Source organism: Abramis brama, assembly GCF_963993115.1.
Source record: "Abramis brama genome assembly, chromosome: 2".
Taxonomy (NCBI): Eukaryota; Metazoa; Chordata; class Actinopteri; order Cypriniformes; family Leuciscidae; genus Abramis; species Abramis brama.
In genome coordinates, this window is record NC_139964.1 from 63,068,127 (window position 1) to 63,140,215 (window position 72,089).

The window sequence follows — 72,089 nt, forward strand, 5'->3', positions numbered from 1 at the left end:
GTGCTGCTTCATGTTGTTGTCAGCCAGTAATTCATCTCATAAAACACACAGAAACCTTGTTTTTCAAAGCAACCGTTCCATGTGCCTAATTTTACTAGGTTCTAGAGACAGTTGAATGTAAATACAGATGATAAACTTTTATATGAATGCGCAGCGTTTGACGTCAATGAAAAAAAAGATAAGGGTAATGTTTTCTCCTCCCTTTTAGAAGATAAGCCTATTCATTTTTCTACCTAACTATGCACAATTATAGTTGCATTTTATAATTTGCATTTAGATAACCCCTGCTGTATGTGGCCCATTTTTGGTCTACATCCCACCTGTTATAAGTAGCATTTCTGCTAGTGTCTGGTTTTAAGACAGTGTGATTAAGAGATATTGCATTTCTATGCAAATCCAAAGTGTATTTCACTGCACCGGGTTTAGTAGAGAACAAAACTACTGTAGTATTACTAGTGTAAACAGGAAAAGAGAAACCCGTCAGACACCTTAGCAAACAGCACCTCTTGGGGTCTTGAAGAGGCAGCTGTTTCATTACTTCTCTCACCCTTTACCTGCTGTGTGTGTGTGTGTGTGTGTGTGTGTGTGTGTGTGTGTGTGTGTGTGTGTGTGTGTGTGTGTGTGTGTGTGTGTGTGTGTGTGTGTGTGTGTGTGTGTGTGTGTGTGAGTGTGTGTGTGTGTGTGTGTGTGTGTGTTTAAATCCCACCCTGTCCTGCCAATTTCCAGACACTGTTTAGACTTCACCAAGGTGTGCTGGCTGAAATTTTAAGTCTTGCAATCACCTTACTTACAATGGAAATAAACAATCATTTACATAAACCCTCACCCCTGGTCCCAGCATTTTCGGTGTGTATAGATGATAGTGTGTTCATGACTTTAGAGTAAGTAAAATAATATGATAACAACAGTGTACCAACAGTGTACTAAAATGTCAAAATTGTCAAAGTCAAAACGATCCTCGTTCACATGGACCTGCGAAAACGACTAAAAGCGCTGTATTATTCATGCCAGGCCAGTAATTGGCGATGTCACTTTGTATAGAAACACACCTATAAACAGAACACACAATGCGCACAACATTTGTAAAGACGACACTGTTTTCACAGATTCCCGTTTTTGTGGTTTACACAGAGACGATAATGGTATCATTTTCAAAAGTTTGCATTTTCAGGCCCAAACGCTGTTGTCGAATACAGTAAATGAACATAAAAAGTATTACGTTTTTAGTTGAAAACTGTGTTGTGCAAAACTGTGTTGTGTAAATACCAGTAGAATCAAAAAGATATTTAGTTTGAGAAATGAAAAAAGTAGATATGTATAAGCAAAATAATCATGATGTAATGTGTACTTTCGGATGGACAGAAATTTTGTAAGAATGCAAGTGTACGCACTGTGTTTTTGAATATTCGTTTATATGAATTTAGATATACCCACCCCAAAACAGTAAATAAATAACAGAACAGCAGAGTAACCCATCAGCACAGGCTCTGTTTGCTGGGATATTGCATGGAATATACTATACCCCTTCTTTTGAAAGTTTTTTTTTTCCTTCATGTTTTAGTAATAGAAAAAGTTTCTCATTGTTCAATATAGTTCTTATAACTATTTCTCTGTTGCTGTTGTTGAAAGAAATAATCTTGAGATTAATATATCTTGATTCCCTTGTTGAAAATTTGTACGCAAGGCTATTTATGTAAGAGGCAAGAAGGGGGATGACATACTGTGATGGTACCATGGTATAATGATGGTATCGAATGGAAAAATTAGGGTACTGAAACCTATTATAAACCTATTTTTTTCCACAATTTACACTAACAGATGTTGATTTAGCCTACGCCATTTGTTAAATAATAGTACTTTAGCCTATTTTCAGTGCATACACTTAAAGTAGCATAAGTCTTATTGAGCTTCATAGAAAATGAAACCATTATTTCTCTGTTTTAATTACAATTGTTGATTAATTGAACTGGGTGTTTATTGATGACCTGAGCGACCCTGTGAAAGGCTACATTAGTGGTCTGGGGGTCAACAAGGTTGCAGACACTGCTTGAGTGACCGAACAACCGTCACCATTCACACACCGTCAACAAACACACACTCATGTCTACCTGGACAGCAACGCTGTGTCACTGAGTTTCCCTGAGGATAACATGGTCTCGCCACCACCAGGGCCGTCCGTTCACCAAAGAGTGTCCTGGCAAACAGGAACTGGTTCAGTGGAGCATCGTGTGTTTATGTGGAATCCAGCACGTTGTCAAAGCTCCGTCAGCCCAACATGAGCTGGATGAGGTGAAGTGAAGTGACGTTCTGCGAGATTAGTATGGAGAAACCGGAATTCTGTGAGTGAATGTAAAACAATTTTCACGTGAAGGTGAGGAGTGAGGAAGAGAAAAGGAATAAGTGGCGGACAGGAAGGAGAAGGGAAGGACTAGACAAGCAGTCAAGGCAAATTTTTGTTTTCAAGAGCAAAAACCTTGTCTGAAAATAAAGTAAAAAAAAAATAATTTGAATATATATAGACTTTTATATTCACTGCCATTCCAAAGTTTGGGGTCGTTAAGATTTTAAATGTTCTTGAAAGAATTATGCTCACTAAGGCTGTATTTTTTTGATAAAAAAACAAACAAAACAAAAAACAGGAATTTTGTGAAATATTATTAAAATAACTGTTTTCTATATTAATATATTTAAAAATGTCACTTATTCCTGTGATTGCAAAGCTGAATTTAGCCATTACCCCAGATTTGGTACTCAAGAAACATGTTTTATTATTATCATTAATAATAAGATATGATAAATCTTTCGTAACATTATAAATCTCTTTACTGCCACTTTTGATCAATTTAATGAGTCATTGTTGAATAAAAGAAAATTAATAATAAAATAAAATAAACTTACCGACCCCAAACTTTTGAATGGTTGTGTAATGCTGATAGATACAGTATATGTGTCTTTTATTTTGAAGTGTTTTATTTTGTAGTTTCTTGTGTTTCCTGTTTCCTCCCTGAATTGTATACAGGCATTTATTGTTTATTCTTTTTTTTTTTTTTTATTAAATTAGATTCATATCAAAATTAAATTCATACCTTATTTGACTGCAACTTATAACTGCAAGCAGAAGATCATTCATCCCTGCTATCACTCAATGTGAGATTAAGTCATTAAGTTTGACAAATATCAATCAGTCCACTTGTTTTGACTGGACAAAGTCAGGACTGAATATCATGAGACCATTCTATACTGCAAAAAGAGAATCTACAAAAAGGCAGGTTTTCTTGGGTAAATAGTGTATTTTAGACATATGGAAGAAGTTGTTTTGGGTCTTTAGATACTAATTGCAGTAACATCTGGCATTTGAACAGTAATTTAGGCCAATCTATGTGACTCAATGGTTTCTGGCTGAAGACTGTGTTTGTAGAGACTCCATGGAAATACAAGAAATATTGTACAAAACGTTCCCTAAAAGGGTTGACAGTGTCTCTCAGGCTTCATTCCTCTGACCGTAAACGCACTCCCACCTGGTTCTGGCAGAACATGAAAATATCTCAACCACAATGTATCACAAATGAGAAGAGCTGACATGAAAACATTGATGTGCCTTTTATATAAACGTTTCATATTATGGAACTGAAGGGTCTCAAGTGTAGTTCCCAGTGTAAAGTGCAGAGACTGGAAGCCATTTGTAGGGTGGGATACCGGAAATCACTGCACTGGTGTTTGAGCGTCCCAACCAGTCAAGCAATGGGTAGAGTTTGCTTGACAAGTTGGCATTTGTTGCCTGCTGTCTGCATAAAACAAAGTCAACTCTTTCTTCAGTGTGCATACAATTATGAACTTACAATGAAAGAGATGCTGTTTAATATTTGAGCTTAAGGGTTAGTTCGCCCAAAAAGTAAAAATTCTGTCACCAATTATCACTCTCACATTGTTCCAAACCCAAAGCTTTTATTAATCTTTGGAACACAAGTGAAGATATTTTTTTATGAAATCTGAGATCAAGGAAGTTCCTCAAGGAAATACGATTGAGCTTCTGTTTACCATATTTTAGTGCTCTGTATGTTCGCTAACAAATGTTTTTATGGGAATAAAAGCCTAAATTAAATCTCTTCATCATATGAAGTGTGTCTCTCCGCTCGATGCATTTGGATTTATTTTTGGGTGAATACTTTCAATGGTGGGACCGAAATCTCTCAGATTTATTTTAAAAATATCTTGTGTTTCAAAGATGAACGGAAGTATTATGGGTTTTGAATGACATGAGAGTAATTAATGACAGAATTTTCATCTTTGGTAGAACTACCCTTTAAAATCAGAAAATTCTTTAAAAAATGCAGGTATTTTGGGATTAGGGTCTCTTTTTTTATCTTTTCTTTATCATATATAGCCAGGCAGACATAATCTACATTCACAGAACTCTAGAAGCAACAGCACAGACACTCCTCCAGTGATTAAATGGTCAATGAATGTGTAAATGCCCCTTGACTGTCCAGGTGAATGGATCTCTGATCCCTTCCTGAAAGAACATGGAAAATCACTCCACCTCAGACATATGTGGGCGTCAGACAAGATTCCAAAGTCTCATCACAATGCCAGGTCTGGCTTGAAGCTAATGCTGACCAAACCCTTCAGTCCTGGAGATTCTGCCTGCATGTTCATTGAAAAGCAAGGCCTGCTCTTATCTTACTTAGATACATGAAATAATTCCTCTACATGGAAATTTGAAGAACAAATAGCGAATATGTGTTTCTTGGTATCTTATTATTGCTGCGGTTCTCATAACTTCTCATATCTAATAACTGTTTCCAAATAAATTATATCTGTGATAAATTATTGCCTTTCTTTTTTGTCTTGTATAGCCCAGCCATCAGCATAATGGCTAGTCCACGTTACAGCTTATTCTGAATCACCATCTCAGACAAGAAGAGGTCATCTGTCATTCACTGTCAGAAATAGGGGTACAGTAGGAGACCATTTCTGTCCCCCAAGGTACAATCTACACTAACGTACCCCATAGGGCTTATTATTGGACCTGAAGGTACATATATGTACCTTTTTGAGGGTCAAAAAGCATTAAAAGGTACATATATATATATATATTTCTTTTAAAGGTTAAGGTACAATATTGTACCCTTGAGGGTACAGCCCCAGTGACAAGCCATTGTACCCCTAAAGGTACAATTATGTACTTTATTATCTGAGAGTGTACTGTTCAAAAGTTTGGGGATGGTAAGATTTATTAATCAGTAATATTGTGAATATATTATTACAATGAAAAAAAAAATGCATGCAGTTTTAGCATAATGAAACCGAAGGCTGACAAAAGGGGCGATGGGTGAATGTGTGGGAGGAGATATTTCATCATGGAACTGAGAGTTCTTGGGTTTGTGCATTTCATTGACCATTACATAGATCATACTTAAGTACTTATACTTCTGTTGCCAACAGAATATGAAAAATGTGGAGACTGAAGCTATGTTATGAGCAATTTTCAGATGACTTGGCAAATTCTTGTTGCTATCTGTAATATGTCATCTGTATATAAATTGGGAATGCTTTAACTGAGAAATTAATTAAACGAACAGTTAATAACTCTTATAGCAGAAGATAAATTCAAATAATGGTCAACAAGGGATGATCTATCTCACATTTGACTAAGACTGATTTAGTCACTTACTGCAGAACACTGCAAAACTACAATCAATTACAATCATATTCATGAATTTCCTCTCAGGCAATGTGAAAGAGTAATTTGAGGGCAAGAGAAGCATGTAGCCCATCTGGGATTTTTTGGAGAATGTCAGGTCATTTATCAGCAAGGTGGTCTGGGATATATCTTTGCGCACTTACATCACTGTTAAGGCCCTTTCACACCAAGAACAATATAAAGTTAACCATAACGATGACTACATTAGAGTCCACACCAACGAACGATAACGCTGTGTTTATCATAAGCAGGCGCTGAGTTGTGTCGTCTGCCGCTTTAAAAGTTCGAGCTCTTTAAAGCGGAATGGAGCAGAGCGGAATCTGATTGGCTGTCAACATTTTTATCATTCACAGGCTGGAAAAATATAATTCTGAAAGTGATTCCAACGATATTGTTTCTCTGTGCCGCTATAAACCTTATGCGCCAGAGAAACAAGGGCGCAGCCATCTTTAGAATATTGTCTTTTAACTTCGGTTTTTGCGGTCGCTCTGTATATTTCTATGGCATTGCTGTCCAGGAGTAGGCCTAATTAGCTTTTGAAGTTGATTTACTTAATGTAAAGTTAACGAAAGTTATCATGAAGATTGTAATGTTTAAAGCAGATGTCTTAACAAATGTCAGTAGACCTGGAAGATTTTGAAACGAGACTTTCATTCATAAATACGCAAGATCGCTATGAAAATACAGACCGGAAGTCAAAAGACAACGAGCGCAGCGCTGAAAAGGGGCGGGGCTACATAAGGTCTATAGTTGTGTTGTGGACCCTGCAATTCTTTTATATCCAGAACAATTTTTAGAACTACATCATTATTGTCATAGTGATCCCCCTTGATGTGAACGGGCCTTTAGAATGTTCGAATTTTTGTCAAATTAACCAGGTTGACACTACATGTGATGTCTCTGGTAGGCCTATTATTGGAACATTCAAATAACTTCTTACTTAGGAGGTATAAACAATGTTCAACGCAACTTTAAATATATGATAACTGTTTAACAACAAATGCAACTAGAAAGTTTGTCAATACAAATTTTCAATGTTGGCAGTGCCAAACTGAAATGAAAAACTCAGTTTTCCAAAAGTACATTTTTGAAATTTTAATTTTATAAGGTTTGATGAAAGATATATATGTATATAAAAAAATTAATTGTGGTTAATTCATGGTAACCCTTTAGTTTAGGGTCCAATTCTCACTATGCTTATTCATTTAACTATATTGACACCCCCAGTTTTCAAAGTGCTTTATCTATTTTAGATCTTATATTTTTGTTTTAGATCCACAATTGTGACAGGGTTGAACATTAAGTTTATTGTAACATCTAAACACGGAATGGAAGGCAAATTGCTTAGTGAACAAAATATCGTGTTGCACTTGACAAAATAGAGGGCTTGTAAACCTTTGGAGAATGTTGGGCGGCCCTGTCAGTGAAGTCCTGTTTTGCATCAGTTTTGAGGGGAAAAGTTCAGCTAAGTGCTACAGAGTAGATGTACTGCACATACCAATCACACTGACTTTATATTAAACTAACTCTACACAGATCCGCTCTCTTATGCATATACTAGAGCAAGGCTTTCTCAAGGACGTTTTGTTTAAATAGTGAATCGTCTGTTGGTTCTTTATCATATACATTAAAAAATGCAGTGGAAAAAAACAGCTGGAGGCAAAAACTTGTAGAGGCCGTATCTCTGTCTTGATGAGCTCACCTGTCTGTCGTTGAGTCACTGCTTGTTATGTCAATTCACTTCTGAATCATGTCAAATGATCACCGGGCCTTTGCTCCATGCCTGTGGTGTTTTTGTGAGTGCTTGTTTGCTTCTGATTCAGACGGTCCCTTCCAACACTGCTTTACTGTAACTGGATATGGGGTGTGAGACAGCTTCGTACAGAGAAGACCTTGTGAGTGTGCACCACACTGAACAAAAAAATGGTGTAGAAACTGTTTTCACTCAGAAATTGCTAGTAAATTTTACAAAGAAGTAACACATTTAATTAAACATGAAGTTTTGAAATGGAAAGACTGAAATTGTATTTTCTTGTAAAAACGTATACTCCGAAAATCTTTATTTACAACTTTAAAAATGTGTATACAGAGTTTTGAACGGGTATTTGCACCCTTTTTTTGGAGAACTGACAAGTGCAATATTGTATACATTGTAGGAAACCTGAGTAAAGACACAATTTATTTTATTTTTTGAGTTAATATAAAAATTATAGACTCATGTCACCACTTCATAAGTTCTTGGTTGTAACTTTAAACACAGCATTGTGCACCTGTAGATGCTTTCAATATATGTGGTTTAAGTCCTGCTTGTTCTCATATCTGATTACCTCAATTTCTAACAATTTCTTGAAGGGGACAATCACAGGTACATAGGTAAATGGTGTTTTGTTCTATTAAATAAATGAAAGGATTTTTTTTCAGGTTCCTTGTCTATTATTAGATTATATTACGTGGAATGCTTGAAATATTATAATATGGAATGCCTGGAATGCTTGATTCTGATTGGTCAATTGGAAAATATGTCATTACACTGTATACAGACAAATATAGTGAAAATGTTCTTATTTTACATTCTTTTCTAATTTAATATAGCCTTTTTATTACAAAATATATATGCTTATAATTTTAATAAAGTTGTAAATGTTGAAAAATTTATGTGAGTTTATGAATGTCTTTGTACTTGGTTTGTCCTCTTTTCCTTTTAGGACAGCAGCACTCAAGCTTTCATGGGCTGATTATAATGATTATTACTAAAAGTCCTTCTGATGTGTTTCACAGATGTGAAAAGGAAAGAGTTGGATGACAAAACTGAACAAACTTGCATCAGTAGACTGCTGACATAGTTGGCAATGAGAGTTTTACAATGAGTCGCATGCCTGGACATGGACACCACTGGACTTCAGTTCCTGTAAATGAACGTTTCTACTAAATAATTTTTTTAGCCAGCTGCTATTTCCCTTTCTACTCAGTGACTTCCAGAATCACCTAAGCCAGACAAAACATGCAACAGCAATATCACATATTTTCCACCCATTAAAAAAAAAACTCAAGGCATGATGGGTAAGCTGAGCCCAGAATGGTTCTGCTCTCTTTTCTCTTTATGTAGCATGGAGGATAAATCTTAAGCTAAGCAAATTAAAAACATAAGGGAAAAGATAGCACATTTGTTACATGTGTAGCCTAGATAGATAGATAGATAGATAGATAGATAGATAGATAGATAGATAGATAGATAGATAGATAGATAGATAGATAGATAGATAGATAGATAGATAGATAGATAGATAGACAATGTGACCCTGTGTGGAAAGCCTATTTATTCAGCTTTATTATTATAAATCTCAATTTCAAAAGTGACTAGTTTTGTGGTCCAGGGTCACAGATAGGCCTACATTGATTTACATTGTAGGCCTACATTTTTTTTTTTAAATGTAAAGATATAATAGATAATCTAAAATATATAGAATGTTAATGTAACTTGTTCACCTCTGAATAAATATGAACTCTAGATGACAGTTACCTGCCGGTTTATGACTTCGCAGGTGATGCTTGAGTGCCAGATTTCCCGACATTGACGCAAGCACAGACTGTAGAGGGTGAGAGATCCCTCCCCTCAAGCCCCCAAACACACACACCTCTCTCTCTCTCTCTCTCTCTCTCTCTCTCTCTCTCTCTCTCTCTCTCTCTCTCTCTCTCTCTCTGCACTGTGCTGGATAAAATCCCCCTTTAAAAGAGCACTCGTCCCACATCAGCTGGACGGCGGAGGTTCAGCACAGTCTGGGAAGGCAGCTGGAAACAAGCGCGCGCAAAGACATTCAACCTCCGCAAACCTTTCCGTGCCTCCCTCTTCAGTGCGCAACAGAAAATACTGCACATAGACACACACACACACACAAAACTGTTCTCCTTAACGGGTGAAAATGACCCGTATCTCGGTAAAGAAGCTCCTGCTCCTGCTGTGCATCGGGGGATCTGTCTACTGTATGCCACAATCTGCAGTGAAAAGTAAAAGACAAACGCAGCAACAAATCCGTCTGGACCCGGTCTACGAGGAAGCCAGGAGTTTAGCCATCCATGAAAGTAAGTTTGTCAGCTTATTTCTTTGATTTTGAATGGAGAAAAAAAATATCTTCAAAAATATAGACAATCTAACAAACTTTTCAGGGCATTTATCATAAATTAGACGACTGTACAGTGTAAAAGTTGACTACATAGGTGTTTTATATATAGGAATATATATGCTAATTTTGTCTTTTTAACTTTAGATGGCTGCAACGACAACGGTCGATTTTATAGGATGAACGATGAGTGGGAGCGCCCGTACATGGACAGCACTCTCACCTGCACTTGTCAGGGGCAGTCAGGGGTCAAGTGTAAATCCAAACCAGCAGGTGACTGTTTTTATTATTCAGACTCTTTTATTCTGAGCTATGATATATTAAGGGTCTTTTTTTTCCCTACGGTTTTTTTTTTTTTTTTTTTTTGCGAGTGCGCAATAATGCGCAATTACGCACGTATGTGAGTTCTGAACGAGTTGTTTGGTTATTTTCTGTGTTTAATATGAATCTAAATTTGTAGTATGAAGTAAATCAAGAGATGTATCATTTATATGCTCATTTTTTGGCACATGTAGCCGAGGAGATGTGCTATGACAAATTCAATGCACGCTCCTACCGAGTCGGAGAGACCTACGAGCGACCGAAGGATAGCATGATATGGGACTGCACCTGCATTGGGTCCGGCAAAGGCAAAATTAGCTGCACCATCGCAAGTAAGTTCAAGACAAAAAAAGTATAAATTGTAAATTAAAAATGCTCACAATAAAGTGTTTCTTTGGTTGCACTATTTTGCAGTATGTGTACTTACAGTGCAGTTACCTAAGAAAGTACTGGGTAACTACATGGGTTAAGGTTTAGGTGTAGGTTCAGGGTTAGTACCTAGTTATTACCCAGTACTTGGGGAACCAGACTGTAAAATAAAGTCTTTTTTCTCATGACTAAACTAATCAGGGTTTTTTTTTCTTCTCATGACTAAACTAATCAGGGTTTTTTGTGTACAGATCGCTGCCATGAAGGAGGTAATTCATACAGAATCGGGGACACCTGGACACGACCCCACGACACTGGAGACTACATGCTTGAATGTGTGTGCCTTGGCAACGGAAAAGGAGAGTGGACCTGTAAACCAGTCGGTGAGACAGTGTTTACCTGTACATTTGTCTTTGCAAACAGTTTGCAGACTAATAGTGATTAATTCTGCATAAATATCCCAAAAAAGGGATTAAGGCAAAACTATACTTTTAAAAATATTTAAAAAATTTAATTTAGTTAAATTTGTATTTCTTTGAAAGGTTATGCATATGCTGATTTTTTTATTTATTTAATTATTTAAGGTTGTGTATATGACCTGTGGATTTAATTATTATTTGTTTGTTAGTTGGTTTGTTTATTTGTTGCTTGGTTGATTATGTATACAGTGTACAGATGAAACTGCATGTGAGTCTTTTTGGAAATTTGACATGCTAGCATGCCACACCCGAGTGGTAAGAACAAGATGCTAAATTTACTGTATCTTCACAGCGGAGCGTTGCTATGATGACTCACAGGGATCTTCATATGTGGTTGGTCAGACATGGCAAAAACCCTATCAAGGCTGGATGATAGTGGACTGCACATGTTTGGGGGAGGGCAACGGCCGCATAACCTGCACCTCCAGAAGTAAGTCTGTCATCAACTTCAGTAAAAAAAACAAAAAAACCCATTTGTGACGGACTTTCTAAAAACACGTCTTTGTTGTGTTTGTTGCTCAGTAGATGCCTACTCGTTTCCAAGGCCCTGTTTTTTTCTCATAAGCACACAATTTTCCCATGTCTCCTTTCATGACTTTGTAGTTATTTACATGACACACCCTTATTACATAATTACCAATGAGCTCTGCAAGCTTCCTGTAGCTGGATGGGCTTATGCACATGGAAAATTACAGCATGCACTTTGAAGTTGAAGTCTTGCAGTGAAAGAAAAGTGGTTTGGGTGAAGAAACACTATTAAGATCTTGGCTTCTTTCACCTGTTCTGCTTGGAAAGTGTCGGAAAACACTTCATCATGGGTCATAAATTAAGACAACCTACTGAAGTGTGATGGTGTGGGAGTGTTTCCTAAACAAGCTTGTTCCAAGCATGAACATCAGAAGAGAAGGGGTGGGATGAATGGATGTGAGGGATGTTTTCATTGTTATATGCCACTTATCACCTTGACTACATGTTTGGCATTGTTTCATTGTCTTTTCCAGACCGCTGTAATGACCAGGACACCAGAACCTCATACCGTATTGGTGAGACCTGGAGCAAAACTGACTCCAATGGAAACACTCTGCAGTGTCTTTGCACAGGCAACGGTCGTGGAGAATGGAAGTGTGACAGACATCTTACTTCCCATGCAACAGCTGACATTGGTAAGTGTACAGCATTTGCTGTTTGATAGTACTAATTAATGGATGGAAAAGACTTAGAAGAGTAATTGCATTATTTCATTACAATTTTCCCCGCTTTGTGAATTAATGTTCACATGATGACAATTAAAGGTGCAACATTTGTTAAGCTGTAGACCAAATATTCATTAAGTGATATGTAGCATAAGTGTGTCGCAAACCAATTGTTCATTACATAAATCAAAGCAACCTCTTGGAATTTCTGTTGTAAATAATCTGGGACCAAATGGGAATTCCAAGGATTGAAGCATAGCATGAAACCAGAACTAGATCTTAAAAGCACAAAGTTCCCAAATTCCGAAAATTAGGCCATTATGACTACAAATTAGGATAAATGCCTCTATACAGCATCAAAAGGAAATATTTCAGGGTGTTTAAACTTCTAAAGTTCCTAACATGATTTCCATGAATAGGATACAAGCATCAGAACATTATTCCAATGCAATACAAATTGAGATCTGATAAAGATTACACAATATCCAGTAGGATTCTAAGAAGAACCAAAAAGATCTGTTGGAATTTTTGTAGGATCATAGAATCATACTTCCCAAAAATAAAAATAAAAAGAATTTTAATTCCCAAAAGGCATTTTTTTTTGGTCATAAGCTTCAACAAATTGTCTCCGTTGTCTTTATGACTAGGTTCTGGGTCTTCCGTGGCTCATAGAGTTACAGAAGTGATGAACCAAGTCAACGTCCTGTCTGAACTTCTTGAGGAGGAGGGTAGCTGTAAAACCGATTCAGGTGTGTCCTATTCCAGTGGCATGAGCTGGATCAGAACTCAGGGCAGCAAGGAAATGCTGTGCACTTGTGTTGGAGGAGGAATCAGCTGCGAGGAGCAAGGTGACGTTTAAATCCGGGGATCCGGGGATATTTTGTACACGATCCAGTATGTTATCCAGGTCTTAGAATCTTTACGTGCATGTTTACTTTACGACCTTGTTGAGACTTGGAGGTCATGGGGCCAATGTAGGTTCAAGTCCTTTTTCACCCATTTCTTGTTTCTATGGATAAAATGGCAAAAACGTTTACTTTTATGTATTTGGCATGCAACCTTTACCAGTTCGTACATTCCCTGGGAATTGAACCCGTGACCGTGGCATTGCTAGCGCTATGTTCCACTGTTTTGGCCAACCCACTGACCCTCATTCTGTACCCCTTGACACAGTGGTGTAGTCTAGTTTTTTGTAGTGAGTATACTCTAATATAATTTTCTACTGTTTAGTGTTAATCACCATCTAACTCAGTCAGTTAAGAGCTACCTTTAGCCTTAGATGTTATATGAATATGGTCCCTGAAGCACAGGTTTTATCAGTTGACAATTTTCAACAAATTTTTTTTAAAAACATTATAGGCACAAATACAAATTTACTTTTAGAAATGGTGTTTTTGAAAAAAAAATTATTTTAAAATACCTTTTCTGTGCAATTTCTTTCTAATTAATTTGAGTTAGACCGAACTTTTATTTTGGTGGGTTGTAGACATTTGAGTTTCTGTGTGTTTTAATAAACTATTATTATTATTATTATTATTATTATTATTATTATTATTATTAGGCCTGTTGTATACTCTGTGCAATAGTAATATATTTCTGTTATAATTTCTTCAAGTTATACAGAACTTTTATTTTGACAGGTTGTCATAAAGACATTTCAGTTTCTATGTGTATATGAAACGAATGAATGGCGATAGTTTTATCAAATGAAATGGTGAAATTCTCATCAAGTGACTCTCATAGCAGCTCTGCGATGAAATGCACATGTGTAGCTTACATCATGTCTCAATACAGTGAAACGCTGAAAACACCAGGAGCGTGAGTCACGCGTGCTTCTGTGTGTGTGTGTGTGTGTGTGTGTGTAGTGGAGCACACACTGAGCGCTCATTCCCAGAGACGCGTAGAACAATTGCAGTCTCTTTTAGCTTTAATATTCATAGACACTAGTCCAAATCGAGATTTTATTCATTGTACAGCAGCTACTTTTGATTTATTCATTCAAAAATAGCCAAATTCCGTGACGTTCTGCTTTATATAGCACGTTCCATTTGTGACTGGATTCCGCGATTCGATCCGTCGCTTCGCAAACACAGACGGGATGAATTTATGAATGAAGTGTGAAAGTTCTGACACAAAACGAAGTTGATACGTATCCTCACGCTTTTTTTAAGTGGGTATACGCAAATCCTTGGCCTTTTCTAGTGGGTATACGGCGTATACCTGCGTATCACGTAGACTACACCACTGCAGGCTTGACACATACTGATTATCTCTCAAAAAGTTGGGGATTAATATATAATTTTTTTTAAATATTGGCAGGACATGAACCCACATTTCTAATGATTGAAACACCCCTGGTGCCATTAATAATGCTGTCCACTCTTTGATTTACGCAGATGGACAGTCCCAGGTTTATGGTGGCAACTCTGGTGGGCAGCCATGTGTGTTCCCCTTTGTTTTTAGTGGGAACACCCACTACTCCTGCATTTCTGAGGGCCGAACTGATGGGCAGCTATGGTGCGGTACCACCTCTAACTACGACAGTGATGGCCTGTACTCATTCTGTACCGGAAAGAACCGTAAGTGCATCTCAGAGCCTCTTTCTTTATGTTCTCTGCAGAAAAGACCGACTTAAACCAGAATAAATGTCTATACTTGTCCATACTTAGTTCGGACCAGCCTAGCCACATTTCATGGTCTTTCTAGTAAAGCTGGTTGACCAAAGAGTTACAGATACAACATGGTGGCCTAGACTTTTCACTAGTAAAGTAATGGGTCAAGATTTCCCTCTTGGTTTATCTGATTGTTCCTTTCTTTGGTCTTTCAGAGCTTGTGACGACCCGTGGTGGAAACTCTAATGGCGCTCTGTGCCAGTTCCCCTTCAAGTATAATGGACGCAACTACACCGACTGCACATCTGAAGGCCGTCGTGACGGGATGAAGTGGTGTGGTACTACAACTGACTATGATGGAGAGCGTAAATATGGATTCTGTCCCATGGCTGGTGAGAATGTTTGATTGATTTAAGATATGAAGTTATTGCCTCTAGAGGTAACAGAGGAAATAGTTCCTAATAGTGGAAATATATTAATAGCTTCGAAATAAAATTTTACACTGAAACTAAGTATACTGCAAATACTGGAGGATTTGAGCACATAGCTGCATAAAGCTCACATTTTTACAGTTTTCATGTACTCAGTGTGCCATTAGGAGTATAACTGTGGGTTGTTATCTCTTTAATTTACTGGTTCTTTTTAATACATTCAGCTGAAGTCAGGTTTTATAGACAGTAATAGTTTTTTGGACCTTAATTGGTCATTTATGTGCTCGGGCCATGACACTCAGTGACCTGCAAATGAGTTCTCGAGCTGTATTTAAGAGCTATTAAGGCAGTTGGAGTTTTTAAGACCATGTAATGCAGTACTGATTTGTGGCTCCGCTGACTGGATCTATGGGGTCCACCCCTGTCAGGGTTTTAAGCCTGGCTCCACTCCAGACCAGACATGGTTCCTGGCTTTGTTCCAGGGAGAATGAGATCAGAATGAACACCAAATACCACATGCATTCAGAATAGACATCCTTGTCGTAAGTATTTGTTTTTTCAATGCAATCATAAATTCCCTTTCTTCGTTTTAATCCAGCTCATGAGGAAGTCTGCACTGTTAATGATGTCATGTACCGCGTGGGTGACGAGTGGGACAAGCGCCATGACACACTTGGTCACATGATGCGCTGCACGTGCCAGGGCAATGGACGTGGGGAGTGGAACTGCATTTCCTTCACTCAGCTCAAAGGTCATTAGATGTTCCGAAATACACTTATCTTACAAATATACTGGTAATTTCAAAGTAGTTCTGGACATGATAAAAGACATCATGAAATACAATAAATGCAAACTATGTCGTCATAAAGTTATTCTTGCCTATTTCAGACCAGTGCGTTGTGAATGAACAGACATATGACGTGAACGAGACCTTCGAAAAGCGTCATGACCAGGGCTACATGATGAACTGCACATGCTTTGGACAAGGCCGTGGTCGCTGGAAATGTGATGCCATCGGTAAGCAGGCATTCGTTGCTATGTTCAGCCTTTTGTTCTCTTTCCTTTTTCTAACCTTTTTCTCAAAATGTAAGAACTTCCCTTCATACAATCAAAGTATCTTACAACATGAATGGTCATGTTTCCTTCAATTCAAATCGAACAGACTCGGTTTAAACAATAGTTTTTGTAAACATGTCAGAGTTGTGATGAAAGAAAGACTATTCTTTCTTTGTTTACACAAACCATTTTTTCTTTGCCTTTAGACCAGTGCCAAGAACCTGAGACCAAGGTGTTCTACCAGATTGGCCAGACTTGGAACAAGGTCATCCAAGGCGTCCCGTATAGATGTTCCTGCTATGGTAACGGAATTGGAGAACTGGCCTGTGAGCCTCTACAGTCCACTGGTAAGAGATCACAACTGTGTGTGGGTGCTGTGCACATCCCAACACCATTTATTGTTTATAAATCCTGATATTTGTGTGACAAGTTTCATAAATCAGACCTGTGTGGTTGGCGCAAATGCATTTTGTGTAACATGTATGAATTAAATTGAAAAGAAAGATGGATCAGAGATGCTGTTTCTTTTATTCGTTGTAAGCATGCCATTTTTTAGTGGCTTTCAAAAAGTGGTGGGGACAAAATCAACTTTTGCAAAAAGTAGTGGGGGCATGTCCCACCCGTCCCACCCGGGAATCACGCCTGTGCAACAGTCACTTTCCCGCAATTGCCCTCCTTTAACTTGACTAACACTTGATTATGCATGTTTGTTTTTCTTTTAAAAGCCTCAAATGAGAGGTCACCCATCGTTTACCAACCAACAAACTCTTTGAAATTCAGCAGATGTAGATCAACCTCCATCTAACCTCTCTACAGGGGAAACATTAACCATTTGAAGTTGGGCAGATAGGACAGAAAGGGCTTTTTTTTTAATAAAGATGTTTAGCAGAATGTCTGGGCTTCTATTTTCAACCAAAAAAAAGAGACAGATACATTTAAGTTACTAGAGCTTTCAACCTCCCAAAAGTACCATAAAAGTAGTCCATATGATTTGTGCACTACTGTATATTTCACATCTTCTGAAGACAAATGACAGCTTTGTGCTGAGTACAATGTTAGTCGTTATTCATTGAAAATCATGCCTTTGAACGACGTTAGATTTTTATTTTAATCTTTGGTTTTGGCAGCTGTTAAGAGTTTTATTTTAGTCTATGGTTATGGCAAACTTGTGCAAAATCAAACAGCATTTATAGCTTCCAATACCATGGTTTGATGTTCAGTTGTGATTGTTTGCAACCAAATGGCCTGTAGGAGTAGCAATAAGTAATGTAAGACAGGTTGTGGTTTGTTAGCAGTTGGCGTTTTTTCAAGGAAAGTGTGAGCTGCATTTTTACGACCTTCGCAGAACCAAAAAAGGACAGCTGCACTATGTACTTAGACCATCTGTAAATGATTGTCTTTAACATTGTATATTGAAGATTGTGCTTTTGAAGGGCCACTGTGAATTTATATCTGGGTGACCATATTCCTGTTTCAGTATAATTTTGGTTTTGACACCACAAGGACTGATGTATTTTCTGCCAGAGGTGAAGGGGACATCAGAATTGTTCGAAATGACCTCACCGCGTTGAATTGCATGCAGCTGTTAACCAAATTCTGTGAAGGCCTGGGGATAATAAAGGGTAAAGTGGTGCAGAATGTTATGGACAGGTGTGATTTTTAACACCGCACCCATGCAATCATCCTCTGAACTGTTTAACGCCCCACACTTGACAAACTGGGGTGATTTTGTTCCATTTTCAGACATCTGGCCAGACAAATGATTCGACTGTCTTATCCAAACTTCTTTTCAAATTATTAATGTGAAACAGACTGTTTTCAAAGACTTCTTTGTTTTCCTTTCCTTCTCTGTGAATTAAATACAACTGCAGAGTAAATGGCCTTTATAATATGAAACTAGCTAATCAGTCAGTTAACAATCATTATTTGTTTATCCTCCTCCTCAAAAGCTCCTGTTCGGGTCATCATCACAGAAACTGGAAATCAGCCGAATTCCCATCCCATCCAATGGAACGCTCCCTCGTCTGCCCACATTACGAAATACATCCTCAAGTGGAGAGTCGTAAGTCTTTTTGTTTTGTACTTTCTCATTGAGGATTTTCAGATCTGGATGTTTCTTGTGATATAGTTTTATGTCAGTAAAGAAGATTCCAACAGCATCGATTTTTATCCAGATTCCTGGAACGAGAGACATTTTGTCCCTTCAGAGAATGTTTGTGTACCTCCCTCGGCAAGGGATGATCGCTTATACTAAAAGTACAGGATGAGATTTCATCACACACAAACAAGCCACAGTCCTTGAACTAAAAAACACACATTTACTCTTCACTCTGACACAGCGAATCATGGACTTCAGTGGAAAGTTGCAAAATTGTTTATCTTTGTTCTTCTTAACTAAAAGAAAGAGGTTTTCTAGAATTTTAGCAATTTATCTAAAGTGGGACAATATTTTATTTTTGCAGGCCTAACTACATTAAAAAACAATATATATATATATATATATATATATATATATATATATATATATATATATATATATATATATATTGGAATATATATTATTTATATTTATTTATTTATTTTGCAAGATTTTTCAGAGCTGTTTCAAGGCCTGTAAATAAAGCAGAATAATGCATCCTTTTCACATTTTTGGGGTTCTCAGAAGGTCAATTTAAACTTCTATAGCAGTGAACGGTAGACGGCAGCAAATAATTTTTTTTTCATTTCCATTTGTTCAAATTGCAAAAGAAATAAATCCACTACAGTATTTCCACAAATTTCCAAAACAGAAAAAAATATAGTTTGATTACAGCAGTCAAAAGAAAGAAAGATGTCAAATTTACCATCACTCCCTCAGCCGTTGTATTAGAAACACTCTCGCGCAGTATTAACTTGTTTTTGTATAGCCTTGTAAATGTATAAATCTGTTCTTTTTTTAACTAAATATTTTTTTCAGTGTGTAACATTTTTCTTTCGCAGAAAAATACACAAACACCCTGGAAGGAGGCAACCATTCCTGGCCACATCAACTCCCACACCATTTCAGGGCTTAAACCAGGTTTGACCTATGAGGGTCAGCTGATCAGCATTCTGCGCTATGGACCTAGAGAGGTCACTCGCTTTGACTTCACCACTACGTATGGCTCTCGTATGTAGATTTTTTACTTTTTATCATCTTCAATTCTTTTTCTTCTCTTTTTTTTTCTTCAGAAACCTTGAAAAACTTCATTTAACATCATTCCCAATTTTTGCAGTGACCGAAGACGAGGGTGAGACCACCCAGCTCCAGCCGGAGGTGGACACCTCAGAGTCCGTTACCGAAATCACCTCCAGCAGCTTCGTCATCTCCTGGGTATCTGCATCCGACACAGTGTCTGGATTTAGAGTGGAATATGAACTGTCAGAGGATGGAGCACAGCCACGTGTGATTGGTGAGTAATAGTTGGAGACATGCCACTAGTTGAAAAACTGTATATTACTGGGATTTAAACAAACTGATTACATCCTTGATGAATATATTTCTCAGGTTTTCTAGTGACTTTGTAAAATACAATTGACTTAATTAGTTAATTAATTACTCTTTTTTTTCCCCCATTACACAGACCTCCCAAGAACAACAACATCAGTGAACATCCAAGATCTTCTGCCTGGCCGTAGGTACACGGTCCAAGTTTTTGAAGTCAGTCCAGAAGGAGAAACAAATCGCATCCTGTCAACATCTCAGACCACTGGTAAGATGACCATCACTGTGCACAGGGTTTCAAAATTAACTTTTTCTTATTCATTTAATTAAATTATTTTATTTAGCCTAGGTGTTTTTCACGTTGCATTTGCAGAGCAAACAGCAACGTTTATTTTCTGATGTGATTTTGTTGCTAAAATTTTGATGCTAAGAATGGGTTGCCACATGAAGTTCTTGGTGAATAAATTAACCGTCTATTAACAGCACCTGACACTCCAACCAATCATGAGATCTCAGATGTCCGGGATACGTCCATCATGATAAGATGGTCCAAACCCCAAGCACCTATAACTGGTGAGTGCAATTATGTACCAACATTTGTGAATTAAGATATTAAGATATTTATTGTATTCTTGAGTTGCATTTTTAGTATGTCTGCTGCTGCTGATGTACATGAATGTGGAATAGGCATCAACAATTTTTTCATGTAATGTGTCTGCGCAGGCTATCGTGTGGTGTACAGACCCTCAATCGAGGGCAGCAGTACTGAGCTCATCCTCCCTAAGACTCAAACAATGGTGAAACTGGGTGACCTTCGACCTGGCTTGTCATACAATGTCAGTATTTACTCAGTGGAAGACAACATGGAGAGTGAACCTTTGGTCCTACAGTTCAGCACCACTGGAGAGCAACAGCCTGGTAAGAATTCAGAATATCCTTTTTTGGGATCCTCTTTAAATGCAAGATATAGTAGAAAGTGACATGAAATGATTTGGAGACAGAGGACATGTTGAGACATGTTGCAGTTTTTGTTTTTATAGCTTTCTGCTGCCCCTCTTATATTCAGTTAGTTCAACATCTGTATTCTTACCTCTGATTGTGTCAAAATGTTTTACACCCACACACTCCTAGTATTTTATGTATGCATTTTAGTTCAAACAACTTTATTTACTCAATTTCCCTAAGCTAGTGAAAGTGCTCAAGTTTCTCACTCACGTGTAAAGATGTCTGCCAGTTCTCTGCCTCCTCACGCTGAGAGCTGACTATAACAAATGCCTGAGCTGGGAGATTTAGTGCTCAGCCAAAACAACTTTATAAGCATGGACTGGGAAGTTTTGAGTGTCTTTCTGTTCTTGTCTTGCCAGTTGACGTCTTTTTACCAAAAACACACATTCTTATGAGAACTGTGAAAAGTCTTTTCTTCCTTGTGTGATCATCTTGTTTTTCTTTTGAAGCCAATAGAGAACTCTTTTACTTTTTTTGAACTCCAAAAAGCATCTGTTGATTACCTTGCTGAATAATCCAGCAAAAAACAACATGAGGTCCAGGTTGGTTTATGCTGGTCTAGCTGGTGGACCAGCATAGTCATGCTGTTCTTAAGCAAAACTAAGCAGGAGTAATTTTTCAGTAGGGGATATAGACATTCCCGATGAAATAAATATTTATGGTTATACTTATGGTTAGGATTTGAACAGACTCCTAATCCTAGCTTGCCCAAATCACTCGTGTTTACATTACTGATTATTCATACCTTTCCTTGTAGTAGAGCACTGAAATATTGCCATTTTGCTTTCCACCTCATTAACAGAGGAGGTCCAAGCTCCCACAGACCTGCAGTTTTATGAAGTTACCGATGTCAAGATCACCATCACCTGGACTGGTCCTCCTAATGAGGTCTCAGGATACCGCGTGACCTTTGCGCCTGTAAGCACAGACGGCCGAGCCCAGAGACCCCTTCAGCTTCCTGTGACGCGAAATGCTTACGCCGAGCTCACACACTTACACCCTGGCACACTCTACCGCTTCCATATTTATGCAGTCAACGGAGGAGTGGAGAGCGAACCTTTGGTTGGGGAGAAATCTACGAGTAAGTGACATTCATACATTTGTCTTTGAGCTGTTCATGATCTAAAGTGCAACTAACAAAAGTTGCTAAATCTGTTTATAGTTATGAGTATGTCATACATACCATCTAGGTCATAGATTTCATTACATTGCCTATGTAAACATCAATTCAACATTCTCCTCCCTCAGAGCCTGATGTCCCTACTGACCTGCGCTTCACTGATATCACTGACGACAGCGCTCTGGTCATCTGGTCTGTCCCCAGAGCTCAGGTCACAGGTTATCGTCTATTCGTCAGCATCGGCAGCTCCAGCCCCAAACAGCTGAGGATCCCTGGACACGAGTCTCAATACAAGCTCAGCGACCTTCAGCCTGATACAGAGTACAGAGTCACTCTGCACTCAGAGCAAGGGAACACGCTCAGCGAAGGAGTCACTGATGCCTTCAGAACATGTGCGTAACCTTTTCTCCTGAGGTAATAGTGCCCTCCAAGGAGTGTTCATTTTAATTATCCTCTCTTTTGCTTTTGTTCTCCAGCTCAGCCAACGGGTAGCGCTCCTCGATTCACCACTGATGTCACCGACACGGCCATCATTATTACCTGGACCCCTATACCGCGATACAAATACAGGGTATAAACACTTTGTTTACAATTTGCTGGTTTTCTCATTAGCATTTTGTTGTGTAAAACATTTCCAGAAAAAAAAAACCCTTATGTATTTCCCTGTGATGTTTCAACTTTGACTTCCTGTCTTAAGATAGTCTTAATATGTGTCCTTCTCTCAGATGTCTGTGAGGCCCAGCCAAGGTGGTGAGGCTCCCAGAGATGTGACCTCTGGGGATGGCACTATTTACTTTTCCGGTCTGACTCCGGGATTGGAGTATACCTACAGCTTGCAGCCCCTGTTCAATGGCCGAAAGCATGGCAACCCTATCACAAATAAAGTTGTGACATGTAAGTTACTGATAAGTCTAATTCAAGTCAATCCTACTTTGTCCAAAAGCTCTAAATGTTAGAGAGCAAAAACGCGCATGTTGGTTTATTACTAGACCTCTGACAGGGATTAAATTAAATGTTATTCAAGAGACTTTCAGCCTGTATTGTAGGGCTTAAAGTAGTAGGTATATTTTCTAATGTTGAACTTCATTCCTCTTTGCTCTGCCACAATAGCCCTATCCCCACCAACTGACCTGAATGTGGTGTCTAACCCTGTCACTGGTAACCTCAATGTCAGATGGAGCAGAACCAACAGTCCGGGTAAATATTGACTGTACATCCACTTCTTATCCTTGTTCACCCTTTCTTTGAAGCATGCTATTAGACCTTGGCCATCTGTGTAGGCTGTGTGTGTATGTGACTAGTTGCAAATATTTAGGTTTAATTTTATCCCATTACTTCTCCTTGGGAATGGTCCTTTGCTCCCACTATTCTTTGTCTGTTTATTTATCTTTCATCTGTTTGTCGTGTTTATTATTACATTTAGTGCGTTTAATTCTAACTCTTTCTGTTTTTTGTACATGTTAAACTCTACACACTGTCTGTAAGCATATATTTTTATCCCGTTATTCAATGTATTACCAACTATATCTATATATATAAACCATAGTTTATTGAACAACACATTGGTGTTCTTTAGAGAACCTATATACATAATTAACCTAACCCTATGAATATGGTAATCAGATGGTATTACCGCCTCTCAACCATAGTACCTTCACAATGCTATTTCGTAAGTGTCCATTTCTATTTGTTATACTTGAAATATCCCCTTTATCCTCTCAGATATAACTGGCTATAGGGTGACGTGCACACCAACCAATGGGCAGCGTGGAACTACTCTAGAGGAGATTGTTCAAGCGCAAGAAACCTCATGTACTCTTGACAACCTGAGTCCTGGAGTTGAATACAATGTCAGTGTCTACACTGTTAAAAACCACCTAGAGAGTGAGCCTGTCTCAACCACCATTACGCCAGGTAAGACCTCATTTATTGTGAACAGTATAGTAATAAGATAATTAAAGGTAAGTTCAAGCCATGCTATGCTGGATCAAAACCACCATGACTGATCCAGAGAATCACCTGATTATCATGGACCTGTAGATTTATAAATTCACCCTCTCAAGACACCCAGCCAGAGGTGTAAAGAGGTGTTCACATTGACAGCAGTTTGGCGTATATGCTTGCCATTTGCTGCTTTTAATGCAAGCAATAACAAACACTGAATAGGAACAACAAGCACATCTCACCAGACAGCATGTTATATATGTTATGTGGAAGCCAAACCACCATTGGTCAATTTTTAGTGCTCAAAGCCACAATGGTGATAACTAATGGCTTACTCCTCACAGGGCTCCAACCTGCTGCCAGTATTCACCCAAAAGATCAGTCTGGGGTGACCCTGAACTATGTCCACTGCACCAGATAATCCTGCTGCTCTTGTTAAATGCTGCAGATTCTATTAGATGCATCACACATACCCTGTACAGATTCACAAAGACTGTTGCTTTTAATATAGAGCTATTAATTACTAAGAAAATCCAGTAATGCAATTCCTTGACATCGTTTAATCTGTTTGTGCATCATGAAAATAATTGTGTAATTCTCAACAAGCATGGCTGTTTCAATTATGGTTATAAATGTTAGAAAATATCTATTGCATTTTATAGTTGCTAGAAAAGTTGGAGCTTGACAATTTTTTTTTATAGTATGACTAATTCAAATCAAAAGCCTGTTTATTTTATCATTATTGTGTGCATGTCTTCTGATTATTAATTAGATATCAGCATTTGTTAGCATTGATGGCATTAGAACAATAATTTGCTACTTGTCTTAATTATTCAATGTCATTGCTTCTGTGTGTCTTGTCTTCTCTCTCCCTTCCCAATGAATGCAACTTTCTAAACCGATTAAAGATGTGCCCAAGGTGGGTGATCTCAGTTTTGTTGATTTCACGGATACCACAATCGGAATTAGATGGACCCCACTAAATTACCCAGCGGTTACTGGATACCATATAACAGTTGTTACAGCCGGCCAGAGTTTTCCTATTTTAGAGGACATGGTGAACTCCTCTGTCAACTATTACACTATTCATGGACTGGAGCCAGGCATCAATTATGAAATCAGTGTGTCCACCATTACAGATGAGGCGGAGAGCGTGCCCTCAGTGATCACACAGCAAACCCAAACCGGTGAATTATCCCACATAGGTTTATTACATTTCGGAGGGTGGGAGTAAAAGAAGTAGGAAAGGAATGGAGAATATGGACGTAAAGAGAGAGGACGAGACCCTCTTCCCCCAAACATAATTTGCACAGACCACTTAATTTCATTATTTCCTCGCTAACCAAGATTGTTAGCAATTTGCTATTTCCCAAACTCAATGTACCTTTTTGAATCAATAATCTAGGAATTCTAGGAATATCTTTGCATTTGCATTCACTAGGTGGGGAATCTTTTTGTTTGTCTTCATTGTATTCCTGTTTCATGTTAATGAGAAAAGGTTAAATAGCATTTTTTTTAGCAAATATAATATTAATTTAAATGTTTTTTTAGCATACACATTTCAATCTATGCTGACAAACCTTTTACTTAGTTTATGACTTTATTCTCTCTCAATGTCCTCTTGATTAGCTGTTCTAGCCCCCACAAACCTGCACTTTCCTGAGGTGGGCTCAGACTCCATGCATGTGTCATGGACCGCACCTTCTGTTCAGCCATCAGAAATTAGTCGTTTTGTCATCCGCTACCATCCCACAAACAACGATGATGACACCCAGGAAGTCAACGTAGGAGGTGGCACCAATAGCTTCATCCTTCAGAGTAAGAGTTTACTAATGCTTTCTTTATTTCACCCTTAGGGAAACAAATCACAAGATTCCATGTGCATCTCACAGTCCAAACACGTTTCACCCGCTGATTCTGATTTTTTTTTCCGATTCAGACTTGCTGCCAAATACAGAGTATCTGGTGAAAGTAGTGTGCGTCTATGGTGACAAAGAGAGTGAACCTGTAACTGGTATTCAGAAAACAAGTATGTATTTGGAAATAAGAAATGGTATTCAGTGATTAGGTTTCTTACCACTTACCACAAGTCCGTTAGTTCTTCCACTTAATTTCTTTCTCCTCATTCATACAGAACTGGACTCCCCGACAAATCTGGACTTCTCTGAAGTCTCCACCAACTCATTTACCGTGCACTGGATAGCCCCACGTGCCGTCATTACGGGTTACCGCCTACGCTATCAGCCAACAAGGGATGGGCGCCCTAAAGATGAGAGACTTTCCCCGACAAGAAATTACTTCACACTGGGGAACCTGGCCCCCGAGACAGAGTACAATGTCTATATTTATGCTGTCAGCGGCAATACAGAGAGTCTACCACTTACTGGAACGCAAGCAACTGGTGAGAAGTTAGAAATTAATCATTTTTTTGGTTAATCTTTGTGAGGTAGATTGATGTGACTCTTGTTTCTTCCTGTAGTCTCTGACGCTCCCACTGACCTGGCTGTGACGTCCTCCACTCCCAGTAGCATCACCATCTCCTGGGATGCCCCTGCAGTCACTGTACGCTACTATAAGATCACACATGGAGAAACAGGTATGACAAATGGTTTAAAGTGTGTTTGTGGTGTTGTGTTCTGTTGCTGCAAGTTTACTTGAACTTGTAAACGCAGTTGATTCCTTCTCATTGACTCCCAGGGGAAAGAGATGCACCCAGAGAGTTCACTGTTCCAGGAACACAGTCCACTGCTATCATCCAGGGCCTGAAGCCGGACACAGATTACACCATCACGCTGTATGCCGTGACAGGCAGAGGTGACAGCCCAGCCTCCAGCACACCAGTCATCATCACACACAGGACTGCAGGTGGAAGTAAGTGCTCATGCACAAGTCATTTGTATCTCTTACAGTTTCTGACCATTAGCTTACCACAACTTTCTTGTGACTGTATTGTCTTTATTTTTCTCCATTCTCAGGTGTTCCATCCCCATCAGATTTAGATGTTACTGATATTCAAGACAATACCTTGACTGTCCGCTGGAGCCCAGCTACAGGTCCCATCACAGGGTATAGAGTAACAGGGACGCCCAAGGGTGGGCAAGGTCCTACATTCTCTGAGCTGGTCGGCCCTGGTGAGACATCTCTCGCTCTTTAAACTTTTAGCAATTTTTATTCCTTCTCATGACCTTAAATCTGACTTAGAAGAATTAGTTCAGTACTTGAAATTGGTATAATAACTATTCTGTTTCTGCCTTTTTAGAGCGTACTGAAATGACCATCACTGGCTTGGTACCCACATTGGAGTATACAATTAATGTGATTGCTCTCAGCCGGGAAGGAGAGAGCACCCCAGTGGTCCAGAAAGCTACAACAGGTTTGTGTTTTTTATATCTTTTAACTTATTGAACTTTTTAACATTTGAAATCATAGTTCAGGTCTAACTTGTCTACTGGAACAACCTGAAGATAAGTGTCTTGCTCAAGGGGTCAATGGTTCATGGCTTGTTTCTTGTGGGATTTAAACCAGCATACTTTCAGTTAATAGTGCTGAGCTCTAGAAACTATGCTAAACCACCCTATACAATACTCCCTTAACGCTTTCCTTCCAAATCTCTAGCCGATTTGCAGCATCCAAGAGACCTGACCTTCTCTGATGTGGGCTCCACATCCATGCTTGTGACATGGAATGTTCCACGGGTTCCAGGAGTGACCTCTTACAGGGTTCTGTACTCTAGTCCAGAGGAGGGAGAACGAGAGTACCAACCAGCCCTAAGTGGTCGTGATAACAGTGTGGTTCTCCAGGGTCTGCGCCCAGGAACCAAGTATAATGTTAAAGTCATTCCCATGAAAGGACGTTACCCAGACCGTACCCTTGAGGCTATTCAGCACACTACCCATGAGGAGACTGGTATGTCATATTGTAATTCAGCTTAGATTTTTAAGCTAGTAAGTTAATGGGGTTGAGTGTTATGGGGGATCTTTCCTGATTTTTGTCCTTTCACCTTTCTCAGCTGTTCCTGCTCCAACCAATATCCAGTTCCTCGACATCAGTCCATCTTCCTTTATTGTGGCATGGCAGGCACCCAGTGGCAGACTTTCTGGCTACCGTGTGGTGGTCTCCCCAAAGAACCAGTATCCCAAACCCAAAGAAATGAATGTTTCGCCTGACTCTACACAAGTCTTAGTGCCCGGGCTTATGGTAATATGTCTACCTTCTCACACTTTACAAATACATTAATCTTTTGGTAACACACAAGTAACAAGTAAAGTCACAAGTAAAAGCAGCAGAGTGATTTATTGCCAGGGACAATGTTCAAATAAAAGAATCAATTATTCCAATAAACAGGTAATAAATATATACAATGTTTGACACATTTGGTTGTTGCATTTCAATGTTTTTGTTCCAAAGAAGTCATAAGAAAATGAGTCAAAGCATTTGCCATGTTTAACCAATCATGATGACTATTCCATCTTATTCTTAAATATCTGCTGTTTACTTCCAGGTGGCCACCGCTTATGATGTACATGTCTATGCACTGAGGGGTTCAGACAGTAGTCCTCCTCTCACTGGAGAATGCACCACTTCAGACAGTAAGTGGGTTTCCCATAATATGGATTATAGTAGAGTGATTTTTAGTATTAGTATCATGTATTAAATGGAAGCTATAATCTCTTTGGCTCCACAGATATAACCCCTCCTCGCCGAGTCCGTATCACTGATGTGAAAGACACCTCATTCACTCTTACATGGCGCGTCAATAATGAGCCAATGACAGGTTTCTATATTGAAGCCACACCCAAAAATGGAGGATACCCCACCTTCAGACAAACTATTCCTGCTGACACACTAACCTACGTTGTCACTGGTAAGCTAATGTACATAATCCAAGTAACACCTTATAGGCCATCAGTTTCAACATTGATGGTTAACCACTGTCAGCTCAATGAGTAAACTAAACCTGGAATTATGAACTTCTTTGGTAAATTACTTCAAAGAATACCATGATATTACCATTATGGTATTGTCCAAAATCGATAGCGTTAACATGGTCAATTTTTTAATGTTGCATCCTGATTGGTTTAGAATAAATGAAGAATGGTTTCAGAACTTCTTTTACCATGTTTTGGAGTATTGCTGTTTAATGAAATAATTTTAATTCATACTTCAGGTTTGCAGCCAGGTGTCACGTATATGGTCAGCATGTACACACTGAACGGAAATAGTCGAAGCCCTCCATTCACAATGACTGTAACCACAGGTACAACTAAGCAAATTTGCCCATGTGGGAAGAGTAATACACTGTATTAATGCTAATGCATGAAGTCTCAGAATAAATTGATTGACATTTCCCATAATGACCTTTATGAACTTTATATCATCACAGCTCGGCCAGCTGTTCAGTCACCTGTTCAGTCTCCTACCAACCTTCAGTTCACCTCTCTGACCCCCAATTCCATCTCGTTTACTTGGCAACCCCCTCCAACACAAATTACAGGATATTACATCACTTATGAAGAATCAGGTGGTCCGCCTCTTGCGCTTAAACCACGTCCTACCGCTGGTCAGAACTATGCCACCATCACTGGTAAGACCCAGACTGCATCACCTTACACCCAAGTGTTATACATAGATGTTAGAAAACAAATGTCAAAATGTGACCATATTGTGATATTTTAAATACAGGTCTGAAACCAGGCACCGAATACATCATTAAGATCATTGCCCTAATGAATACCCAGAGAAGTGCACCACTGGTTGGCACAGCCACAACTCGTAAGTGTTTGCTCAAATAAAAACATTGATTTTCCTCATTTGTAAGGATAAAAACATCTGCTTAATGAATAAATGTAAATTGATAATCCACATATTGATACATGAGGTGTACTCCATTATGCTTTGTTGCCGAATGGAACACATTTTGTTAAACTAGCCAACACTGTATTTTATAAAAGCTTTGATATTGCACTCGCTTGCCTTTTACTAGTAAAAGATACTTGGCTAAGCCATAGTTTTTCTTAGTTGCATTGCTTAGCTTTTTAATGGTGAAATGCCATTTAGAACTGAAATGCAAAATGAAGGAAAAATTGCATTTAATGTTGCTTAATTGACACACTTGCTAGCTTATCACTACCTTGTTGATTCAAGCAAAATGTTCTCTCAGTGGACTACTATGATCAAAAACCTTGATCAGAGTTTAAAGGGCTGGTCCATACTGAATATTTTATCTCACTTTCGCCAATATTTTCACTCTGAGGAGAAGTGTATTCTTTCGACTGAATTTTCTTAGCCTTACACCATATCCAATCCAAATGTGATGCAAAGTATCTTTGTTTTGATATTTAGACTCTCAACTGGTTGGTATAATCATATCATGCACTTCCTCCTCACTGTTTAATTGCAAAACATTGGTTTGAGAAAATACTTGGACCCACCCCCCCTTTAAAGTTATGTCAGCAAGTACTGTCATTACTTGACTCGACTTTCAATGCCTTACTGGACTGTAGATGCAACTCTGGCTGCCTCTTTACCTGCTGCTTTGCTTTTAACACCTTTTTCCCGCCCAGAGCTGACTTCTGATCTGCCTAGCCTGCCTCACCGTGGCGGCCCAGACAAGCTGGATGTGCCTGAACCTGACAACAGAGTTTATGTAGTGGGTCCCACTGGGCATGAATCACCTGATGCACACGGGCAGCACTTGGAGTACACAGAATTCGATAATCAGCCCAATCAACCCAAAAGAGGCATCCAGCCTCAACATCGTCAACCAGTCTCTCAACCTAACCAACCCCGACCACAGCCTTATGTGCCTCAAGTTGGGGAGACCCTAGTATACATCCCTAAGGTGGGACCCGATGGGGTTCGTGTACCTCAGATTATTCAGGTTAGTGAGAAGCCAGGCGATGGCCATCCTTTTGGTTTTTCAGAGGACAAGACAGGAAGACCGCAAGAGGCCCAGACCCAGACCACCATCTCATGGCAGCCCTACCAGCAGAGTACTGGCTATCTGGTGTCTTGTCAGCCCATTACCCATCAAGATGAGAAGATGTTCCAGGTAAAGAAAGGATGTACAGGATAAGTTATCGAATTTCTTTATCACTTTACCTTTGCTCTTAAGGTTGACCTTTTCTTGTTTTGCAGTTGCGTGTCCCAGGAACGTCCACAAGTGCCACCCTGATTGGTCTCACCTCTGGTGCCTCTTATAATGTCATGGTGGAGGCCTTGAAAGGAGCCCTCAAACACAAGATCTTGGAGGAAATTGTCACCGCTGGAAACACAGGTCGAGAAAGGATCTATGAACATTGATGAAAGTTTAAAAATGCACATGCTTATGATGCTTATGCCTTAAATGTTTCTTTATTTTGTTCCCTATAAAATCAACAGTAACAGGAGATGTTTCATCCAGCAAGGACTCATGTTATGACACCTTCACGGCCACTTACCATGATGTTGGAGAGGAATGGGAGCGCATGTCCGAAACTGGCTTCAAACTCTGGTGCAGATGTCTTGGCCTGGGAAGTGGACATTTCAGATGCGACTCTTCCAGTGAGTAACTTCACACCTGAAGGTCAAATGGTGGATTTTATCCTGAAGGCAATCCTATCAAGAGCGTATGCACTCTGAATGCCTGCTTTTACACAGAATGGTGTCACGACAGTGGAAACAACTACCGCATTGGTGAAAAGTGGGAGCGACGGGCAGAAAACGGTCACTTGATGAGCTGCAGTTGCCTTGGCAATGGTAAAGGAGAGTTCAAGTGTGAACCACGTAAGTCCTTCTTCTTCTGTATAGTCAAGTTTCTTCAGTTCCAAGCAGTGGAATCAAAATTTCTTACATTTCGTTATAGATGAGTCCATATGTTACGATGACGGAAAGATGTACCAGGTCGGAAACCAGTGGCAGAAGGAATACTTGGGGGCAATCTGCACTTGCACATGCTATGGAGGACAGCAGGTATGAACTATTTAATTCACATCCATATGCATGGACAACTTATAAAGTAAATTTAAAAACAAGTAGAAAAGGTCCTTCAAAGAGAAAGGAGACTTCAAAGAGGGTGTTTCACATTTATATGCTTGAGTCTGGTGAAATGCATTGTGTACATGTTGCTCTTAGGGTTGGCGCTGTGAGAATTGCAGAAAGCCTGGTGCTGAGATAACCTCCCAGCTGCTGAAACCTGTCCGCTTAAACACCGGCCAACAAGTGGTGGGTATCTGCCTTCATTCAAACATTTCAAATGGCCACACAAAATATCTTTAGTTTTTCAAGCTGGGAATGTACCCGTTATATTTTTGGTAAATGTACAATGAACACTGCAATGCATTGCCAAGGTTCATAGTACACATTTGAATGTATGCATATAAATAGTTCTGGTTTTCATTGTATAACATATTTCCCTTTGTTCTTCCAGAACATTCAATGCCCCATCGAATGTCTCCGACCTGAGCTTCTTGCAGATGCTGTAGCCAATCCCAAAACCCGAGAGTGAAACTTTTCTGACAGAACTGCCCATGACCCTTTACCTCTTGCCCCCATTATACAATATTTCACGTAGGACATAAGAGAACATACTAAACACATACTGCCTTAAAGCCTCCCTGTTTGTTACCACATCTGTTCAGCTGCTGCTTTACACAATGTCTGTTGTGATGCATCATTCACAGCCTTTGGCTGCTGTTACGTTGAGGAATTTGATTGGCTTTTACTTGTGTTTGCTAGTGTGGTTAATAATTAATACAAATTCCGCTTTGTAGTCGTTTAATACAGTCTACTTTATACCAAAACTGCAACGGGAAAGAACACTTTCCTTGTTATTACGTGAAGAGGTTTTTTTTTATAGAGATTTCTAGTTCAATTAAATTGCCAAAAGACTAAAACATTATTTTTAAAGGATTTTAGCCTTTATGAATTGATAGGGCAATTTACAAAAAAACTACCTTCCTAATATTTTTAACCGGTTTTAACCTTTATTAATTGAAATAGGCAAACGTGAGACATACGGAAGTAGGGGAGAAAAGCACTGTTTTATAAGAATGTTAGAGCACCACTGGGGTAGCAAATTCCAAGTCTAAATTTGATCATCTTTTTTGCCCCACATGGCTCATTGATTATTTAGAGTCAGCACTGTTTTTAGATTGATACTGTATGTTAATTTGCAAAATTTTTGACTATCCCTTCATTCAGAAGTGTCTGCTTGTATAGAATGTTATTTGTTGCATTTGACTATGTTGTCAATGTTTTACTGTCAACAGTATTCACTACTGTTAAATACACATTTTTGATATTGCAAAACTCATAAATTGTATTTATAAAATTTCACTCAAATCAAATTCTTTTGGAATGAGATTCTAAAGTAAACCTTGCAAAAAACAAAACATGTCAATAAATGCAAATAAACCCTTGATGGAATCTTTGAGAAACTATTATACTTGATTTGTTTTTATTTTATTTTGTAATGCTCATGAGACATTAAAGGCAGCACAATGGAATGCATCAGGAAGAGTATGGAGGCAATTTCACATTGCAAATGTTGCAGAAAAAATAAGGACATCATGGCAGAAATTATGCAAAGAAAACACATTATTATAATAAAATGAACAGGAGTGTATCATCTTATTAATGTATCAGTATTAACACAATGCATGAAGGATGTTCCTAACTATTTAGCAGCAAAAAAAAATTCTAATTCTTAAACTATTGAGTGGACAGACTAAGTTATGATATATTGGTAGAAACCAGGAATTACAGTAAAAGATGTACATCTAAAAAGAAAGAAACCCTAAACCTTTGTAACAGTGAAATTAGTTGGATATTTGTATTCAACTGGATGTTGTGTAGGGTTTTTCAGTGATGGAAGAGACGGATGTTGGTGTGCACCAGGGTAATACCCAGCTCATTGCAGGCATTTATGACCACCTCATCAGCAGTAGAGCCAGAGGGGGCGGCAATATACTCCACACCACTCTAAAACCATACACAGATAGAAAATTGTCACTTTTATATGCCATCTTAAGTATAGATAGACATTTAGAATGTATAATATAGCAACAAATCAATTTGGTGACAAGTATACATGGATAAATGAGGTGCATGAATTAGGAAACAATGATTTAAGCTTGGTAACTAGGAGAGGGTGTTTACCCGTTTGGCACGGTCAACATTGTCCCGGAAGGGAAAGAAAGCATCAGAGCTGAGGGCCACAGCCTGCAGAGAACTGATCCAGTTCCTCTTCTCTACCTCTGACAGAGGCTCAGGAATCTCCTCAAATAGTGCCTTCCAAGCCTCCATATCTGGACCCTGACGTACACACAAAAATTAAATGTCATTAAAAAACCTCCACCTCTCAGCAATCTGCAGAAATACTGACTCACAGGCCTGGTTTCACAGTTAGGGCTTAGATTAAGCCAGGAGTAAGTCTTAGTTAAAAACTATGACATTTAAGTAGATTTTATAAACATGCCTTAGAAAAAAAAAAAAAAATCATCTTCATCATCAGACAAAACAATAGCACAGACATATTTTAAGAGATACCAGTGCAAGTAGCTTTTAGTTAAAACAGCTCAAACATGCATTTTAGTCAGGGACTAGCTTAAGCCTAGTCTGTGAAACTGGGCAATAAAATTATTTATATTACTGACCTCAACTTTAAAGATTCGTATTTCCAGTTTTTGTTTCTGATGGCCTTTATAGGTTGAGGGACCAGGTGTAATAATATAATCATCAAAATGCAATGTCATTTCACTCAAAACATTATATGAAATAAAAAAAAAGTGACATTTGCACAATTAAGCACATTTTCCTACCAAATTCTATAATTTCAAGCATCATTATTTTTATATTAGATATGTCTTTTGGATTTTGGGGTGAAATGAACCAGACATTTCTTGGCAGTTTTCATCAGATTCATCCAAATATATAACAATTTCACAATCCCAAATTATCATAAAAAAAAACTGAGAACAAATGAACACTTCTTTTGCACAGTAACTCCTCAAATTTCACACAATAATTTGAAAAAGAAAATTTGCATTCTCTGAAAAATTTGGTCAATTAAGCGTGGTTGGTGGCGGATGTAGATAATCTCAACAGCCAAATACCATCTGATTAATTAGGCTGGCTAATATATGCATAGTACAAATGTGACCCTGGATCACAAAACCAGTCACAAGTCGCACGGGTATATTTGTGGCAATAGCAAACAATACATTGTATGGGTCAAAATTATCGATTTTTCTTTTATGCCAAAAATCATTAGGATATTAAGTAAAGATTATGTTCCATGAAGATATTTTGTAAATTTCCTACCGTAAATATATAAAACATTTTTTTTTGTGAGTGAATGCAGCACAATCACAAACACAAATGGACAACTTTAAAGGTGATTTTCTCAATGTTTTGATTTTTTTGCACCCTCAGATTCCAGATGTTCAAATAGTTGTATCTCGGCCAAATATTGTCATATCATAACAAACCATACATCAATGGAAAGCTTATTTATTCAGTTTTCAGATGATGTATAAATCTCAATTTCAAAAAATTGACCCATGTGTCACAAATGACCAATTTTTGGATACAATACCTCTCCAATTGTTCCACTGACATACTGATCGACGGCATTAGCCATCTCTGCACGCTTAACTCCGCTGCGGAATTTCATACTGAGCACTCTGGGATGGTGCCTGAGCCACCAGTTATCAGCCTTGTCTCCGGCCAGCCGAGTGCAGTGGATACGAGACTGCTGCCCAGCGCCAATGCCAATCACCTAACAAACACAAACCATAATAATGATGTTTACAATTAATTTGCATACATTTACATGGTTTAAAATGGCATTTGCATTTTTTTTTTTTAGTTTTTGGTTACCTGACCATCCTTTGCATAACACACAGAGTTGGACTGAGTGTACTTCACTGCGATACTGGCTACAATGAGGTCTCGAAGAGCACCCTCAGAGAGCTGCAATGAGATCAAAATCACATTTTCTGTGTTGAAAATAATATGCTAATATCATAACTCATCTTCCTTCCACAGTCCAATCAAATCACAATTGATAAAACCGTGACCAACATTTACTACAGAATATTGTTTCACACCCCCAAATCGTAACATTAAAAACCTTGCCTAAGCTAAAGGTGTTAAACAAATCAATTAAATACTGAAAAAAACCTGAACATTTACAGTCCTGTTCCCCCATGTACATACAATGTAGTTATTCCTCAAAACCTAACCTTAACCCATGTAGTTACCTTGTATTAACTAGTTTTTTTTTTGGGGGCAAGTACACATAAGTACACATGTACTGTAAAATAACGTGCAACCAAAATCAGAACTTTCTAAACAAACATAACAGCATTAATGGAGTTTCTCACCTTGCCCTTTGACACAATGTTGCTGAAAAGCTTTTTATCAATGATGGCTCCATTCCTCTTTTGTTTGAGGCTCAAACCAAACAGCACCCTCACCTCCTCTTCATCCGGTTCATAGTCAGGATCCATCTAATTGAACAAGACATACATTATGAAGGCTTAGAGTGACAGAGCTGTGTTGAAACACATGGGCCATTTCTTTTCAGTAACCTTGAAGTACTTGAAATCTATAAATGCTAGTCTTTTGAATACTGAAAACAATGCATCATGGTTTCGACAAATCAGCACGACTGTTCTTAACATTGATAACGTTTGCGCAGCAAATCAGCATATTAAAATGATTTCTGAAGGATCACGTAACACTGAAGTAATGATGCTGAAAATTCAGCTTCACCATCCTTATATAAATTACATTTTAAAATATGTGAATATAAAAAACTTTAAATTTAAATTGTAATAATATTTTGCTTTTACAGTATTTTTAAATCAAATAAATGCAGCCTTGGAGAGCATTACTTCCATACTAAATTCACTATTCACTCAGGATAATCGTTATTATTACATATATTAAAGTACCAAGGTACAGAATCACTACCCCCCCTTTCTTTTTTGTAAGGGCTGTTTTGACCAAAAAGACAATGCAATGTGAAACCGTGGAGCAAACTTGGATTATCAATCAATAAGCGTTTACCCGAAGGACACAATAGTTTCCATTCTTCTTTTTGGATAGAATTCGCAGTGCTTCCTCATCATAACCAGGAGCAACGATACCATCTGACACCTTAAAAAAAATGGTCAAAGTTGAGTATAAAAATTTATAAATAAATGCATCAAGTATTTGTTAAATAAGAGGCTAATGCTTTGAGAGAATATGAACTCTTAGGCTCAATCCCAATTCACCCCTTGGCCCTACCCCTCCGTTTTTGCGCGTTCCCGTGAAGGGGTAGGGTTGTCTCGATTCTCTTTTGGTTGGAGGGGTAGGGGTAGAGGGAAGGGCCAGATAGCCCTTGAAACGAAGATTTTTCGGGACCACACTTCAAACGAAGGGGTATGAGAAATGTACCTGCATACACCGGATACAGAGGCAACATGGCTGCCAATAATCATTTTCTTAATGTCACATTCAATCTTGTGTTCATATTTACGGTCATGTTCTTCAAAGAAATGTTTGCAAAAATAAAATAAAAAAATATTCGCTGAAGTTCGTTAATGATAGTCCCGCAACAGTTTCATGTCTGATAACTGGTGAATGTAATTGCGGCAAGGAATTGGCTTATCTTTTACCGTACGTCTGCTATGAACACATTGTTTTCTTGTGGTTATATGTGAACACGATATAAACGAACAGTGCTTACACAGTTTCGTGCTTTTTGCAACATGATCAACCAGTCTTGTATGTTCTTTATCAAACAGGGACACCTGAGGAAACCCGGAGGCTCATTCGTTTTCACGCTGACAACGAGCAACGTTTCCTGAAGTCCAAAAATACTTAGGCGTCAAAGATATCGTCATCTCCGTTGTTTTCTGCGAACTTCAGAAGAAAAATGCAAAAAAATAGCTGTAACCCACGCAACTGAGATGACTACAGCTGACGACGGCATCTTGAAGTTTGTGATAAACATTGGCGCATCTCCTGTGACGTAGGCGCTAGCAACGACGTATAATGACGTGTAACGGTGTAGTAGTGGTGTCCCATTTCTTATGGGAATATTTTCACCCCTACGCCTTGCCACTCTGTTTCAAGGGGCAAGGGTAAGGGGTAGGCGAAGGGTTAGAGGTAGGCAAAGGGGTATAAAATAGAATTGGGATTGGGCCTTAGATGTAACTCTTAGTGATGAAGTTATTCTTCTTTTCTCTCTCACACACCTCTCTGGAGATGATCTTGGCAGTCGGGACGTCACAGACGTCAGACAAAGCAATGAAATCTCCAAAGGAGGACATCCTGTCAGAACCTACAAAGACATTTTTCAGATTTATCCATACTTTTTTTTTAGGCTTAAACATGCCAAACTACACAGAAGATTAATGCTTCTGGTTTGAAAATGAAGTGTGGAGAGACATGGAGAGATGTTTCACCTCTGGCTCTGGCATATGCGGTGGAAAGAGGGGTGAGATCCTTGAGCATGTCATTCACCATACACACCTTGGCCTCGTCTTCACTCAATGGGACGGCAACTGCAGCTCCTGAATGTGAACATTTGTTTGAGATCTTTTCTGAAACTCTACAACAAAGGCCCTGTTTACACCTGGCATTAAGATGCATTTTGATCGATCGGTTCATAAGTGGACGACGCTAAATACAGGTCTAAAAGGGGTCTAAAACGTTCTGACCTTGTCCACTTCCAGAAGTAAACGCATTCAACCAGATTGCTTTTGTGGTGTAGACCCTCATGCATACGAACAGACATTAAAGGACCGCCTATACTGCGTCAACATCATGGGAAGCGCACTAGTCAAACAGGATTTAAACTTTGTTGGCTGAAGACCCAAGTTTGGTTTGAAGATGAAAAATGTACCAAGCACAATGTTCTCTCACCATTCCTGATTTCTAACACACTCTCACAGCGTTCAGCTGGTCTTGTGGCTGTCAGAGCAGAAACAAAAGCTGCTGCTCTCCGTGTGTTTTCAGTCATCTCCTTTTGCATTCATATGTTTGTGTGAGCTTATTTTGTCCATTAGATCGAAAGACCTGAAAAAGCCCATACATTTACCCGCCCATAGACCCTCCCCTGGAAGAAATCAGGACAGAAATGGTTGAAAATGGACAAAAGAGACAGCAGATGTAAATGGGAATCTGTCTGCCTCATCTACTTGTGATCCGATCGACCAAAACGCATCTTAAAGGAACACACCAACTTTTTGGGACTTTAGCTTATTCACCGTATCCCCGACCCCTGATCACATGTTGTGATTTGTATAGTCTCAGCATGTACAAATAACAAGGTCACATGAGACACAGCCATCTTCTAACCGTATACATACTGGGAACTATATTCTCAGAAGGCGAAGCACTGCTACTTGGGCGGAGTGATTGTGTCTCATGTGACCTTGTTATTTGTACATGCTGTGACTATACAAATCACAACAGGTAAATAGGAAAATGTTGGCGTTATTTTGTCACTTATTGGGAGCAGTATGCTAGCTGGAGCTGTTTACCTCCAGTCTTTGTGCTAAGCTAGGCTAGCGGTGGGTGCGTCAGACAGTTACGGCACGCATGGACATGAAAAGGGCATGTATGGACTTATCTAACTCTGGGGGATATGGTGAATAAGCTAAAGTCCCAAAAAGTCGGCGTGTTCCTTTGGCCCTGTTTACACCTGGTATTAAAGCTTTCCTGGTATCTGGGAAACAAGTTTGTGTTCATACCTGCAGGGCTGACGTGTTTAAATGAAGAGGCAGCTGGCAAACCAAGAGCTCTCTTCAACTCTCTCACCAGCTGCCAGGCGTTCAGAGCGTCACACAGGTTAATGAAGCCTGGAGATCCATTCAGCACTGAGACACAGTCAGAAATGGAGAGGAACATTAATATCATAACTTTCGTGGTTGAATATTTGTCTGGTAGAAGCGTATGTGATCATGTATACCAGAGAGTGGAAGTGCTGGGCGTATAGTGTAGAGCTGAGCAGGAGCTTGATGGGGATTCATGCCGTATCGCAAAGGCAGCTGGGAAATTCCTCGACTATATTCACGTCTGAAGTAATCAGAGATGGCCTCGTCGTACTGAGCGGTGTGTGTGAAGGCCTGAGATATTACAAATACAAATTCTCACACAAAGGCATTTCAGTAACTGAAATCGAGTAATTGTCTATCAAAATAGTAACCCTTAATCAGATTGCTGGGTTAATCAAGAACAGATCCAGAGAGACATCTAAAGAGAAGGGTGGCTAATATTATACAAATGTATACTGTACGATAATTTAACAACAGCAGAGGAGACATACAATTACATACATAAAATTGACAAATGCATCAGTTATTTAAAATGTGAGACCAAAATTGCCCGTTGTGAAACCATTTATCATCTAAAATTCCAGTCCTCAAGATCCACTTCCCAGAATGTTTTAGAGGTTTTCCTATTCACCACACCAAGAAGACGATGAGTTTAATAAGATGTTTTAATTAGCGAGACATCTAAAACATTCTGGTAGGTAGGATTCTAGGAGTTAAGAAACATTGATCTAAAATATTAGATTTGATTAAGTTAGATAATGATTAATAGACCATGCTGACTGTTTATTTGAGGTAAAAGGGATCATGAGCAAGTCTATTGCTCAATGGTAACAACAACTAAATTCATGTCTGAACATGATTCACCATACAAAGAGCATTAGCTACTCAGTAACATGGCATCTGTACACATTTAATTTAGAATTGGAAAGAAAGGAGAACAAAATTAAAGCCTGGCTATTTGTCTATAATCAAGGTCAGTATTACATTAAAATGAACATGTTCTGCATCCATTCATTTTTAATTTTCCTCCAGATTTCACTGGGTTCAGTTCATGTCAGGTGGGATTCATTGAGTTTTGGATGTGGACAAAGTTCAGTGGGTCGTCAAAGCTTAATCAAATCTCCTCTCAGATAGGATCGTCACCGTTACCTTGAGTGCAAGAGTTTTGCGTGTTTCCATTGTGGTATCGTGGTTGTCAGAAGATTCCATTTCCTTGGCAACAACATCGTAGTCGGAAGGATCACAGACGACAGTGACTCTGGCGTGATTCTTAGCTGCCGCTCGAAGAAGAGTAACTCCACCTAAATATGATTTTGAGATTAATGGTGAAATTAAGAGACAACATGGTGAAATTAAGAGACAACATGGTGAATAAGACACAGGCTGCCAAGATAAAGATGTCCGTGTAACATTTTACCCCAAACACCCCCCAACCTTTCTTTTTAATATATGACATTTTCATGAAAATCAACCACAATTCCCAATACGTTACAAATAATAAATACAATACAAAATACAATAAATGCTACCATAAAAGCAGCATTGTTAACTAAAACTATTAAATTGTTTTCGTTAAATGAAATAAAGCTTATGTAGAGTAAAGTATAAATATTAAATGAAAAACAAACTAGAAAATTAGAAATGTGGCCTTGGCAAATAACTGAAATAAAAAGTTAAAAGGACTAAAATTACTACATTTGAAATATTAAATTTAACCTAAACCGAAACATAAAAAAAACAAAAGAAACTAAAAAAAAAAAAAAAAAAAATCAAAATAAGAGATGAAAAATTATTTAGAGATGAAAAAATCGGTTTATATATGGTTACATGTGGTTAATTGTTTTAAAAAGGCTTTATTTACTCCATGCAAAATATATTTTTTCTTTAATTTTTTTTTTATTGTGCTGGACAGGCCTTCTAAGACTTAATATAAATGCAAATTTCATAATTTACAGGTAGTTTACCATTACACTCTTATAATTGTCACTCTGCCGAACATTTAAAAGTAGGAAATGATCAAATTTCTTAACATTCTTAAACATAAAAAAGAATGGCATTGTTGAATTCAAGTCAAGGGAAATACTAAATAAGTGATCAATTATTAACCCCTAAACTAAAACCCTGTGAACAATTAACACACGGTACTGACCGATGTCGATCTGCTCAACAGCGTCTTCCACGGTCACACTGGGGGATGCAACAGTCTTCACAAACGGGTAAAGGTTACACACAGCCACTCTTGAGGAACACAAGTTTACATCAACATTAGGTACTACTCCTGTCTTTTCTCTTTTAAAAATTATTTACTGGCTACAGTATACAAAAACATCCAGACTACAAGTCTGACCTGCCTTGATTGTATCATTCCTAACCATACACAGTGCTGCTCATATGACCCTGTCTAAGTGAGATCAAGACTTTTGGTCACACCACAGGAGCACTATTTGAATTATCAGTGATTAGATTAGCAATGCTGAGTCTCTACTTCTAACAAAAAACCAATGGAAAGCATGTTAGCATCACTTAACCGGATTATATCTTGTACTGGTGGCACATGACGATCATTCATGAAATACCATGACCTGAATTTAAAATCTATTAAGCAGAACTTACTAAACAAGTACCATGTTATTATTACTATAACACAGATAGCATTAGAATCTTCTTCTTACTAAAAACAGTATTACCTGACAAGACTAAACCCTAGTTTTTCCATGTCAGCCTTATCAGGGTGAGTTTGTCTAGCCAAAATGCCGGCATGGACAGCGGGATGAAGGGTCTTGACTCTTCCTCCAAGCATCTCAGGAAATCCAGTGAGCTCGGATACATCCCTGTATGAAAAAAAAAAAAAGAGTTTACATGAACAAGCACTTTATTATAATTATTTACTATATCTGTAAGATTTAGTATTCACAGCAACTATAAGTTTGAAAGGCGTGTGGTAAAAGATGTCTGACCTGACAGTGAGTCCAGCATCTCTGAGACTTTTGGCGGTGCCTCCTGATGCCACTAATGACAGACCCACTGATACCAGTCGCTTGGCAAACTCCACCAGTCCGGTCTTATCCGACACACTCAGCAAAGCTGAAAGAGAGGGCCATTTAGTCAAATCAATTAGACAGACAATCATAAACTGTGCATGCAGTAGAAAATACACAAATCTGATATTTTAACAACTGCAGCAGGACTGGACTTCAATTGCACATGACATTACTTTTGCACAAAATCAGATTTCTCAATAAAGCAAAACAAAGATGGAATATTATGGCAATACCATAGTATGTTGATACCATGGTACTGCAGTAAATAAGTATGGTAAATAATTACTGTGGCAGTATGGTGTATTAATTGTTTCAGGCGGTAAAATCATGGTACTCTGATACATACCATGACACTAAATTTCATGCAAAAAAGAAAAATAATGAATAATTAACTCATGCATCACTGTATACGCATGATACACCAACACAATTCGAAGAATACCGTGGTATCTGATATTGAAGTTAATATAAAAAATAAAAAAAAGGCTGTGACGGATCAAAATAGCATTACGTGCTACATCCTCCAACAAAAACAACACAACGAAAAGTATTTGATTTGTAAGCAGAAGAGTGCAGAAAGTAAAAACGACATAGGATTACCTAGTTCAGATGCCATGCTGATGGTAAAGCAGAGTAAATTTGAGAGTTGTGCTGTAATGCCTCGTGCACCGCGCGCTGTTAATGAAAACACGTGGTTGTTGCAATAGTTTTATCCGCATCTACGCATGATGGGAAATGTAGTTTTTTTTATTTTTTTATTTTAATCAAATGACACTCCCACTTTAACGACGCTCGAGGAAGTGTTTGTTTGTTTGTTTTGTTTACATTTTTTTTTATTAAAAATAATGCGTGTAATAGAAATGCTGATGCATGATGCGAAATGTAGTTTTTTTTATATCAAATGACACTCCCACTTTAACGAAACTCAAGGAAGTGTTTGTTTGTGTTTTGTCAAAAATATATATGTATTATAAATAAAGAATTTAATAGAAATGCTAATGCATTAGCACACTTTATTGTAAATATACAGTTCACAAAACACACAGCCAAACACAAACAGAAACGCAGAAAAACAAGGAGGAGAAGAAAAGGGTATGATGAGCTTGAACTTGAATGAAAAATCATGGCGTTTACCTTTGCAAACACACCAATAGATGGCGCCTCTTGCACACCTTGCGCTTTGACAGCATGTCTCATCATTTGTAAGCATTCAATACCTTTAGAGGCTCTTCATTTTGTCCTCCTCATTTCAAATGTGTCTGTCCTCTTGAGATCCAGCAGAGCATGAACAGCTCAAAGAGACCGACATGATGATTTCATCTCAGTAAACGGAGCCAAATTCCCACAACATCAAGCGTTTTTACAGTAGCATTTATCACCAAATATCTGATAAAAGCCATGTAAAATAAAAATAACACAATCACACTTTTAATAAAAAGCATTTTACTAAATGATGTTTGAAATGATTAACAGTAATATATATATATATATATATATATATATATATATATATATATATATATATATATATATATATATATATATATATATATATATATATATAAACAGTATAAAAAATACTGTTCCTAATGAAGACAAATTGTATTTGAACATTTAAGCAATGATTAGCCTGACAGTAAAACATATTGCATTAGAAAATATAAAAGTGTACAATGCAGTAACTTAGTAATCGAATACTTGATGCTAATTTTAGGGCATAGAAAAGTAAAGAGTGTTTCTTTGAAGCAGGTCATTAAATGTGTTGAAAAACAGTCAGGAGTGAAAGTAAAAGAATTTATGATTTGGTTGTACAACACTTGGGTTGTAACCTCATATAGGATTTTTTTTACATCCTTTGAAGAATTTCACATATTTTTATGACGCGAACTTCAAAGGCAAACAACTGGTTGAACAATACATGCATGTCATAAAAAACAACAACATAAACTATGTTGTGTTTTATTGATGAAGTACATTCAGGGCAGACAGTCTTATGTAAAAATACATACATTGTTATACATCGTATCAGCCTATTTTTAAATAATATAAATTATAATTTTAAATGACCAATGCAGTTTATCGTAAACACAGTTTTCCACTCACCAAAACCCATTTATTAAAATGAATCACAGCCCCTGCTACTTGTATTTATTTAAATTGTATATAAAGAGTTTTTTTGAATAGATGAAATCATATCAGTTTTGAGCATGAATAATACTCTTAACATATAGGCCAAGGTAATACCATTAAAGTGACAAAACCAAAAATATAATTATGCATAAAAAGCTGCAAATGTATTTAAATTTTTAAGACATTTGCCCCCGGTTTCACAGACAAGTCTTAAGCTAGTCTCAGACTAAAATGCATGTTTGAGCTGTTTTAACTGAAAGCAACTTGCACGGATATATCTTAAAATATGTCACTGCCATTGTTTTGTCTCAAGATGTACAGCGGTATTTTTTCCCCAAAGGCATGTTTATAAAAGCTACTTAAATGTCCTAATTAAACTAAAGCCTAATCCTGACTTAATCTAAGCCCTGTCTGTGAAACCGGGCCTTGTCATCAAAATGAGTTGGTGGAGGAAATCAGCCAGATCACAAGCCAGATTCAAACTCAAGTCGGACACATGAGCACCACAGCTCAGCATGTGTGCAAACAAATACGCCACCGCTCCAATTACCACTCCATCTTCAGGGTGGACATTAAAATCAGAAACCTCTCGCTTAAATTATCCGCTTCTGCAAAAGCCTTGAGTTTTTACAGTAAGCTGCATGTCTTCTGCCAGCTCAGTAATTGGTGTGTTTGGGTTAAAATACATAATGAGTTCATTAGGGCACATTCCAGTAATCAAAAAGGGTGTCGTTTTAATTACTGGGCTTGTGCCAAGCCAGCGCTCTTACGACTTTTGGAAACCTGTCTTTGTAATTTAATTAAAGTGAGCAAATGGCATGCGCAAACTTGGCCCTGGAGGGCAATTAAGACGGAATTGTGAGCGAGCGAACCCCAACTGGACGATTTGCGCCACCTATGTCAGTTAAGCTGATTGCATCGATTTCATTGATTTGCAACAACTTCAGGCTAATTTCATCTCCAAAGGTGTGCACTCTATCTCCAGAGGCATTACTTGTTTATTTATTTCTTTAGCCGTCCACCTCTTTAGATTTTGCCAAGTGATTAGATGAAAGTGTTTCATCAGGGGCAACAAAAAGTCCCTTTTGCTAAGGGTGCCGTGAGGTTGGCGGAATCAATAACTTTTTATTTGCCTCAGGGTCAGAACAGGTTGGATGTTATTGATGCTCTTAAATGCATCACAACTCTCTTTAGTCAAGGAGTGCAAAACGCTGAGGTAGGCGAGAAAGTGGCCTAGACCGGGGAAAACAAATGTTTTAAAACCCACTTACATACAATATGCAACATAACAGTCGAATATCCTGGCTTGTTTCAATAAAAACCTAGGATTTTCAGGATGGTTGCTAAGGTGTTGCCAGGTGATGACGGGTGGCTAGGTGGTCAAAAGAGTACATCCTTAAGCCTCTATGATATTCGGCTCTTGATATGGTTTCTTCAAAGTATGGTATTTTTCACCTGTTTTATCATCCATCAGATGAAAATTGTAAGTTTGGTCTCTTAGAAAAGCACACTTCTCCTCAAAAAACTGTATGATTTGGGGTGTTATTTATGTCTGAAACAGTGCAGGACACAATTTGATACTTAGGGTTTCAAATGCCATGCTCAATTGGTTTCCAACATTTCATTAGGAAATTCATTGATTCATTGATAATAAAGTCACCTCCTAGAACAAATCTTGCAACCTTGACACCAAATCTAGAAAACAGCTTCCCACTAAACCTCAGAAGTCCTTGAACTGTCCTTGCTTACTCTATCTGTATCTGTATCTCTTTTAGTGTTTTTTACCCCCCTCCAGCTTGGCCAGTGTGATGGTTATATTTATCTTCTGCTCCACTGTGATTGTTTCTAATTGGCAGATCAGGACTTCATTAAAGCAGATTAAGTGTGAGAGAAGATGGGCAAAACACAGTGTTGTATCGGTGAATGGGGTGACGGTGAAGGAGAGAATTAGCTGATTAAAATGGACAAGCGTTGGGACATTGGGTGGGAGGGGCTGCGGGTGATTGATGGGTAGTTGTAGCAGGTTGAAGTGTTTGGGTAAGGCCTGTCAGCGAGCTGGTAGAGAATGAGTGAGATGTCTTCATCAATTTAGAGCCATTATCATGTCAAAAGGAGAGATGCCATCTGCATGAGACTGCTTTGCAAGCAATCAATCTCATACGGGAAAAGTGTGTGCGTTTGTATGCACAATTACTACGTATGCACACAAATGCATTCAAATGGAGGATGCTGGGGCTAGTTGACACACAGGGACAGGACTTTTTGAGGTTTTAAAGGATTAGTTCACTTTTAAAAAAACTTTTGCTGATAATTTACTCACCCCCATGTCATCCAAGATGTCCATGTCTTTCTTTCTTCAGTCGAAAAGAAATTAAGGTTTTTGATGAAAACATTCCAGGATTTTTTTCCATATAATGGACTTCAATGGGCCCCAAACGGTTCAAGGTCCAAATGACAGTTTCAGTGCAGCTTCAAATGCTCGCCTTGCTCTGTTCTGTGATGCGCGTTCGTGACGTCATGTAATACGCAATTACTTCCGCCTACGTCAAGTGTGACCTTTTCAACATAATTGCGTATTACATGACGTCACGAACGCGCATCACAGAACAGAGCAAGGCGAGCATTTGTGCTTATAAAACTTAAACTTTTTTATTTATTTTTTAAATGACCGATCGTTTCGCTAGATAAGACCCTTATTCATCGTCTAGTATCGTTTAAAGCCCTTTGAAGCTGCACTGAAACTGTCATTTGGACCTTGAACCATTTGGGGCCCATTGAAGTCCATTATATGGAGAAAAATCCTGGAATGTTTTCATCAAAAACCTTAATTTCTTTTCGACTGAAGAAAGAAAGACATGGACATCTTGGATGACATGGGGGTGAGTAAATTATCAACAAACGTTTTTTTAAAAGTGAACTAATCCTTTAAGTCAAAAGTCCCATTTTCGAGCTGTTTTTTTTTTGTCGTTGTATGTCTTAAAAACAAAATTGGAATTTTATTATATAGGTTTTGATTCACACAAACATTGCCAATTGTCATCATCATCAACGTCAACGTTTTTGTGAATTTAAACCTGTAAAATGTAATTATTGATAAAAATAGCTTTTGGAGTAAACACGATAAAACAGCACTACATTCAGACAGAAGCCAATATAAATTTAGGTAGACTTTAACCAAAAGACATTGAAAAAAATTCTAAACAATCATCCTTTATTTATAATTTATCTTATAGTGTATAGTGGGGCATGTTGTCACATGGGTCCCTTTTATTCCCTGGGAAATAATTAACTAGTTCTGGCATGAAACTCTAGATGGCGCTGGCATGAAACTCTAGATGGCGCAGTCTGATAGGTCTAACTCATTTAGCAGAGTTCAAGTCATCATCTACATAGCACAGCTGATTGGCTGTTGTTGCATCAGCGGCCAATGAGCTGCGGCTCAACATTCAAACAAATACCGGTAGTGTTGCTGTTATCAGTCTGCAGCGTGCTTTCAGAAACCCTCCACCTTCCCCAGCTCCACCTATATAGATCTGCTATGGGGGTTTATTCATGCATGTACATGTGCAGCAGCAGAAGCATGTCTTACATGCTCACAGCAATGTCTGTGAATGTATTGGCAGTGGCAAGTATCGGTACTTGCTCTGAAGAAGCAGCGACGTAGCAGATCTACTCCACCAAGACCAAATACATTAACTTTGCCATATCCATTACCATACCAATCTCTATTACCATACCAGTCTCCCGAGAGTTGTCATGACAGAACTGTGGATATGTTAAATAGAAAGAATTTAAGGTTTATGCCCATACAGAAATCGACTTTCACTGCGGTAAAGTACTTTTACACTGCGGTAAAAGTGTGATAACTATAGCTCCGGTCTCCCAAACTTTCAAACACTTAAACGTCTTTTTTTAAGCACTCATTGGACTTTTGTGTTTGTGTTAAGCAGAGGTTATAAACACACACACATAAATTCATGCACGCCCCTCCCTCGCAGAGCATCTTTACCGTAAGCCCTTTTAATTTTCCTGAAATAGGCAGCTGACAGCCGCTTCATATTGATGGAGTGCGCGGAGACAAATGCAAAGATGGAGTGACACGCTGTTATCTGTCTCTGGACGCTGTTCATCCTCTCATCTCATTGCATACACAAACACACACATTCATCCAGTTACTTTTTAGTATCACTTATCATGATTACAGTGAGAAAGCGGTAACCATTTGCATTAAACGTCATGCTGGAATGTTGACACAAACAGTTGATATTAGTTGATATGGATATTAATGATCAAAATGAACTGTTAAGAGAGTGTTTTGTCACCACTTTGCTGCAAGGCCTATCAAGTTTATAAATGACTGTATGTCTAAGCTTTTCATGCAGTTGTGTTTATGATGCTGTCTATTTGATTTCTAGAATGTCTTACAATGCTGAAAAACTGAAAATGCAAACATCACTGTTACTATTGCTTGAATGATCTTTATTGCTAGTTTTGGTATAGGCTATCAATTTTTTAGACGAACATGCAGCGATGAGGGGAAGACGTTGAATGAGGTGATGGAACTCAGGACGGCGGCACCTTTAATGGGTGTAATTATACCAAGTGGATGGTTCCACTCTGGATTACAACCTTCTGCCACAAGGTGAAGTGCTCTGATAAATGAGGTGTGTAATCTCTCAAGACACACAAATACACAGGTTTACACATATACATGCACACATATGCACAAACATTCATCTCCTTGAAGCTTTGCACAAGAGTAGTTTACCTGTCTGGTGAGATGTATTAAGCATTGCAGAAATTTTTAATGTCATTAATGTTTTGCATCTAGGTGTTTGTGGGAAGTCCCGGATGTGTACTGTGAAAAACACACTAAATCGTTTATTCATCTCAATCATTGAGGAGCTGAAACATTTATTCAACCGAATTGTGCAGGAACAAAAAGTAACTGGAGCTGTGTTTGAAATCACCCCTATACCCTCATACACTATTCCCTACATTACTCCACTAATATAGTTCACTTGAAGGAGTGAACTAAAACAAGTGAGTGAATTCGGACACTGAGTGCACTGGAATGGTTGGAGCTTTTGCTGTTTAATAATCATTTGAAACTTAGCAAACTGGCAGCTCCAGCAGTATTGTACCTGTATAATATTATGCAGTACCCATTTTGGACCAGCGCCATCTTCTGGCGAGAAGTGGAAATTCATTAGACACGACCCTCACGCTGCATTATGGGTATTCTCTAGCTGGTGAGTGTAGGTATACTACATTTGAATTTGAACTTACTTATGGACTGTATGTTCTGTTATATCTAGTAAAATCAGATCCAAATCACGCACATCCACAGCAAAGCAATATGTTGTTCAAATTGGGTGCTCAACAAGGAAATTAATAAAAAAGGAAAAAAGTCGGCTCACCACGGCTCCAAAAATGTGAAAAGTTTAATGATAGACTCACACACAGGTGGTAACGTTTCGAGCACATAGGCTCTTCGTCAGACAATTAAAAGTTAAACACACCACGCTTTTATAGTAACAGGTAAAGAAAATACCCCCCCCCCCCCAAAAAAAAATTTAAAATTAAAATTAAAATTAATAATAATACAAATCATTACTAGTCTAGTATGAATATGGGTAGTATGAATGAAATTTGGACATACTACATCCTCCATGTTGTTACTGTCATGTGACCTATACCAGCGCTTCGCTGCCATTCATAAATTCAAAGCCACTTGAAGGCAAGCCTGCAAGCAAAAAAAGCTTAACGCCTGCTAATGCTGTGGTACGCAGGGAAGGAGACCAGAGGTCATTTTTTAATGGATGTCAATGGAGGAGAGGCTTCACTACGCTGAATAAACTGCTTTTACTTTAAACATTTAATGAATCGACAGCCCAGCGCCTAATCTTCAACATGTTTGCTCTTAAACATTTTGGATTTATCTATTTTTCTTATGTATTCGGACACACTACTCTGTTGGCGTACTGTTTTTCGCATACTATATAGTAGGGAAGTATTCGATTTCGGAAGGCAGCGCTGTTGTCTTTATGAATGAGTCATTGAATCATGCATTCAACCCATTCGTTCAATAACAGTCAGTCATTCAGGAACAAAACAAGTGACTGTCTTTATGTGTGAACTCAATCATTATAAGCCACTTTTCCACCGTTGGACCAAACAGTTCTAAGAATGGTAAGGAATGGTTTCCACTTGAGCGTGAAGTGACGTCGCAACTCAGGATTGGTGGTCATTTGCCCCAGTTTCTCTATAGCTGGCTAAGAAACCATATCCGCATCGGCTGGGCTGGATCGGCATGGAATGGAACGTTTAACCAAAGAGAACGGTTTGGCCTGACGATGGAAAAGCGTCTCTTCTGAATGAGGAATAATGCAATTTAACAAATTTCACACCTTTCATCAACAAGCCACATAATGTGAGATAACATTTATGTCAAACACATGAGAAATCATATAACAAAAATAAAATAAAAATCATCTCACACACTTGATATATAGATGTTAGATTTCATGTGACAAGTGCCAGTACCATAAATAAAATTAAAATTGCTTTAAAATGGTATTATATGGATTTTGGGAGGCACTCAAAACTAATTTTCCCATTTTATTTTATATTAGCGCGTGCAATGACTAATCCTTTATGTTTAAGTCTGCAGTGTACACTGCCTCCAATCCTTGATTAAACATGTTGAACGTGTTTTATAAGGGGGTGTGGTTGCTCATTTCAGTCAATTAGCTGCCGGCAGCAGGGCCAGCGGGCCATCTGTGTAAAAACACATGAACTGACCCGTCTTCCTCTGGACGAGTGCACGAAAGAGGAGGACAGGAGGAGGAGAGGGGGATGGAGTGATGAGAGTGATGAACGGCAATGTGTCAGTTCGGCACACAGATTAACCTCAGGTCCAATCGAGCGCCAGTTAATTAACCCTACTGATGAAATGAACTGAGTATTATATCCCCCCCACAGCATCTATCAATGACACCGCTGACTGCCTCATCTTCATGAGAGGACTGGGAACTAGTTGATGGGTCATTCTGAGCAAATGGTGTCAGTTGTGCTAGAAATTCAAGGGGAAAATATTTTGAATTTATTATATATATATATGCATATATGCATTTACAACTACTACATTGTAGATTTATATACATGAAGAATCCATTTAGCTTCTTTTGGAATTAAAATGTTTTTTTTCTTTCTGAAATACTTCATGTATTTTCTGAGAAAATTCAGTTAATTTGTCCCTGCACTTATAGCCTCATTAAATTTTTCAGTTTATCATTTAATTATTTAAAAAATAATCGGAATAACTTTAACCGAATAGCATCATTACTTGACAATAGTTCAAACATATATATCAAACAAATATATATACAGTATATATATATATATATATATATATATATATATATATATACATACAAGGCCAATATGTTTAAACAAATTGAAATCTAGAAGACCGAAAGAAAATTCTTTGAGGATCATATTTTCACATTTTATTTATTATTTACATTTATTTTCTCTCTTATTTATTGATTGAGACTTTGAAGATGATTTTTTTAACAGTTGAACACGGCCAATACGTTTAAAAGATTTAAAGAAAACTTCTGAAAACCTCAGTTTGAACTATAGTCAACTTATGATGCTATTCCGATTATTTTTTCAATAATTCAATGATAAACTGAAAAATGTAATGAGGGACAAATTAACTGAATTTTCTCAGAAAATACATGAAGTAGGCTATTTCAGAAAGAAAGAAACATTTTAATTCCAAAAGAAGCTAAATGGATTCTACATGTATATAAAACTACAGTGTAGTAGCTGTAAATGGGGACATGCACACTGTGAACATTTTTTATTGTTTATTTATTTTTTTCACTTTCATTGCACATATCAAACACATCTATTAAATCTATCAAATAATGTGCCTACGTTCTGTATCCGTTTATTCTATCAGTATAAGTCATGGGGAGATATATAGTACAGTTTTCTGAGAATGACCTGAAAATGAAAACGAATACATTCTTTAAAGATGCACCCAATAGAGTCACAAATAAAATTAGGAATACATAGTATATTTGCCAGTGATAAAGCAAAACGCAAAAAAGGAACTTGCTTCTAACATACAGTAGTGAGCCGTTGTAACCTGTGTTCATAAATAATGTAATGATTCAGTCAGAAGTCAGCATTAGGTTCATTGCTTTTCCATACTCTTATATTCTAATGCAGCCACTTACTTATGCTGTGGCCTTTACTTAGCATCTGTTGATGAATAAATGTCATCCAATAAGAGCTTGAGAGAGATGTTGGACTCGATTTGATCACAGCTAAGGTGACACAGACACTCAATCGAAATACTGACACCAAAAAGCCATTTGTTGTTCAGACAATTTATGAGGAATTGAATAAAATTCGACAGCTTGACTGAGTAATTGATTTTCTCATTTCGCAATCCGATAGTGGTCGAAGCTCGACAGGCGGCAGTGAAGTGCAAAACTGGCATGTAGCAATTTCAACAGGGTTCCTGTATTGGCAAAACAGTTAGACCTGCTTACCTCAATAACCTCAATCTATCAGGTCAATAATTTAGGCATAAAGCTACTCAGACATTGTAAATCAGATGTACATAGCACAGAAAGATTTTATGTCTCTCTTAGAAGTCCACATTTATGTATGACAATTTCCCGATAAGATTAAAATTAAAATTAGCCATAACAAACAGTTTCTATATTCCATATGTGACCCTGGACCACAAAACCAGTCACATGGGTCAATTTTTTTAAATTGAGATGTATATATACATCATCTGAAAGCTGAATAAATAAGCTTTCCATTGATGTATGGTTTGTTAGGATATGACAATATTTGAAAACCTGGAATCAGAAGATGCAAAAAAAATCGAAACATTGAGAAAATCACTTTTAATTTATGTTTGTGCTGCATTCACTCACAAAAATAAATATTTTATATATTTACAGTAGGAAATTTACAAAATATCTTCATGGAACATGATCTATACTTAATATCCTAACGATTTTTGGCATAAAAGAAAAATCGATAATTTTGACCCATACATTGTATTATTGGCTATTGCCACAAATATACCCGTGTGACTTGTGACTGGTTTTGTGATCCAGGGTCACATATTAGAAATATTTCATCACTGCTTTCACTTGATTATAAGTCGTTGTTTTTTGTTCAAAGACCCAGACTTAGGATGAACATTGGTATACCTTTATCTTGACATACACACAGCTCACAGGATTACAATAAATTAACCCTTAAAGGAGTCATTTCTACCTGATCTGACTGATAAAAATGACTTTAGTTGTGTAATTTTAAATAATGTTTTTGTCTCGAATTTAACTATGTTGCCACAAGGGATGTCAACGTTAACGCATGCATTAATTTTAAAATCCTTAACACGTTTTTTTTTTTTTTTTGTGCAAATAAATTACTGAAGCATGCATAATTGCGTCATTAACGTAATTTTCTTCATGAGTATTTCAACTCAACACATGTCCTCAAAATTTCCATTTTGGTTCAACAGTAGTTTGTTCTTTCACTCTTTATCATAACCAGACAGTCAGATGTCCACTTTTCTGCATGGATAAATAGATGTCCTGTTCGTGCATATCCATGCAAATTTTTACCAAGGACAAACTGAAGTGGTTAATAGATGGTGTCAACATCTGCTGCCCACACACACTCACATTTTAACATAACATGTCTATATCATTAATCAAGCCATTTAGGCACTGTGTGAGCTGTCACAATTGTTGTCTGGGAAGTCTTCAATTCTCACAGGTCATTAGAGGGAACGTGTGAGTGAGACAATGGAAGAATAGAGAGAGCTGGTGGGGTATTGTTCTCTGAGGGTTGTCCTCTTGTAGGATGTGGAGATAAAGCTTTCAGACTAGGGAGGCAAAGAGAGGTCAATGTCTAAGCAGGAGATGTTTCTCACCCTTCTCTGAGAAGGACATGAAGCTGGGTTTTTCAGGCAAACAACTCCACTGTGTCGAGGATTCAACTAATACGGGAACAAACATGTGTTTCTTACTGGAGAGTATCAGAATTCTTCTCCATATGATGAAGTATAAAAAATATTAAAATATGCTTGAGTATGAAAAATCTTCTGAAGAAAATGTATTCCTTGTTTGTGCTAAACTATGGTTGCTAGTGTGCATTCATTTTGGTACAATAAAAGAAAAAGAAAAAAAGAAAAATAAATATTAGGTGAAAAAACTTGAAAAGGAAAATTAGAAATGTGGCCTTGGCAACTAACTGAAATAAACATTAATAAATTAAAGCTAAATAGAAATATAAAATGACAAACGTACATAACAAAATGACTAAAACTTAAACCCACATTAAAATGAAAATTGAAAAAACAAAAAGAAAAGCTCAATACTATAATAGTATTTTAAATATACAATTAAAAATATATAAAAATATTAATGAATACTATAGTAAATACTTAAAATAACAGCCTCCTATATTATTCTGATAATAAACAAATATATAAAAAAACTTAAACTAATAAAAATTGACAAAAGCACATAAATTACTAGAACTTATAGTCTGAAACTATAAAAAATATTAATAAATACTATAACAGTATATAAATAATAATCTGCTATATCTTCTAGTGTGTAGCTAATTGATTACAAGGTCATTGCTAGGGTGTTCAGGGTCACACAAGTCACATGATTTGAAGTATTATTCATGTCCGTAGCACAAACGGTGGGACCAATAACGCGCCGAATATTATTACTTATGGTGAAGGGTTTGTTCAATTCTCTATGAGCCAGAAGAAAGCACCACTTACAATTAGACAAAAAATTTCAAAGAGCAAAGCATCATGGTGACTTGTAATCGAAAGACCAAAGGCCACATCATTCAGCGATTATGTAGTGATTTGCATGCGATGTTAATCAATAATAAAATAATAATAATATTTTGCATTAAAGCCATTTATAATGCAAGGTCACCAAAGGCAACATTTGGCAGTAAATCTGTGTATGGTGTTAATTTGTTAAATAACCGTAAAAATTGCCTTGAACTTATTTGACATATCATCTTGCCTGTAACAAGTTGAAAGCGTCCCGACTCCATCTCAACCAAAGGTTGCCATTCTCAGACAAATTAGCCAATAAAGCCACACTTACTGTGTGCTAATGACTTTAACTTCCTCATTGACTTTATATGTCACTATGCCGGCCAGCTTCAAAGGAGATTCACTGTAATCCATCGCAAAACCAACATCAATTAGCACATATGCTGTAGGTAAGTGGAGATAATGAAAGATTATGGAGAGCGGGAAACGGGCAGGAGGATACACTGGGAGAAAGGAAACTTCAAAGCTCTCAGTCTTCTCTCTTAAAGGAAGAGATAATGGTGCGTTGAGATAGCAGGGATATCAGGGTGAAAGTAATTATGTCTTCTTGTGTGTGATTGGTACAATATGGGTTGTTTATCTACAAGCACACAATGAGGCCCTTGTGCGGGGCCATAAAAAACCTGCTTGTTAAAGGCGGCCCATTAAACCGCCATAAACCTCACACCATCTCTGGAAGCGTAAGGTGCGTTTGATACCTGTGTGGAAAAAACAAACAGGTGGCTGATTGAACTCTTTTAAAACAATGAATGTGCTTGCGTTTTATTTTAAGTATTTTTTATCAAAGGTGATTTGTTCCAGAAACATTTTTTTTTGTTATGCTGGTTAAAAGTCTCTTCACATCCTGATAGCAATCACTACGTAAAGTGGTCTAAATGTATTTACATGTGTTCAGATGCAAAAGCCTCTAAGTGCCATCTGGAATTTTCTTCTAGAATGATCATCTTTATCAAGCTTGTATATTTAAGTTCAGTAATTTCACTAAAATGGCAATGCAAATTACCTATTAATTGTCATTTAGGTGAAATTACTGAACTTAAATATACGAGCTTGATAAAAATGATCATTCTAGAAGAAAATTTCAGATGGCACTAAGAGGCTTTTGCATCTGAACTCTTCATATATACAGTGCAATGCATAAGTGAATACACCCATGCTAAAGTTGTCTAAAAAGAGGAATAAAAAATCATATTTTGGAAATTGAACTTAATGCCTTAATTTAAAAAATTAGGAAAAATCCAACCTTTTAGGACACCAATTTTCTTTGTGAATGAATAATGTATCGTAAATAAATAAATGTTCTTCCTTAAAATACATGGTGCATAAGTGTGTACACCCCTATGTTAAATTCCCATAGAGGCAGGCAGATTTTTATTTTTAAGTATTTTTTTTACATTAATTTTAAGGATACTATGCATCCTGATAAAGTTCCCTTGGCCTTTGGAATTAAAATAGCCCCACATCATCACATAGCCTTCACCATACCTAGAGATTGGCATGATTTTATTTCAGTTAGCCTAAAAGCTAGTTTGATTTGCATTGAGAGATGATCTTATGGAAAGTACCCCATGCCAATCTCTAGGTATGGTGAAGGCTATCTGATGATGTGGGGCTATTTTAATTCCAAAGGCCAAGGGAACTTTATCAGGATGCATAGTATCCTAAAAATTAATTAAAAAAAAATACTTAAAAATAAAAATCTGCCTGCCTCTATGGGAATTTAACATAGGGGTGTACACACTTATGCACCATGTATTTTAAGGAAGAACATTTATTTATTTACGATACATTATTCATTCACAAAGAAAATTGGTGTCCTAAAAGGTTGGATTTTTCCTAATTTTTTAAATTAAGGCATTAAGTTCAATTTCCAAAATATGATTTTTTATTCCTCTTTTTAGTCAACTTTAGCATGGGTGTATTAACTTATGCATTGCACTGTATATCGTCTGTGGAAGGCGTAGGGCCATAAAATGTTTGTCCAATGCGATGTCCTACCTGCCTGTCAACCTATGTATTTCCATACCTCCGCGCACCTGCTCGCGCAGACATCACACGACATCAGTGCGTTTCATGCAGAGTTAGACAGACGTCAGTCACAGAACACCGCAAACGAAACAGCAGCCGCCTTTAACAGTTCCTCCTCATCCAAAACAACCAGTTTATGCTGCGTTCATATCATAACTACTGTAATTTGGAAGAGATGAAAACCCGTGACGTTATACTCGGAGTGGTTTGTGACTCGAATTTATGCGTTTCAATGGGAACACTATCAACGCTGACATGAATCTACAGCAGTCAGGTGGTACAAGTCTATGTTCATGTTATGTGCTTTGAGACATGAGATAGTTTAACGCCGTCTCTCGTCTCATGACGCTTTGCAGACTCTGCTGTGTGTGTTCATGTGTTTTGGAGGAGGCGTGGCTTTGGAGACGCTCTGAAGGGAGTTTAGACTTCTGTTATCTTACATGAGGAAACTTCATTTTAACCATATTTTGATATTTTGAGATTAACACACACATTTCTGTAATTTTTTCTGGATGGATGTTTTAAAGTGGGACAACTAATACCGCAAAACATCACATAATTAATCCAGTCTGCTAATACGCACTGATGTTTGTGCTTTTGTGTTCCCTCCAAATAATGATGTGACTTTCTGGAGGATGATGTTATTAAAGAACTAGATTTTGCTTTTACAAAAGTCTAACGGAATAGAAAGTGCATAGGGACACAGGGAAAAAACGTATAAAATGATGACCAATAAAAACAATATTAACATGTACATTTTAAATATTATAATTAAAGAAAAAAGAAAACACTTGGAATATTTTTTAATAAATTTCCAGTTTATGCTGTTGTGCTTCCTCCAAAAAAATTATGTCACTTCATGGAAGATGATGTCAACTATTTGTTTTTACAAAAGACTAACAGAATAGAAAAAATATAAATTGATGACAAATTAAAACAAAAAAAATATGTTTAGATTATATATATATGTATATATATATATATATAACAAATATAGGAAACAAAATTAGTAAAATCTAATATTTCTTAATAAATTGCCTGTTTTTAGTTTGTGTTAAATGTTCTTTTAAAAGTGATATTGTAATAAAGGTGAAGTCAGTAATATGATTTCCATCTATACAATTTTTAAATATTAATATAATATACAAATTCTTAATTTGTTAATACTACAAATTATTTTAATTATATTGTTCTACATATTTTTGATGAAATATTATTTATTTAATCATATATCATTTAAGACATATGCTGCATGTATATGACCCTGCATGTAAATATGAAGAGTGTTTTCAGATGGAGAGGACAGGAGGTGTCATAATTATCTTTGAAGTCGTCTTATCTGAACGAATGATTGCTTCCTGACCCATCACAGAGTCATTGTAGCCATGACAAAACTGATCAACATAATAAAGCAACATCATTTCATGCCAGCCTAGATGAATTTATGAGTCCTGATAAAAGCATATTACGTTTAGCAGCACAAATTACACTGAAAGGTGCAAATCGAGGACAAAAACATGATTTTGACATGAAAAAGAATGATTTTAAGTTACTTTCTGTCATTTGGGTAAAAGCTGGATGTTTATCAGCGTTCAGAAGCTCTGCCAAGAAAGGAGCCGTCCTCAGAGATCTTTCCTGAGCAGGAATAATTAGTATAATGCATTAGATGAAACCTCACACTAATTTTTCAAAAGTTGGTACACTAAAAGGGCTCGTGAATGGCACACGTTTAATAAAACATCTACTAATAGACTCGATTTTTACCTTTTCGGATGTGAGGAGTCCATGCAAATATTACTTCCAGGATATTATTATTGCACCAGACATATTATATTTCAAAATAAAGATGAACAACAGGCCAGTTTGTACCAGACTGGAATTGGGGTCATGCTGACTCAGGCAGAGGATCAAACAGAGGTCATGAGGCACTCGGCTGTCTGATCACTGCTGAGCTGCGATAATGACCGCAGAATATGTCTGAAATCAGAGATAAAGCCTTTAATGTTCTGTAAACACGACAGGTACTAAAGTTTACAGGCCTTAAATTAAATGATAAACTTTGACTTTGAAAGGCACATCAAGAGCGCACTGTGATATGTGATCTAAAGGCGATATGTGATCTAAATGTGTGTGTGTGCCTTGTATACTGTACGTGCATGAACATTCAAATAAGCATTGATCTAGACTACATCATGTAAAACAGATCAAAATTCACAACATTATTTTAGAACATTCATTATTTTGTGTAAAATGTAAAAAATGACTACTGTGCTCAAACATCTCGTCTGCGGTCCAATTGAAAATTAAAATGAGATATCAATATGAAGTATTTAAACATTTCTTGAACTTGAACATTTCTCATCAAGTCCTTAATAAATAAATAATTTATTACTAATAATTACTAATATAACTAAATAATTAGCTTTATACTCTTTACTGTGCATATACAATTAAGGAACTTTAGGAAAAACTTCTGAGAAAGTTGATTCTTAAAGGGATAGTTCACCCAAAAATGTAAAGTTATTTACTCACCCTCGTTCCAAACCTGTATGAGTTTTGTTTCTGTATGGAATAAGATATTTTGAAGAATGCTTGTAACCAGACAGTTGATGGTAGCCACTGACTTCCACAGTATTTTTTTTTTTCCTACTATGGAAGTCAATGGCTATACCTGTCAACTGTCTGGTTACAAGCATTCTTCAAAATATCTTCTTATGTGTTCAACAGAAAAAAAAACTGAGTATGACACAATTTAAATTTTTAGGTGAACTATCCCTTTAAGTAAAACATAAAACTTAGATTTCTATCAAGACACCTGAGCTATAAAAGAGCAACATATGAGCAGTGAAATGTTCCTGTGGATATAGGCCATTCAGACATAATGTTTAGAAAGAACACACAGTAATGCATCTGCAAAACACTGCAACATTTTAAATTAAATCTAAACATTTCAATAAAAATAAAAATACAGAAATATAGGCTACCAGATAAATCACAATCATTCTTGTTACATATATATGTCAGCAGTCTTATTTTTGCAATGCATGTCATTGCAATGAATCACTGGTAAGCATGCAACAAACCTGCATGCGCGCGCGCGCAATAGGCCTACTAAATTTAGGACGGGACACGAGGCCATTGATTCAATTTAATTTGCGCACCTCTGTCACAGGGTGCCAAAGACGGATTTACCAGTGGCCGGGATGTTTAAATTACTTTTAAATCATAAAAGCAGCGCACCGGCCGAGGGGAGGGAGAGGTAGAGGTTGCTGGGAATATGCGAAGAGCGCTTGATTTCTCTTGAGCAAATTAGCTCCAATGGCTGTGTCTCAAAACCTAGTGAGCTGCCTAACTAGACAGCATATTTGGTAGCCACATATTTGGTTAAATTTGTTTTTAGATGAAAATAAAAATAAAAATCCAGACATAGGATTTTTCATTTACATTTTTTTGTTTTGTTTTCATGTGCAATGCAATAATATGTACAATATATTGTCATCAAAGACATGACCGACGTAGACTGCATGTTGTCTAGGTAGGCAGCACACTAGGTGTTGAGTCACAGCCTGCTTCAGCATCGCACCCTGGCGCTCGTTTACTGTATAGAGGGGCGGGATGCTCCAATCTTCTCGGGTCAAGGCGAAAATATCAGTTTCAACCTCACGTCGCCTGAGCAGGGACTGTTTTCCATGTTATTAATCCACAGTCCACTGCCTTTTCATGTAGGCAATATTTAAAACAACAGCTGCGAATTGCAATTCATTTCGTCTCGATTTATTGCGTGTTTACGACAAGCAGGTCATGGTGGAATGAAGGTTTTGAATGAATTGCCTATATTTCATTCAATATTTTATATATAGGTATACAACTATTTGTATCATTTGTTTCCCCCTGATATAATGCATACTTAGTGTTTGCATTTATACAGAAGATTGTAGAATATATTGACTAGCCTACAACATAAATGTGCGATGATTATTTAGGCTATCGCACGACGTTAATGCGGTCGGATTTATGCGTTTTTTCCGAACCGATATTCTGTCTTAAATTAATTTATTAAAAGCATCTTAATACCCATCATATATAGTGGAATAAACACTCAAGTCCATGAAAATGAGCAACAAACTGTATTTTCGAACTGATGAGAGATTCTCATAGGAAATATAAATTCACGCCGTGCAATTTATTATGCATTTGCTTCTATATATTTGCTTGCTAATATATAGCATTTATTATGATTATTATTAATAATAATGTAGGCTACTGTAAAAAAAAAAAAAAAAAAAAAAAAACCTTTAAGAAGTAACCTGAGCTTACAAATATTTTTATTTGTCTAAATCCATATAGTCTGGTTAATTGTCATACTGAATTTGATGAAACAGTTTAAATTTGGATGTCATAGTATACATTTTTGGGTTACAAAACACTTTTTAATCAGACCATATAATGTTGCGAACATTTGACTTATTATATAAGTTAATGCATAATTATATGGACTATGTATAATGTAAAGTCATACAATTAAATTATCTTGATAATACAGCCGAGATTCTTTAAATAAGCGGGTCGTAAAAAATGACATTACATCATTAGTATTAATATGTAGGCTACATCTTGGACAACTGCTCAGTGAGGTTTTTTTTTTATTGGATATTATGTGAGATACTGGATAATAATAAAAATAATAATAATTATTATTATGAATTATTAAGCACCAAATGCAGGTTTTAAGGTCTAACAAATAGTAAAAGCAGCATAATAATCGTACAAAATAAATATATTTTTTTAATCATTAATATTATGTCATTTATTAATTAATTTAGATGATTTAGGGATACCTTTAAACGTGCAGTTGGTGCGATTAACTGAGCTACAGTAAGCCACGAGAAACGCTTGGTTTCAGGCACTTTGGAAACTTCGCAAGCGTCGTTGCTCTTATGTTGGTTGAGGAACAAGTCTCAGTCCAAGGACGTGCTCGAAGAGTCTGTACTACAGTGTGATTAGTTAATTAGAAAACTGTCAAGTGATCTACTCCCGCAGGACATCCACAGCAGCCAATCAGCGCTCACAAAGGCGTTATGACTGAGATGTGAACGCGCGGAGAGGTTCAGAGAGCAGGCTAGATGACAGAGATACTGTTCTAAACAAGAGACCGCCGTGTTAAAGAACGATTTAGCGATCGTATATCCTTTCTGGGCGCATTTTCTTTCTTTTATTTATTTTTTTGTGCGTAAAAGTTTAGAGAGAGCCTACTTTATTAACTAAAGGTACTTTGACCGTCTCATGGGCTGAGTTCCAAATATCAGTTCGATTGAACTCTACATATCCCACAAGTTAAAAATAGAGCAGAAAGTATCACTAATCGTGTTTAAAACGCATGTATCTGTGCGTAAAACACAGCTATCCAAGTGTTTTCCTGCAACTCCAAACAACTTAGAAGCGTTGCAATGGAAAAATCAAAGAACTTCAGGATCGACGCTCTTCTGGCTGAAGAACCACATCGAGGGACCCGAGAAGTATCACCTGGACTGAGTAGTGACAGCCCGACTGGTAGCCCGGTGTCCTGCAGGCGCGCAGACACTCCGTCCCCCTGCGCCATACACCTCCAAACCGGAATCATACCTAAACCAGGGCTGCTCAATCTCCCACACCCGGGACTCACTTCAATTCCAGGCATGTACACGACGCCCATGTACCCCATTTCAGCGTTGGGAGGTCAGCACCCAGCCCTGGCGTACTCGGGTTTTACGCAGCTGACGCACCCGTACCCGGAGCAGCTGAAGGCGGCGGCGATGGCCGGGTCTTTACCGCTGGAGCACTGGATACGAGCAGGCATCATGGTCCCACGACTGCCCGATTACACCTGTGAGTGGGGTAGCATGCAGATGAGTGGGTAACACTTTGTTAAATCATTACTAAACATTCAACAATCCTTGATTCGTGAAAGCTCTATGACATTTCTAACTATTTGAATGCTTTATTAATCTGTTAAACATGAAATGATTGACGTTTGTTATTCTTATCGATGAAATTTGAGTGGAGTAGCATAACTCTTTTATTTATTTAATTAACATAATGCTAAACTGTTTAGTTGATCTACTTTCACATATGAACAGGGTATCTGAATATATGATTTAAAATCAAGTTCTTGACCTGCTCAAATATAAATAGATGATCTGTGAAGCATTATAAGTTCCATTTGGAGCTATTTTTGGTTCTAACTTGACTTTTTGTTTTTCAAAGAAATAATTCCTTATTCCGTAATAGTGCTGTTTTAAAGTAGGCTACTCAGAATTCACATGAGCACAAATTACAGTTTTTCCGTAATTCAAAAAAACTACAAAAGCATCTGATGTCAATAGAAAAATAAGCTGCCACTGGAAGTTTTCTCCAAATCATGCAGGGTACATAAATTGTGCACCTCCATCATGGCATAATTACCGTCATACACCAAAATTTTGTTGCATTACCGCCATTTTCGGTTTGAAAGCAAACATTGTAAAAGCTCATGAAATCCTTTTCAACATAATCAAAGGTAAAGAAAAGCAAACAGAGGGAGAGAGATGTGCTTACACACCTGTGACTCTTGAAAGACCTGGAGTTAATTTGTCACTAAGCAATTATGATGGTTTATAACTCCTGTTTGATGGATTATTAAAATGAAATCATGGTGGTCACATGTGGCAAAATTAGTTTGCTGAATTATAAATGACAATCTAGGTGGCTAAATGATAAGACAGTATCAGGAAATTATGACTCTATATTAATTTCTTCTACATGTATTTGCAATTAAAATAGCTTTTTAAAATTGAAAGCATAATTTTAAAGAACTTAAAAAAATATATAATATATAATATGTTGTAAAGAAACAAATAGCCAATATATTTGATCATATTTAACAGATATTACACTCTTCATAGACATGATTGAAAGATTATATTATCCTTGGATAGTTAAAGAAACAACAACTCAACAATAAAGTCATTTTGACACTCTGACTGAACAATGTTTCCGTATAGTGTTACCAGGATTTACATCAAACTGTAATAATATAATTTTATTTTTGGCTTCTTTATAAAGCCATAAATGTCAGCTTGATGGAAATTGTCTTTGTGTGAGAGAGAAACTATAAACAAACACCTTAAACATACTGTAGTTCATCAATAAAATCCCAAAAGTGTTCATTGAATTTTCATTAAGTTAATGGCTTGCTCTTGCATTTTATGGCCGCCCAGCCCTGCTTCAACTGTGTTTAACAATAAGCTGCAGTAAAGCTATTATGGTAAATGATAGCTACAAATTCTAGGCTTTCTTTTGTGTGTGTGTGTGTGTGTGTGTGTGTGTGTGTGTGTGTGTTTGTGTCCAACCCTGCAAGTCCTTGACATTATATAAAAGAGACAAAAATCTCATAAAAATAATCTAGACGTGGATTACAGTAGCTTGTATCCCTTTTGGCTGGTGCTTAATTTTTATATACCGGCACAAGAGGCCTCTTATTAATTTGGAAGAGATTTACAGTTTTAGCAATGACGTTATGCAGGCTTTTAAGCGAAAATGCTGCTAAACATTTATGCCCTTAAATTCAACATGAAGTTATGTTAAACTGCAGCAGAATATTTACATTTCATTAGACTTGAAATAACCCATCACCCAAAGATCTGAATCATATCTACACAAAAGAATATTACCTTGGATGTGGGTCTTTTTGACCTGGACCACTTACAACAAAAACTAAATTTAATGGTCTTTTGTGGGAAACCTGTTTATAATTTATACAATCTATCAATGTCCTCTTTCTTTCGTTTTGTCTTACAGCCGCCCCCCAGTCCGGTTTGATGGGTAAATGTCGAAGGCCTCGGACAGCATTCACCAGTCAACAACTACTGGAGCTGGAAAACCAGTTTAAACTGAACAAGTACCTTTCCAGACCCAAACGCTTCGAAGTGGCCACATCGCTCATGCTGACCGAAACACAGGTAAAGATTACACTGAACGAAACACTGATTACCAGATTTACACTATTGAACAAAAGTTTGTTTGTTAAGTAACTTTTATTCAGCAAGGGTGCATTAAATTGATCAAAAGTGACAAAAGTAACAGAAATGACTGTTACTAAAGATTTTGTTTCAAACAAATGCTGTTCTTTCTATAATTCAAAGAATCTGGAAAAAGTGTATCAAGGTTTCCACAAAAATATTACGCAGCACAACTATTTTCAACACCGATAATAATTAGAAATGTTTCTAGAGCAGCGAATCAGAATGATTTCTGAAGGATCATGTGACAATGAAGACTGGAGTAATGATGCTGAAAATTCAGCTTTGCATCACAGGAATAAATTACATATTCAAATATATTCAAATAGAAAACAATTCATTTTAATTGTATTTCACAATATTAGTTTTACTGTATTTTTGATCAAATAAATGCAGCCTTGGTAAAAGACTTCTTTCAAAACATGAAAAAAAGACCCAAAGTTATTCAAATTCGACTCGTTCGGTTGGAGAAAGACTAAAACAACATTGATATGGTGTCACCTAGTGTCCAAAGTTTCTTTTCCATACATTGTTTTCTTTATGATTATTGTTTCTCTGGCAGAAGGTGGCTACTTTGCTGACATCCTTGTGTGTTTGTGTGTAAAACAGGTCAAGATCTGGTTCCAGAACCGGCGAATGAAGTGGAAACGCAGTCGTAAGGCTAAAGAACAGGCCGCACAGGTCGAGGTCGAACGCCAACGTGGGGGAAGCAAATCGACCAATGAGAGGCCAGGAAGGGACGGCCGCAGGGCTCTCGCTCAGAGTGTGGAGGAGCACGAGGAAGAGGACGATCTCGACGAGGACGATGAAGAAGATGAGGAGGAAGGGCCACACAGGTTCATAAACGACACCCTTAATGTAGCACGCTCCACAGACTTTCTGCACCACACGTCTGCATTGGGATACCACGCCGACAGCCCGTTCTCTGAGGACGACATGGAGGAGGTGGGAGGCGGCGACAGGAAGATTGGGGCAGGGTTGTGAAAAGATTTCCAAATGGAAACTGAGACTGCATGAACTCGTAGCAGCATTACAGTCCTGTGCTGAGGTCTGACTATGGCAATGGTAAGATTAAAAAACTGAGACTATAAAAGCCAAACCATTTAGCCACCTAAAGACACACGAAAAGCCAACCAAGTGTACAGTATAGAGGAACTCCATTGGTGTTTGAGGTGTCAGAGAATCTTATACAAAGTAGACGTTTAATATAACAAATAACAAGCATTTAAGCTGTGTTCCAAAACCTGTAAACAGCATTTTTCAAGGCATCACAGTATAGAGGTAAACATTTAAAAATAATAATAATAATAATAATAATACTTTTATTCAGCAAGGATGCATTAAATTGATCAAAAGTGACCATAAAAACTTTTATAATGTTACAAAAGATTTCCATTTCAAATAAATGCTATTCTATTCATCAAAGAATCCTGAAAAAAATGTATCATTGTATCCACAAAAATATTACGCAGCACAACTGTTTTCAACATTGATAATAATAATAAATGTTTGTTGAGCAGCAAATCATCATATTTGAATGATTTCTGAAGGATCATGTGACACTGAAGACTGGAGTAATGATGCTGAAAATTCAGCTTTGATCACAGGAATACATTACATTTTATAATATATTCAAATTAATCACAGTTATTTTAAATTGTAATAAAATTTAACAATATTAGCATTTTTACAGATTTTTCCCCCCGATAAAAATAAATTGTGAGAATAAGAGACTTCTTACAAAAACAATAAAAAAATCAGACCCCAATCTTTTGAACGAATTGGATTATTAAATCAATAGAGACAAATAATAATAAACAGCTTAAAAACATCATGCTGTTAGCTTCGCAACATGCTAACGTTAAAGGCTATAAGAATCAGTTGTTCACGTAAGGCAGCTCACTAGGTTTTGGAACAGAGCTTTTGATTACAGTTTTTGAGAGCTATGTCTTGTTTCAGCAAGACTTACATGTTAATTTATTGTTTTTGTTCATTGTAAATAGCATCAGATGTTCTGTGTCATGCTTACATGTGTACAGTTTTTGCAGCAAAACACTTTTGCTTCATTATTATCCATTGCAAATAAACCTCCACTAAATGTAGGCTACAATAACTCTGCAAAAACATATTATTTATTTAAATACTGGTGAATATGGAATCCCTATTTAATTTCTTAAAAAAACACCTGGTGCATGATTCAACCATGCATATTATTCCAAAGAAATATTGTTTTGAGAAGCCTTTATAAGATTTACAGCTATTGCAGTGATTTAATTCAGGTTAACAGTAATATTAACAGCAATAATAGCAAATAATGACAGATTTGAAAAAGAAGCATTACCATTGGGAAACATCAAGTTGCTTTGGAGGGTGAACTTGACCTTCAGCTTCCATGTCCAGGTTAAAAAGTGTGTGATGGGGGTGTTTCAAGCGGCAAGTAGTCCTTCACAATCCACTGCAAACTTCATCCTGGTATGAAACGGGCACTTTTTATGACCCAATCAATTCCTGAGGCTGCGATGACACACTCATTATGTGCCAAAACGTCATTTATATATTTGAAATGTATGTAGTTTCATGTGGTGTCAAAGCAAAACAACAAAATAACATTAAATCAGTTTGAAATTCATTGTTTTAGAGTTGAGTAATTACATGCTTGGCTTGTTTAAAGGTACAACATGCATACTGTAGAAATATTTATTTGCATTAAACTATGCAGTATAAATGAATATGCATTTCTCTGACTTCTCTCCACCTGTGCATCATTTACCTGTGTGATGTAAGAGAGCTGGAGGCATTTTTATTTCTAAACGTCATGTTTACATTCATATGTGGCTCAGTGTTTGTTCATGTCAATGTTATTTAAGCAAGTTTAAGTCTGTGTAATTTATTTCCATTGAAGGATGCAAGGGAGGTTGATACAAAGTATAATAATGTTATATTTGTCTGTGTTGCTGTAAATTGCTGCAAATAAACCCCAAAAAAAAACTAAAGTGTGACAATGATTCTTCAAAACCTGAATAAAGCTCCCTTCAAGAGGCTTTAAAACACATTCAGATAATGGGCCTATTTGTATATATATATAACATTCATATACTGTATATATAAACATACTGTGTGAGTGTGAGTGTGAGTGTGAGTGTGAGTGTGTGTGTGTGTGTGTGTGTGTGTGTGTGTGTGTGTGTGTGTGAGTGTGAGTGTGTGTGTGAGTGTGTGTGTGTGTACATAGCCTATACACACGCACATACATTTCATCAAGGCATGTTCAGATAATGGGCCTATTTGGGTCTATTTGTGTAAAATCCATATATACGTATATATATATATATGTGTGTGTGTGTGTGTGTGTGTGTGTGTGTGTGTGTGTGTGTGTGTATATACATAGCCTACACACACACACACACACACACACACACACACACACACACGTATGTGTGTATGTATGTATATATATGAAAAGTTCAGATGCAAAAGCCTCTAAGTGCCATCTGAAAATTTCTTCTAGAATGATAAATTTTATCAAGCTTGTATATTTAAGTTCAGTAATTTCACTTAAATGACAATGAATAGGTTATTTTTATTATCATTTAAGTGAAATTACTGAACTTAAATATACAAGCTTGATAAAAATGATCATTCTAGAAGAAAATTTCAGATGGCACTTAGAGGCTTTTGCATCTGAACTCTTCATATATATACATACATACACACATACATATAATATAATATAATATAATATAATATAATATAATATAATAAAAAAAAAACCTTTATTTTAAAGCTCACTTGGATTTTTCTTGAAATTCTATTCGAAATATAAGTATTGAAGATACCATTATTCAAAAGCGCTATCTTTTAAGTCATTGACTGAATGTGCAGCAAGACTTCAGATTCAGACACAACCAACGAGGCTGATCAACATGCTGGAGAATGGCAAATCTGTAGCCCATAATAAACCAGCAGAAAGAGGTTATTTACAGCCCAGCCTCTCAAATATGAATTACTCAGGCGGGTTTACTGATAGTCAAATAATTAAGTTAATGAAGAGGAAGTAAAGTAATCAGCCCCTTGGTAGTGATGTCATCAGGGTAATTTCATTTACAAAAAAAGCAAGAAATAAAAAAGAAAAATGATGGCAATCCGACTACAACAAGGCGGTTTATAGGGCGTTTGTATGAGGGCGGTGATTAAACGCACAAGTACAGACAGCATAACTTCTCTGTCACGGAGGCTACAGGACAGCGTGTTTATATAGTGATTAAATGCATTTTTAACTGGCCTCAGAAAGGTGCCTCTGCCTTGTTAAAACTGAACCAGACCGGGACATCGAGGACAGTCTCTGAGAGAGTTTTTTACTCATTTTCAGAGATTGGACTGCACAGGTTTATTTCCTGGGTAAGGCGAATAGCTTCCGCTCACTGACGGGAGATTATAGGGTTTTACAGCTTGAAAGTTGTCAATGAAACCCTCAAAAGTTTTACATTGGATAGGTTTTAAAGTCAAGAAAAGGACTCCGTGTAGCGTCTACCTGATTAGGTAAATTGCACGTTAACTTTTGCATCACATTTAGAAGACACTTTTATCTGAAGCGGCCAACGCAGTTCATGCCTGGGAATCAAACACATGACCTTGGAGTTGCATGCATTACACTCATAGAAATAGGACAGGAGAGAGTCTCAGAATGCAAGATTAGTTTTGCTAAGTGTATAGCGCTTTTCATGCATTTTCATGTTTATCTACATTTTTAGGCTGTATGTTAGTGGTTCAACATAAATAGGTGATTTACAATTTTTACACTAGTTTTATTCAAATGTTCTGAAGAAAATGAGAGCGATACCTGCCTATGCAAAACGTTGGTCTTGCACGTTGCAGCCAGGTTGTTGCTATGTGGTTGATAGGGTTCTCCTTCAATGTAAGCCTATGGGAATGTTCCTCCGTGTTCTGAAAATTAAATTAAATAATAAAACAAGACTAAAGTCACTCAACAAGTCACACGATTTGAGATATCATTCATGTCCATAGTCCATAATGGCATGGCACAAATTACACACATAATTGAAATTAGGCAGTGGTTCTCAATCGGGGGCCGGGGGCCACTAGGGGGCCTCAGCAAAGGGAGCCTTTAGGATGAAAATTAAAATAAGACAAAACAAGCATTAAAATAAGCTAAAATCATGACATTTCTGGTTTTAAATCACTCTCTCAACAACTGTTTTTTTTTTTTTTTTAAGTGCCACAGTTCCTACTGGTATCTAGTTATAAACATTCTTTTAAAAATTATTTTTATTATTTTTAAAAATCCTTATCCAGTAAATCATGAACAGCTGGAAAGGTCATAGGTTCTTTGAATATTGTTGCAGACAGTGGGAGTCAAAAAAGGTTGAAAAATTAAGGTTTTGTTCAAACATTTCAAATAGTAATAGTGATTCTTGCCTTAGCAAACGCCACAGTAAATCTAAAAACAGTCATGCTGGCATTTGTGAACTACTGATTTCCAGTATTATGTGTTATATTGAGTGTTTTGATGTTTTAGATTTAACACTTGCATATAAATGAAATTATTCCGGTGGTTTTAGCGTCCACACACTGCAAGATGGACACAAATGCTGACTAGCTTTTACGGCATTGACCCAAAGTCATGAGCATGTAGATTTGATGATATCCCCGACTTTATTCACGGCTCCGCTTTCAGCAACGGCCCTTTTATCCGCATGAAAATGTCAGTTTCATAGTGAAATAAGTAAATGCGACTCTACCAATTTGTCCGCCGGCAAATCAGCAACAATAACTTGACCGACATGACCCCGTAAAACATTTATACCCTGTAGTTTAATCAATCAGACTCATTACGGGAATATGAACAGATTGTGTGATCTTTTAAAGTAATCACCCTTATTGCTTGAGATTTCCCTCGGCCTTGTCGTGTCACTTAAGCTAATGGGAAGGTAAGAGAATGAGAGACTGGCCCCATAAATTCACATCTGTCCCGACTTTAACCGCAGCTCAAACACACACAAAAAGGCCAAGTTTTAGTAATAAACTTTATTGAAAAAGGCTCAGCCTTTTCTCTTTAAATGCAAGCTTGCGTTCGGGACAGGCATTTATTATGCTTGCGGGAAATCTATCAAACAGATGCGAAATGTGGCTTAATAATCAAGATAAGCGACTAGCTAGCCGTCACGATGATTATGATTGGCTTGGAGTCAGCAAAAGGCTGTGTTTGTTTTTCCCTGCTGTAATAAATAATCAGCCTATCCTTGAGATGTGATTTCTGAATGTACACGTAGAAAGCGGCCGATGTTTACTTTTATACGC

The 72,089-nt window shown here is 37.4% G+C and overlaps 3 protein-coding genes across 4 annotated transcripts; 2 read left to right on the forward strand and 1 right to left on the reverse strand.

Annotated features, from left to right (window-relative positions):
* Positions 1-9,444: 9,444 nt before the first annotated feature.
* On the forward strand, positions 9,445-33,234 carry fn1b (fibronectin 1b). 2 transcript variants are annotated; one of them, XM_084100589.1, is made up of 45 exons: positions 9,445-9,784; positions 9,970-10,095; positions 10,338-10,475; positions 10,764-10,895; positions 11,284-11,421; positions 11,993-12,154; positions 12,832-13,032; positions 14,581-14,763; positions 15,012-15,188; positions 15,826-15,978; positions 16,116-16,244; positions 16,490-16,630; positions 18,233-18,345; positions 19,263-19,431; positions 19,538-19,714; positions 19,886-20,014; positions 20,230-20,319; positions 20,470-20,664; positions 21,554-21,832; positions 22,000-22,263; positions 22,348-22,442; positions 22,597-22,765; positions 22,982-23,068; positions 23,594-23,785; positions 25,445-25,633; positions 25,755-25,844; positions 25,950-26,216; positions 26,295-26,411; positions 26,513-26,686; positions 26,791-26,946; positions 27,075-27,188; positions 27,431-27,721; positions 27,825-28,012; positions 28,317-28,404; positions 28,500-28,679; positions 28,983-29,072; positions 29,199-29,399; positions 29,498-29,587; positions 30,379-30,866; positions 30,953-31,091; positions 31,196-31,357; positions 31,454-31,579; positions 31,659-31,765; positions 31,928-32,017; positions 32,223-33,234. In XM_084100589.1, the coding sequence occupies exons 1-45, from the start codon at positions 9,625-9,627 to the stop codon at positions 32,298-32,300; spliced, it is 7,224 nt and encodes a 2,407-aa protein (XP_083956715.1). In that variant the 5' UTR covers positions 9,445-9,624; the 3' UTR covers positions 32,301-33,234. The 2 variants fall into 2 exon arrangements, with proteins under 2 accessions (XP_083956715.1, XP_083956716.1); XM_084100590.1 differs by having other exon boundaries at positions 30,739-30,866.
* A 6-nt stretch (positions 33,235-33,240) lies between these two features.
* On the reverse strand, positions 33,241-43,478 carry atic (5-aminoimidazole-4-carboxamide ribonucleotide formyltransferase/IMP cyclohydrolase). Its single transcript, XM_084100609.1, has 15 exons — positions 43,269-43,478; positions 42,585-42,711; positions 42,315-42,458; positions 41,777-41,865; positions 40,777-40,928; positions 39,762-39,918; positions 39,544-39,669; positions 38,254-38,361; positions 38,044-38,129; positions 36,869-36,958; positions 36,181-36,306; positions 35,675-35,767; positions 35,391-35,573; positions 33,953-34,108; positions 33,241-33,775 (listed from the first exon to the last, which is right to left on the reverse strand). The coding sequence occupies exons 1-15, from the start codon at positions 43,282-43,284 to the stop codon at positions 33,656-33,658; spliced, it is 1,773 nt and encodes a 590-aa protein (XP_083956735.1). The 5' UTR covers positions 43,285-43,478; the 3' UTR covers positions 33,241-33,655.
* An 18,558-nt stretch (positions 43,479-62,036) lies between these two features.
* mnx2b (motor neuron and pancreas homeobox 2b) lies at positions 62,037-66,758 on the forward strand (the record flags this gene model as incomplete). The annotated part of the gene is made up of 3 exons (XM_084101244.1): positions 62,037-63,627; positions 65,554-65,714; positions 66,384-66,758. Exons 1-3 carry the CDS (start codon positions 63,186-63,188, stop codon positions 66,756-66,758), a joined length of 978 nt encoding a protein of 325 aa, XP_083957370.1. The 5' UTR covers positions 62,037-63,185.
* Positions 66,759-72,089: the final 5,331 nt, after the last annotated feature.

Bases quoted from the DNA above. Each gene is read 5' to 3' on its own strand.
- fn1b (XM_084100589.1), top strand. From the start codon at position 9,625: ATGACCCGTATCTCGGTAAAGAAGCTCCTGCTCCTGCTGTGCATCGGG. The intron at 9,785-9,969 runs GTAAGTTTGTCA...TTTTAACTTTAG, and splicing joins GAGTTTAGCCATCCATGAAA to ATGGCTGCAACGACAACGGT. The intron at 27,722-27,824 runs GTATGTCATATT...CACCTTTCTCAG, and splicing joins CACTACCCATGAGGAGACTG to CTGTTCCTGCTCCAACCAAT.
- atic (XM_084100609.1), bottom strand. The intron at 41,866-42,314 runs GTAATACTGTTT...GTGTTCCTCAAG, and splicing joins CTAGGGTTTAGTCTTGTCAG to AGTGGCTGTGTGTAACCTTT. The intron at 38,362-39,543 runs GTATGAACACAA...GTTCACATTCAG, and splicing joins TAAACACGTCAGCCCTGCAG to GAGCTGCAGTTGCCGTCCCA.